Here is a 72,089-nt window from a genome sequence, read left to right on the forward strand (position 1 = left end):
AATATTTCAAACCTTAAAATTATTTTGAGAATGGTTGAAAAATTTTCAACCATGTTTTCTCCAAATTATTTAAAAAATATAATTAAATGTTGTTATATTAAAAGCTTGAGACATTAAAAGTAATATAATAAAATATGTTAAAGATGTCTCTACTTTTAACAAAATTTAAAATTTGGTGCAAGATACCGAGTCCATATACTTATTTTAATTTAGCAATCTTGGTCCAATTTTGTTGTTAGTCTTGACGTGCAAATTATAAAAGAAAAGGAATTTTATTATTTATTATTTTTAATATTTAATGTTTATAACTTTTGTCAATTTCGCTCTTTATCTTTAAAAGTACATAAAATTTTCTATATTTCTTTTCATATTTTCAATAAAATGTCATAAAATTTTAAAATTTTTCCAAGAATTATAGAAGATTTTTTTAAAATTATTTTAAAATTTTCAAAATTCAAAAATAAAATTGTTATTTACTCTTTGAATGATAATATAAGGTCTCTCCAAAATTTGTGCTATTCATTGGTTCCAAGGGCAAAAGCTAGAAAAATCTTTTAAGGGCCAAAAAGAATAAAAATTTTGAGGGTCAAAGTATAATTTTACTATTATATTAATTTATGATTTTTTTTAAATTGAAAGGGCTATGTAGAGAATTTTCCTTTTTGAGGGACCAAAGCCACTAATTGCGCAGATTTAAATAAGTATTTTTTAAAGTTTAATTAAAAATTTAAGCGTTTTTTAAAAAAATGGGTTTTTATTTTATTTTTAGATTACAGTTATTGGATTTCTCAAGTAAAAGGAGAATTATAATCAAAACTTTTATAATGGAAGTAATAGAAGTCAAGATTTAAATTATAATTACATATCATTGAAATAAAACAAATTCTACACCAATATTTTTTAAAATTTCTACGGAAGAAAAACACAGAATTTATTATTACAATAGCAACAATATATACCATTTTATATTTTTAATAAAGAAATTTCTGAGTAATCAAACAATAATTTTTTATAATAATAAATGATGCTTGACTTTTATAATTTTGGTCAACGCAATGGAAGTGTAGTTAAAGACAAAACTTGAACTCAGCTCCTGGAGTTGATTTTTGTAGTATCAACAACCAACCTACTGTTTTGTATTTCAGTTGTTTAATTTTAATTATAAAATATCAATTAAATATTTTTTTAAATTTTTAATAATAAAATAGATTTTTTGAATGGACATTAGTATGATTTTTTTTTATTTTTTAAACAATTTTATTATAAATTTTAATCATATTTATTTTTTGACATAATGCGTAAAACTATTCATAGCCTCTCCCGAATTCATAAATAGAAGGATAATGAGTTTCAGCATACTTGAATCCACTTCCTTTTACATTGACAACAATACTCATACCAGTTGAGCTAAGATTATGTATTTCATTTTGAAAGAAGATAATATAAATTTAAGGTTGTTAGTAGGCTGAAATAGACTGAGACACTAAAATTTTAACCAATTATCAGAAGGATAGCTTCTTCGATAGTCTTTTTCTCCTTTTACATTGATCTTCTTCACTAAGCTCCCAGGGTCTTCAACAGGATCAGACTCTCTGCCCCCCAATGTGGCAGCTACCTCTCCAGACACCGTGTCGGCGTTGATGTTTAAGGCTATCCCGACTCAACAGTTGCCACAGAAGCAATCACTGGGATGTGCCCGCTGTTGAGCACGGGTTCGAGGATTGCAACCTCTGGGACGAAACCCGGTTGAGCTGCATTGGGACGAGGCCAGGCCGTCACCATCGATCCCCGAGAGTCCCACGGCAGCACCACCCGGATAGGATATGTGAACGAGGTCTTTGTTGACCTTACCTACAAGGACTGTGGAGACAACGTACATTGTAGCAGCATCGGTGACATATTTGACGGTAAATCAACTCTGGGGATGAAAGAAAGTGATTCTGAAGAGAGTTTTAGAAAATGGCCGAGTTTTGAAGCCCCTTGCAGTTGCACTCCAAGACAATACGTTTTTTACTACGTTGGAGTAGAAGTTGTTCATGTTTTTATGGGTGTTTTCCGTTTGGCGAATGACGAGGAATGTTCCAACTGATTAAGATTGAGAGATTAGAGTGAGATTATTCTTGTTGCCATTGGTTAATGCTGCATTTTGCATAGCTACATGAGAGGAGGGTTTTTATCAGATAAAGAAAAAAATGGCATAAGCATCATTTTCTGGTAGAGAGGACACACAGAGTTGAGAACATAGAATTTTCTTGACCCCACGAATCGGCTGAGACTCTTTATCCGATAACATTCTAGAGTTGGGTTCAGTCAGATTAGTTACAATTTCATTTAAGATAGGAAAATTGAGTTTTGAAGTGATGAGAAAATAAGTGATGAAATATATATTTGGATTCAAATATAATTACAATTATGGTGTGAGAATGGATAATAATTATTTAAGTTTTGATACATGTATGGATGGTGTGAAATTTATTAAATTTCATTCACTAAAACTCTCAATTTTCAAGCTTAGTAAATTAGCAGACTTGCGATGATTTTCTGGATGGAATCTTGACATTTTTAGGTTGAGATGTCTTCATGGTGTTCGAAGATATATCTCTTAACTTCGAAACGCACTTTGAATCAATCGATTTTGAGTTCGGGAGCTCAAGTTATGATCGTTTTAGTGAAGATTACGTGAGCAAAATTTCTGAATGGGATTATGACAAGACTTACGAGTTTCGAGCTTTTAATTTGATTTTAAATCATATTGGATTCAGGTTTTAGGCTTAATTTTTATTATATATGAGCCCAATATTGTATTTATCAGCTCTTATTATTCTATTATTTTATTATTCCAAATTTTTTTATAATTATTAAGTATTTTAGGTTATTTATTAGTTTTATGTCAATAAAAAGTTCTATTTAAAATTACTTCTAAAAATCAAAAGAAAAAATCTTACACAAATAAACAAACTCCAGAGTTAAAAATTTTATTAATGAAAACAAATTATCTCCCTAAAGGAAGGGAATGTGATCCGAAAGGAAGAAGCCAAACAAATTTAGCAAATAACAAAGAAAATAAGAAAAATTAAAAAAAATAAAGGATAAATATTCAAAATAATAACTAAATAGTGAAAAGATAAATTAAAGCAAAGTGGAAGATGGAATGATAAACCAATTGATAGAAGGATAAATGTCCAATTGAACCGTTTAAGATATAAATCCCAACAAGCTTAATTAATGGCTCTAATCAACCCTCTAAGAAATAATCCTTTACAAATTGAAGGGCGAAGAATGAATTCTCACAACTCTTTAAAGAAAATCGAGAAAAAAATTACTTCTAAAAATCACAAAAAAAAATTGCACAAAGAAACAAACTTGCAGAGATGAAAACTTTATTAATGAAAACCAATTGTTTTCTTAATAAACAATGAAAAAGCATTTATATAGACTAGCTAAATAAATCTAAATCTAAATACTAAAACTCTAATTAACCTAAACAACAAGAAGCAGTTTTAAACAACAAATTTTGTTGACATAAAACTCCTAAATAACTTAAAATACTTAATAGTTATAAAAATTCAAGTTATAAAATAATAAGAGCTTATAAATACAATATTCGGCTCATATATAATAAAAATTAAGCTTAAACCCGAACCCAATCTAATTTAAAGTTAAATTAAAAGCTCGAAACTTGTAATTCTCGTCATAACCTCGTTCAAAAATTCTGCTCACGCAGTCTTCACTCAAACGGTCATAACTTGAGCTCCCGAACTCAAAATCGAGTGATTCAAAGTGCGTTTCGAAACTAAGAGATAGATTTTCGAACGCCATGAAGACATCTCAACCCAAAAATGCCAAGATCTCATCCAGAAAGTCGTCGCAAGTCTACTAATTTCCTAAATTTGAAAATTGACAGCTTCGGTGAATGAAATTTAATAAATTTCACCCCGTCCATGCATATATCAAGTTCTTACATTAATTTGTTTATGTAAAATAAATAATAAAATGTTATATTTCATATTGAATAATAAAAATATAATAAATTTATATTTATGTTATTGTTAAATAATAATTGAATTAATGATATTAAATATATTTGCATCTATTTTTATTAATCATATAACTACTTATTTATGATTATTTTATACCAATTTTAATATATATTTATCAAATTATTATAAAAACAAATGTGTATTTTATATAACAGTCATAAATAAATTATATTTTCTTGTATATTTACTTCTTATTGAAGGGGAAAAAAAACTCATTCCAGGCCTAGGTATGAAAGCTACCATATGTTTTTTAAATTGAAAAAAAAGAGAGTAAAATATGAAAAGTTAAAATAGAAAAGTTGACTGACTAATGGTCTTTTTATCTACCGGAGGATGATCCATCAGTGGGAAAAAAAGGCCTCCAATACGTTTAAAGCATCCAATTGAACCGCAACACATGTTATCCAAACACCTATTTACGTAGCAATTTTGTTCTAGTGTATAGACTCCGATGCTCCCTCATGATTCATACCAACGAGATCACAGGGCGCCAACGATGCCACATCAGCATAAAGCAGATAGGTCTTACCGGAGACGAAGATCAAGAACAAAAGCCCATCAAAACGAGAACGGAGACACAGGCTCGTAGCCGACGTGAAAATGACCCACAGATCAAACAAAATCCAAGCCTACCACAGCTTGATGACCGAAGGTCAAGAGGGTAAAGATGGTAGCTAGATCCTAAGATTATTTCGCTAAAACCCAAAAGAAAGGGGAGAGGACAGAGAGAGAAAAGGAGATAAGCAAGGGGAGAGATGAGCAACACTAATCCGGAAGCCGGATGGCTGACCGCTAATACCCAGCGGCTGGTTTAAAGAGAGATAAGAGGAAAACCCTAGATGAAAAAGATTATTTCAACTGGCTTAGTTGGAAAGTCATTTACCAAAAGATTTTTCATTGAGGAAGCTACCTGAAATGCATAATTGTCTTGCACAGGTATCATGAAATACATAGCTAGGAACCATCACCGTGAGCAAGCAAGCTTAGGAATCTGCAAGCATCGCCAAGCATATCATGATATGCATAACTGTCCATGGAGAGAGGGAGATGGGAGGGAGGGATTCAGAGAAGGGGCAGAAACAAACTCGAAGAATAAATTATCTTAATGACTGTGCGAAAACGCGTCCTGCTATGGCATACGGATACAAACAGGAATGGACCAGTTGGCCTGGCTTACAAGAAATATACAACACAATGATACAAAGATCATGCAATTTCAGCTAATGTTTCTCTCCCTATTTCCTCAAAACTGACCATTATCCGCATAATAAAAAATCTACCCAGAAATTTTCAGACCCTAGAGAGATTAAGTGGCATACCTTACATGAACTAGTCATATGAAGACCGGAAAATAAAACAAAGTATCCAGCACCATAAAAGTAATTAGACTTAACGTTAAACGAAACAAGAAATAAAAAGATGAACCTACAACCCGATATAAAATATCCTGGGTGATAATGAATTCTTAATGCCAGTATCATCGCAGTTCCTTACCGACAAACTATTACTGTGAGTTCTCTCTTATTGTCTGCAACTGAGAGAATGAAATTCGAATTATTGACCCACCAAGTGAGGTTGCGTGCTTGGAAACAAGGGCTTCCGTAGCTTGCTCCTCGGTTTCAAACATAACAAGGGCTTGCTTCTTTCCATTCATTTCAAAGAGCTTGGTATTAACGATGGTGCCATGTTCCGCCAAGTGGTTCACAATTTCCTCTTCAGTGACATCCTGAGGTAAAGTAGAAAGATGAACCATCTTTGTAGGGGAGCAGCAGTAACGGTAGTTCTTCGCAGCATTGCGATTAAAGCGGTTGAGATTTGAGTTCACATATTCATGGGTATCAGTTCCCTGTGTTATATTTGGATGTTTTGAAAAATTGACCTCCAGTCGCTTCCCAAATAGCATGGCCCCCTGATTTTTCAAGTGTGTTAGTACCCAGTAAGTGTTCAACCTAAAACCAACCGCTTAATAGTATTTCTTTAAGAGAACAAAACATCCAAGAACAACATTTCAAGAGATTCAAAAGCCAAACCTTGAGAAAATGTACTGCCAGTTCAGCCTGGAAGCCATCACCCATTTGAACAAGAGCATGATCTGGTTTATTACGTAGAAGTTTAATTCTCACAATGTTTCCATAGAGTGAGAACAAGTTGAATAGCTTATCCTCATCTATTCTCTGAAAAAAGATATTAATTGTCAAGCTTGATGATAGGAAGAGTCGAGAATTCAACCAAAAAAAAAAAGATAGCAAGTAGCTTACATCAGGATTTAGATTGGAAACGAGCACTGTGCACCTATCATTTGTCCCACTTATTCCTGGAGGCAAACCTCCTCCAAAAGCTGCTGCAATTGCAGCTGCATTAGCCATCTATATTTCATGGAGAAGAGGGAAATGCAATCATTAAATGTGGTAGTATTTAACAGATAAAATAAAGACCTTCAGCAAAATCAATTCACACTTCACAACAAACTTGACCCAGTTAAAGAATCTAGTAACACCCCATACCAAATGGAAACATAGATGTGTGTGATATGAGCCCAAATAATATCCACAATCCAAGTTTGATCAAATGCCTTTCTATTGGCAAGACTAGAATAGAATGCATGCTCTAATAGTTTGCCACAAAACGAAGCTACAAAAAGTATATGGGTGCTGAGTAGCATTTGCTATGCAGGGAAAAAAGAAGTCTGTTTAATCACTCCTACAGAAACAAAGAACTTGAGAAACAAAGAGGTTAGCTTGCAGACACTCTTGACTGTTGTGGCTGAATAACATAAAGGATGATAATACCCCCAAGATCAGAAAGAACTGTCTCATTTATATTCAGACCATGAACTGAGCAATACCCACCTGTGGGAATCCAACTGAAACAGAAGAAAACCAACATTTATTAGTTAACAAGGAAAAATCAAATAATGAGCAACAATAAAGAAATTATGTACATGTACCAAATTAAGCACCTGCCCTAGCTACAAGAGCCTCGGGCATACATACCTCCTGCATCACCATACCCAGGATGCTGCATTTAAAAATATATGCAAATTAAAATCAAGAAGGAAATAGCTGCAAAAACAGTTGTGGAGATGCACATATATTTCTAGAAATCTCATGTTAGAAGGAAATTGCAAAAATTGATTATACCTGTGATGATCTGCCCTTCTGTTCTGTTGGGAGATTTGGGTTTGTGAAATCCCTTGGCAAGAGAGAGAGAGAGGATACAATGTAAGTAGCACCAAAACGAAAATGTCGACAAGATATAAAAGAGAAGCAAGTGGTTACTAACATACCTTGATCGCTCATTATTATAATGGACTTGTAATTCATCAAGGCTGAAATAAGAAAATCAATAGCAACTTAATAATAACAATGGCTTTTTAAGAAGTATAATCTATCAGACAGGAGAAAAATAAAGCATAATCAAACAAAACAAATGAACTTCCACGCCCACATGCCGTAGACACAAATAATGGTATGACTGGAACTGGATGAATAAACCTACTTTGAAAACTGTATATCAAGCTGGCAGCAGCCATCATAAATATTACGGCCCTGCAAAACATCAAGAAATTAAATTTCCCACGAAAGCAAACCACTAATTAAAATTAAAAGAGCTTACATAGAAAAATAAATAACAGATCTATACAAGTAAAAATACCTGAAGAGAAGTTCTAGCTGAGATAGCATTCTGGCGTCCTTGATACTGGATCAGGGCTTGAAAGCCTAAAAGATTTGCAAGAATAGGATGAGGAAGAGAGGAAAGACAAAATAAAAAAGAACACAAAGTTTATTCAAAGTAGTTCTTTCATGACCATGTATCTAAAATGTATGGTAAGCATATTCACAAAAACAACTGCAAACTGTAGACACTTCATAGCTTTGAAATTATTTCCTAGTAAGCTGGTAACAACATAAATATATTGTGCAAGAGTTCAGTAGGCAGCTTAATATATTGTATAAGAGTTCAGGAGAGAGAGAAAGAAAATTTGAAGCTGACCAGCCGACTTCTGAAATGTGACGATCTTCTCCACAAATCCATGAGGTGAGAAAACCTGGTGTAGCACTTCCACAGTAATAGGATAAAGCATATGATGGATTGTGACCAGGAGGATTCGATTCGGCTGTGCATCCAAAGTGTGCCCAATAGCAGAACCGCAAAGAGACAGAAGAGAGAGGAATATAAATGGAGAAGCATAGATAGAGAAGAGATGAGAAGAGAATAATAAAGAAGCACAGATAAAGAGAAGATTAAATGAATAAAGAAACAAACCCTGAATATGCAGTAAAAAGGCCTTTAAAACACTGAAATTGGAAGGACTATAAAAACCTAGGAAACTCAGAGAGGAGGAAAGGAAAGCCAAAATAGATTTGTTCTAGTTACTTCATATGTATGAACTTGAGGTTACTTGTGCAACAAAGACGTTTATTACGTAGATATTATTCACCCTATAGTTGGATAGTATAATGCATAGAGCTAACAGGACAAAGGATTGACCATGATCTTTTTGTAGCTAAAAATTAAAAAAAACAAGATATTACTCAATAATCTACAATTGAGTAATGCCCAAAGTAACTTTAACTAAAATGGTTGAAATGCTAGTTGCACTTTGAAATTAAAGGCCTAAAATCCAAAAAGAAGAAGAAAATCCAAACAAATAAGAAATCTTGTTGAATCGACCACAAAAAGGTGAGATATATAGCACTTAGCAAAGAAAATGTCCGACAGAAATCAAAACACTAACAGATTGCATATTACCAACATGACAGCAGAATTACCAACACATATGGCACAAAATGAACTTTATAAAGGCATCCTAGTGATCAAAAAGCTACTACCCCATACATGCAGGGGTGTAGAGAGGGGGAGGGAACCCCCCCCCCAACCCAAAAAAAAAAAATTTGGCCTCATCCCAGCGTACACGACCACTAACGATACCAGTAGGAATTTAACTAACATAGCTCCTTTTCCCAAGTCACTCGGTTCATAACAAAAAGCTCCACCTTGTATATTATGAAAATAATCAATCTTTCAATAATCTAGAATAAAGTATTTTTTCCACAGCAATCAATTTACTTCCCAGCAGCATATTTCAAGACTGTTTTGAATTTCAGAAGGCCACATTTTATACATACTCAACTTTAGAAAATCAATCTACAATAGATTTTGTTCAAGTTAAAATATTCCCCATAGTCATTTTACTGCACCATAGGTACTCTCTGTATTTTAAATATGGTGCAACAGTTATCCCAATAAGCTTGGTTTATTATGGAAACTTCAAATCAACATTACTGAATGATCCTTGTTATCAAAGATAAAGATATATCAAAGACAATAACTGACAATTAATTAGAAAAGAAAAAACATTACATGTTCTTTGCTACTCCAAAAGCTACAAATACAATTGGTCCCACACAAATGGCTTCATTTGAAACATTTTTCTCCATATGGTAAGTATGTTTCGCATCCACAATATGATAAGATGCTAATCTACTAACCTCATCACCTCGTCCTTGAGCATTCTGATCCATGGTTGTCAGTTCTTGATGTGATGAGAATTGAACATACACATTCCTCCCCCTGGACCATTACAAACTCATGCAAAAGATTTGGAAACAAGGAACCCAAGAAAAAGCAAATAAAATACTTTTATACCTGATAGTTGGTTGAACATTAGTGTAGAACTGCATTGCATTGATGGCTGAAGGAATATCTTGCATTTGGAGAAGAGCCTAAACGATAAATATATTCATCATAGGTACAGGTAAAGTTTCAAGTTCAAACAGCTAAATCTATCACGAGCAAACTAAAAACCTGATTCTTTGCACGGAGCATTACAAGCTTTGTTATCACTCCAAATGGCTGGAAAAGTTGAAGCAAATCATTCTGAAACAAACAAAAGGAGATATGTCAGATGTATATGTAAATCATTGAAGAATATGCAGTGCAATTACACTTAATAAAAACCTATGCATTTTCATTGCAGCCTATTTTACATGGACTCAAGTATAGGCATCCAGTATGGGAATGTCTAAGGGTCTAATTCGTTATTTGCTCAACCTTTTAGGCTAACAAAGTCACTAAAAGGTGACCAAAAGCAAGATACAAGTTTATAGATACATCTTATGAAAACGTAACTGAAAATATAATTTATTATATAAATAATCTTTCTATATTTACCCTTATGTCAATAAGACCAATGATTTCTTTCCATCTTCAAGCCACAAATCTTAGCCCTTTCCAGTCAGTTTATTTCTATTATCCAAGTTTGATTTGCTTGAGGAAAATAAGGCAAATCGATACTGCAACCAGATCGTCCGACACATATCATGAACATATTGTCATGTTTTGTCAAGATGGTAGACTTGGCTGGAAGTGCCGAATCTATGTAACACTTAAAATCGTAATTCTCTACAGAAATTCATAAGTGCACAATAATTTTTAACCTTTTTACATTTAGTTCAAAATAAAGTATTACTCGTTTGCCTTATTGAAAGCATACACTCCAAAAATAATCATGATCAGTCAAAAAGACAACATTGTGATTACTCAGTAGAAGTTAGCAGTAAAGGGAACGAGTAAACTGTAAAAGGAAAAGAGGCTTTACTTCAGAAATTTCATGGCCAACGTTGCGAACATGAATGACTTTAGAAGCTTCCGCCATTTGCAAGGACCTGTAACAAACTCAAAACACTATCAATTATCTTTTATTCATCAACTTTCCTATCAAAAAATTAATAAAACAATGCATTTCTATCCAAAGTACAAGCAAAAGAAAATACACAAATTTCTCACTAAAATTAAGCATCTAACAGTCAAATCATACGTATTAAATGCGAAATAATTAGAAAAAAACCAATAAATCAATGTGTTTTTTGTTTCTAAATACCAGAAAGATTGTGAAAGTAAAAAGCATAAAAAAATAACAGAAACTCTGTTGGATTGCTAAGAAATCAGAAGAAAGGGAAAAGAAAATTTTAAAATAAAAAAAGACGGAGGCTTTTAAGTTTTAAGTTCGAATCTGAAGAGGAGAGAAAGTAAAATGCAAAAATCTAGATTTATTAGTATTGAATGTTCGGTTCTGGAAACAAAAGAGACCGTTATATTTTAGTTAAAAGGAAAAAAGCACAGTGAGATCAGAGAGAAAGAGAGAGAACTTGCCTGAGAAAGAGAGGGAAAGAGAAAGGAAAATTGGAGAGAAAGTGGAGGGAAAGGAAAGGAAAGAATCGAAGAGGAGAAGAGAAGAGAGGGAATCAGAGAGAGGTTGAGAGAGTGTTTGTTCGCATGTTTTTATTTTTGCCCTATCCTCTTTCCTCTTTTCCACTTTCCTCTTTTCGCCCTAATCCCCCCTTCTCTTCCCTCCCCGGCCCACCCCTATTCTAAATTGAAGTTTTAAATCATACCCTAATTTGTAATTTTTCGAACTACATATATAATGATAACTTTAAAATAAAGTGAAATTGAGTGCATTGTTTTTTCATATAAATGCATTTAAATTGATTTTCAAAAAAATTATCCTTGTAAAATATATGTTGTGTGTTTACTTCATGGAATGTGTTATGCCTTTACTTAGCTTAGACACATGGCAATATGAGAAATGACGTTGCAAGCACCCATGGACGATCCTCCACCTTGTATCTTTAGTGGTGACCAATAACCAATCACGCGCATACTTCTTGCCACCTATAAGGAGGTCACCCGTTGTTGGATTCCCCATGGGGACCATTAAGAGACCACCAATGTATAATGACTTCATACAACTTCATTAAAGGGAAATGAGAAGTTATAGTAGGACCATACAGCACAACGATTTACCAAAATTGACACATAACGGACTTGCCACCTAGCTGATCACATGAGTAGCCTACCACTCATATTGTCAATGATACGGCACTACATGACAATGGGACCTCCCTATTATGCCTCAAAACTCGAGATATAAAAGATCTTTCTTCTTCCCTAAGCATCCCACTTGATAAATTAGTGTTCTTCAGCCTTTCTTTCTCCTTTTGCCTTTCTCCTCCTCCTCCTCCCCCTTAAGTTTTCTCTTCTGACTCTCCTCCTATCACACGTGAACCAACTTCATAGTCACCACCCACCTTCTCTTCCTTATCCTTTCCTTGCTGATTCATTGTATCAACAAAATGTAAAATTTCTTGGGGTTTTTTACATTCAAGTATCATATCTTCATAGTTGGATAAAAAATTTATTTTGAGACATTATCATATTTGGATGGAAAAAGATGACATCAAATCATTAATATGACAGGTAAACTACATTTATAATCACCCAACTATGTTTTTTTTTCTTTTTTGGTCACCAACTATGAGAAGTTACAAAATAGTTACACAACTATTCGATTTTGTCTTTTTTGGTCACCCAACTATCTTAGACTTTTAGGTGTTCCCATTTTTATGTTAGCCATCTAGTAACCAAAAAAGACAAAATTGAATAATTGGGTGATCATTTTGTAACTTTTCATAGTTGGTCGACCAAGTTTGGTGGCCATTTTGTATCTTTTCATAGTTGGGTGACAAAAAAAAATATAGTTAGGTGCTACTAATGTAGTTTACCCTAATATGATATTACCAATAGCAAGTGTTTTGTTAATGGAAGGTAAAATTACTTAGCACATTACTGAGTATGTTATAGTGCCTTATTGGATTCGTTTGGCTAGAATGTAAATTTTTGTTGATTAGTTGACAACATATGAGATTACGTAAAAGCATATTTTACTAAATCATTTTTATTTCATTTGCTTCTTTTTTTTACTAAGCAAAGGTTGAAGTCATCAAATTTTATTTTACTAATAAGTTAATGCATTTCTCTCCTAAAATACTTACATATCTCATTTCTAAAAAAGAATTAAAATCAAGGAGGAGAAATAAATAGTTAGAGCTTTTCTTTTAATTGAAGTGCCATGAAAAGAGCAATACATCTTTTACTAAAACATGATATATGTTATGGTTTAAAGGAAAAATTAACCAAAATGATAAAAAATGGTAAACTTGTTATAAAAGTAACATTTTTGGTGGAATGTAATATTGAAAAGTCTTATTAAAGCGTATTTTACTATTAGGAGGTGAATTGGTATTTAAAAAACTTTTCCTAAAGGAGTGAAAGGGATAGAAAAATTAAACACAAACAATTTATACAAATTTGGTTTCAATTACCTACTTCTTCTAGCTTAACCTTAGCCTTAACCTTACTTACCAAGGAAATTTTCCAATTCACTAACGTGAATTGCTAGCTTTCAATGACAATGTACAACATTTACATTCCTCTCTTTTTTCTTAAGTTTAGATAGAAACCTCTCATTCTCTCTTTTACAATGGTTAAAATAGAACCATTCTAGCTTTCAAAGTTAAACTAAAATCTCTTCTTTTACAAAATGTTTTAAAGTATAAACAAAGAAAATCTTTTTGCAGTATAGCGTTTACAAAATTTAAGCTCTCTAGAATATAGAACAAGACTTGTACAAAGATATACAATAAAGCATTGATGTTTATGTACAACAAAGAAGGTAAAGAATTAAATCACAATTGTATTCTCACTTTATTTATTGCTTGTATATGAGGTTCATACTTCTTGAAGTGTTGTTTAGGTGTATTTATACTAATGAATGAGTTTTTGATTGTTTATGATCGTTGGGAATGGAAATAGCTTTTGAAAGTGTAAAAGCAAATGTTTTGAAAGTGTAGAAAAAACTAGTTGTTAGACACAGAGGACCAATGGGGTTTGATCATGGGGTCACTATAATCACTAATGAATTCATCAATCCTCTAGCTATGAGAGCCTTGCTTAAGGGTTTGATGGGGGCTTTACATCGTCCCCCTTTTCAACAGCTTTAGAAGCTTCTCATGATTCAATCTAGGGGTGGTCGTGGGACAATCATTTTATTGTGAACATGTTCTCTAAACCTCTCCCATGCCTCACCAAAGGAAATCATAAAGTCAAAGTCTACTTCAATTCCCTTACAAGCACCAATCTCTATGCCAACAAGATCAAGTGGACCCTATACAACTTAAATTGTCAAAATGGCACCCTTCTGAATGTAAGGCACCACATAATTCACCTCCAAAGTAGTAGCAATGATATTCATGTTTAATTTATGCTTATTTGCTAATTGTTTCTCTAGGTCCTCTATCTGTAACGTCCTTAAAATTTCCTTGGTCGTAACAATGTTATTTTGAGCAATTATGAGACAAATTTTTCAGAATAAATAAAATGTGATTTATTAGTTTTAGTACAGAACGTAGTAGGAGAATTGTGAAAATTCAAAAGATTGGTATATTGAGAGATATTAATCCGAGGTATAAATTAAATCGTAAGATTTTGCAAAGTGTAAGGGTGAAAGTGAGAAATTTACGGTATAAAAAGGATTAAATTGAATTAGTGGTGAAATGTGTAAGGACATGGAGAGAATTATTACCAAGAGTAAGTGGATAAGTATGATGGAAAGATTTTTTGTTATTAAGTTAAAATATTTTATTTTATATTATTATTATCATCATAACATATAATATTAATTTGTTTAATTTTATTATTATATTAGAGATATTCTAGAAGAAGTATGGAGAAAGTTCTCCATCTTCTTCTTCCTTTCACATCACCACCATAGAAAGAAAGAAAAGTTTTCTTTCTTTTACAATTTCATCCTCCATCATCATTAAAGGCCCTTCCAAGCTAAAAATCACCAAATTTTCATGGAGAAATTTAGTTAAACTAAATTACCCACAAGCTAGAAAGCATAGATTTCAAGTCAGAAGTGAAGTGTTTATGCTTGAGGAGAGAGAAAATATAGATAATGTGAGAAAGTAAAGATCTAAGATAAGATTTTCATGATTTAGTAATAGTATCATGTTTATTTCAATTATTTGAGCATGAAAATGTTATGAATCAAGTATAATGATTTCTCATATTTTATGAAATTGATATGGAATGAAGAGAAACACAATGAACAAGATGGAAGGAGTGGCGACAAGGAGAAACAAGTAGACAAAACTTAAAAGAAAGTATAGTCTAGATTAAATTTGTAAGTACTTTACAGCTTCTTTCTTATCTGAAATTTTTATGAGTAATGTATTATTAAAATGCTAATGTTAAGGTTTTAATATATATATATATAACATAATAATAAGTGTTAAATTCAAGAAAGCGATAAATAGATGCAATTATTGTTGGTGTGATTATATGTGTAGAGTAAAGAACTAAATTGTAAAATGTTGAAAATTGTTGTATGAATATGAAATTGTGAAAATCTGATTGTAATTGATATGTAAATTGAGTTTATACTAATGTCAAAGCTTATGTAGACAAGTCTTGAACTTGTGTGATATAGATGGCATGCCATTAGGAATTCCCTTAGTGTGCTTGCAAATTTAGCACTTCGCTGCTCTCGCTTTAACACTTCTAGTGTCATGAAAATCTAGAACTTACATGTTTATGTACTTCATGATTACATTTCATATATCCTTCTTGTTCATTCGAGTTTACAATGGGCAAAGTGGGTAGTACATGAATTATAACAACCCGATTTTAGCTAGTGTTAGAAGGTGCGATTTCGAAATCCAATACCATAAATCGAGTCTGTGAGATTAAAATAGAAGAATTTTTGAAGTTAGTATGAAAATATATTAGTAAACAGTCAAGTAACTTAATTAAGAAAATCGTTAATTAAAGTACATGGACTAAATTGTAAAAAGTTCAATCACTGTTGAATTTTTTAGTTTAGAAAATACTTGGGGACTTGAATAGAAACTAGCCAAGGGACTTAATGGTTATTTAACCATTAAGTTAATTTGGATAGTGCAAAGTGATGGTCATTCATTCGATTTTAGTTAAGAAAAATTAATCATTAGATTAAACATGGTTAATGGTTAAAAGTAAAGTTAATTAAGCTTAATTACATTCCTTAATCTAATTATATAATATATGTGAGTAGAGAAAGATGAAAACTATCCATCTTTTCATTTATTTGCACCATCCAAGCTAATGAAGGAAGACATAAACTTTGTTTCCATCTTTCAATTTTGATTTTAAAATATACAAGGTATCCATGCTTTTCTTTGTACATTTTATGAATTCATGGTCTTTTAATCTTGATTTAAAAGACACAAGTCTTAGATTTTCAAATTATTAATTATATATCAAGTTACTATTAATGTATAACTGATGAAATTAATCTTGAATGTGATGAGATTGTTGGTTAGTAAGCTTGAGTTATGTTAGGACTAAGTTAGAATGTAGTGAAAAGTGATAGATTTGATTAGAAACTCAACCAAGCCCTATAATTAATTTTATAACATTAAAGACTAAATTGAATAAAATAAAATTTATTAGAAATTTATGCTATGGATTAAGAGTATGAGATCCCTAGTGAATAGATATAAGATTAGATTTTGATTCGATGCTAAATATCGAAAAATATGAGTAATTCGGATATAAGGAATAAAATGAATAAAATGCAAATTATGTTGAATTGTTGTGTTTTCATCCATTTGTATGAAACTAATGTCATTTTTATAATCAAATTATAGTACATAACTAAAAGCGGTGCCACCGTCTCGAGAAAAAGAAAGGCGAGGGCCATAAATGAGTAGCTATTTTGGTTTGTACTTTCATGACTTGTTTTAGTTCATAGTTTAACAAAGTACTAAATTGAGTAAGATGAGATTGGTGTTTTGTCTAATGAAAGGTAAGTTTACCTAAGACTTGATATTTAATTGAAATTGTTAATTGATGAAATATGTGATGATAGTATAAATGATGATATGAATATGATGATTTTGTATGAATATGTTAAATTGAAGTTGTGAACTCATATGTATATAACATGTAGAAGATAAGTAAAAGCATCAAACTTGATATGTATGTGATATGTGAGGTTGCCATATAGATTGTATATGAAATTGAAGCATAATGATGATATATAATGGTATGAAATGATTTGAGCATGAAATGAGTTGGTTATGTATTGAACGTTGATATATGAAACATATAAATATGTTTGAAACACTGATTACCCTATTAACGATCTCAAGAAGAGTCGGGCATAGTTGACATGTCATAAGATTAGTGTGCGAGTTTCTATACTTCAATTTATATCGATGAGTTGCGGAGCAAATATTTTACTTCGGACATTTCGATGAGGTGTGGAGCACACATTACTTCGGTTTATACCGATGAGATGTGGAGAGAAAATTATACTTCAGACGTACCGAAGAGGTACTAGGTTCCAAATATATTAGTGTGATGGTTGGATGATCCATGTATCTGTTCTGGGTCTATGTCTGGTTAATGGGGATCATAAATCATATACCTTGTTAAGTGACATTTGATATGAAATGCTAATAGGGAATGGTGAATTTTGTGTACTAATGTTTAAATAACAAAAGATGGCATGTGAAAGATAATGGGAACCGATTAAAATGAGCCCTAAAGGTTGATACAGATATAGAACGAATCAATTGATTTGAGAATGAAACGAGAAAGTAAAATGATCCTTGTGATATACTTATTGTTATTGAAATTGAACTATATGGTATATGAATTGAATGTTGGCATATGGCATCATAAATAGCACAAAGTGTGATATTAGGTTCATGAGAAAAGAAATGCAAATATGTCTTGGGAAGTATTTGGCATTTTGCTATATTTGATTAATGCTTTAATTCATTTTAGCACCACTGAGCTCTATTGCTCAACGTACAATTTTGTTTATTTTCATGCGTAGGTATTGTTAGGTTTCAAAAAGTGTAACAACATCCAAGACTCAATTCTCGACTCAGCAAATTTGGTATAGATTTTGTTATGTTTATATCAAATAGCATGTACCTAAGGTTTTGAGTTGGCTTTAGGTCCATTTTAAATTATTTGATTCAAATGGTAGGAAGTGTTAGCATTGAATATGTCCATATATGCTTGATATGTCAAGGAAGGTAATTTGGCATTTGTGTTAATGCCTACAAGGTAGAAAGTTGAATCTTTGGGTCATTTAGACCATTTGAAATAGGTGCTTGGAAACTGGTATAGAAAAAGACAGATATTAAATAATCTGATCCCATAATCGCGACTCTCCCTTACCGAGGTCGCGACATCAAACCCTTGTCCTCCTTAATGCCGCGACATTCCCCTATTGAAGTCAAAATGTTAACATCATGTCTTCATAGTCATAACTCACATTTGTTGAAGTTGCAACATCAAGCTTCTGCCCTCAGTGTCATGACATGCATCCTTCAACGTCGCGACTTTAGCCCTATATTTAGAAATTTTTACATTCTAGTCCCTAATTTGTTACTAGTGTTTAATAAAAGCTTTCGTAAGCTCGATTATAACCCGAATTTGAATAAATAATGTTGAATTAAGTTTTGAAACTAAATTTCTTGTATAATTTTTCTTTTAGTTATCGTAAGAAAATTGTAGTAGCTTCAGCAATGAATGTGACATCTCACACCTTGAATCCGACGATCAGGTTGGATAAGGTATGTTACATGAATGATAAGTAAGTGATGAAAGTATGGTAAATGAAAATGTGCTAATTAACCTTGTTGCTATTATGTACTTTATCTTTATCTTTGGTATAATTATTGTAATCATATTAATTATATTTATTTATTCATTAAATTATCTAATTGAACTCAAAGGTAAGTTTTGAATTCTTAAATACTTACTAAGCTTTCACAAGTTTAACGTGTTGTTTTAAACGTGTAGCGTAGGTAAGGATCAATTGAAAACTCCCTTTGAAATGCCCATCCTCATCCTTATCTCAACACCAAAGAAGAATTTAAAGTGTATGGAACTTATATTTTATTAATAGAGTGACATGTATGTAAGATTAGAACCATTCAAATATTTTGTACCTTGGAATGATCTTTCTCGGGTTGATATATATATGTATATGTGTTATACGAGGTTTGTGAATAATATTTTGACATATTTTGAGTTTTAAAAATATTTAGAAATGTCATTGTAAGACCCCCTAACCCCAAACCGTCGCCGAAACATGGTTACGAGGCATTACCGGACATATCAAACAATTTACAAATAATTCTTAAATAAATAACCAACATATTAAAATAATTCATAAATACATATAAATTTCACTAATTGACTCCATTCATTTTTTTTATAAAAATTTCGACAGCATTTCTGCTTATTTTTACATAAAACCCCCTGCAAAATTTCAAAACATAAGCAACCCAATTCCAGTATTTCAACCAAGGCATTTATATACTTAAATCTTACTTGACATATTGACATAACAATTGAATTAATAAAAATCCTATTATCATTTCTAATTAACACATAAAACTAATCAAGCCATTTCAATTTGATACCAATGCCATAAAGGACTTCTACCATTTTACTAATATAATCATCAAAACACATAATATCTTACTTTACAACAAAACTATATAACATACCAAAATAACCATCATAATTCTTATGTACATGCCACTTTCATTTAAGGAAGAAAACATCACCAAAATCTCTATGCAGGAGTCGGGATTGTCCTGGATGCTGAACCGAGACTCTAACCCCTTTTCAACCTGCGCACGGAAACAACCGAACGCTGACTATTGTATACTCAGTGGTATTACCATAATTCAAATTATAATAGAAATAAAGAATTATAATTACCAAGCATGTAACTCTCCAATTTCTTAAATATCAATTTATTCATAAATTTTCATTATTTGACAATAACAATACAATATTAAGCTATTCTTCAATCTCAATCACCTATCATAATTTTAAATTTTCTCATATTCAATACGGCTATCAATCAAATTCATTTGATTTTCTCATTTCATTTATTCACCCTATTAACAATTTGGACTTTGACGGATACACGGATTCCAACCCAAGCACACCAGTACGACACATTGTGCCTAAAACGGTACATAGTACTGATCGAGATATCGACACATAAGTGCTCAGAACGACACACGAGGTGCCTGATACGACACATAAAGTGCCTGAGATACGACACATAAAGTGCTTGATCGGCAAAGCCGATAAATCCCGTACTCTTCTAAATCCTATGGCATGCCAATTATATCCGACTCAGCCCGACTAGTTAATAGGGTATATAAATTTCACAATCTAATTTTCACTTTTATTTCAAGAATTCATTTTCAATATCAATTATACTTTTTCCATTCACTAATTAAAACATAGTTCAATACCAACACATATTTTCCTTATTCAATTTAATTTTTCCAAATTCAATTCAATAAAGTTACTTACCTTATTATATGCTTACCATACACATAATTTAAATTTAACATCAAATAATAAATAATTTGAATTATAGTAATACAAACCAGAATTCTCTTCGGATTTAATCCTCAACGATCTTTTCTTTTCCTTTTTGGGCCGATGCTTTAGGCTCGATATTAGCTACGGACAATTAAAATAATTTCACAATCATTAGCACAAAACAATTTAATTGCTAAAATTTTTATCTAACTTTTACTTTAATTCTAATTTAATCCTAACTAACCTATATATTTTTCTTTCTCAATCCATACCTTTTTACTACTTAATTTCCTACCAAACTCACATTTAACTATCTATTTTTATCATATTTTCATAATTTCGAATTTATTTCAATTTAATCCTAAAATTCAAAACTTATAGTTTAGTTCACAATTTAATCCTTTTATCAACTCTAACTAGAAACTCTATCAAATAAACCCTCAATTCCATCATTTATCCAACATAAACCCTACTCAAAAATCTATTAACTTTCAAATTTTCAACTTAAATCCAAGAGTATTTTACTCTAGGATTCCAAAAACATCAAATTTATGAGAAAAGGGCTTGATTTAGCTTACCTATTAAACTTCAAGCTTCAAATCCCTAATTTTCCCTTTTATTTTTCTTTCCCTTTCCTTTCTTTCTTTTTCGCCTGTTCTCTGTTTCTTTTTAGCTATTCTGTTTCTCTATTCTTTTATTTCATTTGTTTTATTTTATGCATTAGTTAATGATAATATATTATTATAATCATATAATAATATTTTATTCACAAATATCTTTTACTTAAATTATAAGAAAATGTTTTATTTTATTACAAGTGTGTTTTATATATTTTACACATGTATTATTTTATCACCACACAATTGTCTTTATCTTATTTGTTTCCTATAATATATTATCTTAATTTTAATTAATATAATTTATAATATTTTAATTTAATAATATTTTATAATATAAATCAAGAAAAAATCTAAGATTTTTCCTTCTATTGCCGCCTAAACTTAAGCCATTGGCTTATTTACCTATTTAGTCCCTCTTATTTTATTTTAATCTATAATTAAACTTTCACTTCTATTGTAATTTAATCATTTTTACTAATTACTCTTAATTAAGCTAAATTCACCTATCTAAAACCTAATTAAACACACAACTAGTCTAGTAAATATTTCTAATAATTATTTTCGAACTCAATTTACTAAGACGGAGGCCCGATAATGTACTTTTCCGATGCCCGTGAATTTTTGGGTCATTACAGTCATGGAATGATTAGAGATAGTTTTGACGTAGTTTTAGGTGTTTCAATAATGTTTTAGGCAATCTGTCCCAAATGTTACGACATTCACTAATTAAGGTTGCAACATTGGGCAATTTTGGTCTCAATGTCATGACACCACAAGTCAATGTCGCAGCATTGGGGTATTCTTCCCCTTAATGTCACAACATTCATTTTCCAATGTTTATGTCACAACATTGATCCTGTTTACCTTAATTTGCTCCGAAAAGGTCCCAAATGACTCCTGAATGCAACCAAAATTTAAAGGAATATTAGAAATGACTTGAATCACTTTAAACAAGCTTGAATATGTTAAAATGAAATGTTTAACATGATTTTCTAAGTTGAGTAGTCTTTGTGCTCAAATGTGATATCCCTTACTCGAGATATATTGGTTCAATTCGAGTAAGGGATATTACACTATCTCTTTATCATTAGTAGCATTTTTTTTTGTTTAACTCTCTTCTTCTCCACAAGTCTATTCTTGCCTCCTCTAAGGGTTCCTCATACTCTATTTTCATGGCAATTACTTCAGCTTCATGATTTTTTTTCATTTTTGCCAACTTGGCCTCGTGTTTTCTTTAATGTTGTAACCTCCATAGCATGCTCATCCACCCTTTTCCTATATTCATTTACTTGCATTTCCAAGACAACCATGTTCTGATTCAAGTTATCATGGTTAGTATTCAGCAAATCATGGATGGATTTTAGCGTTGCTTCCTTGGTGGAGATATCCATAAATAACTTTTTAAAGTTTGTTGCTTTTTCAGTCACCTTGTCAATAAAAAACTTTAATGCATTTCTTTCACGCAACAAAGTTTTTTCATTTCTTAGATAATGCAACCACACTTTAACCGTATTCACACTCCAACAAGTTCTCCGCCAAACAGCTAGCTAATGAAACTATAAGATTCCTTAGAAGGTGAAAGGCACCAATATCCTTCAACCCTATAGTAATACTCCCTACTAAATAAGCCATGGCCTCCTCTGAATTTAGAGGAAATTGATATATTGCATCGTGCTAGTTAAAAATCTTAACATGTTAGTTGCGAAAGTTGAGGATAAACCCTAGAAATTTCTTCCCTTTTTCCAATGTAGTAAAGATGTTATTGGCAACAACCTTAGTGGTGTTAGTAGATAAAAAATTATGAGGTGAGTTGAATACTGGATGAGAAGTACTTACAAGAGCAAAATAAAAACAAACTATTAAAATATAAAAGTAAAAAACTTGTAATTCAAATACAAAAATTAAAGTGCCAAACTAACCTACCTTTAAAGAAAAGGTTGGTGCAAGTAGAGTTTGTAGATCTGGTGCCCTAAGTGTAGTATTTTCGTTTAAGTATACTTGTAATTTTTCGAACAAATTGATTAATAAAATTATTCATAAATTACATTAATACTTTGTATATTGTCTTCACATGGTTTTTGCACGCAAAGCAAAATGGAAGCAAATATTGCTCACTAGTTGTCTAATGTTTAACTAATATTAAGCGATATTACATGGTCGGGTCGTAATACATAAAGACAACTTATATTAGTAGACGAACCTAAACATGCCCTAGTCTAATCGAAAATGAGCAAATCGATTGAAAGATTAATATGTTGACTATCAAGTCCAATTGGGGAGATGCTTTGTTTTAGGCATCAGAGCAGATGACTCCCAGAAAATAGAGACATATATATGACTGATTGGACTAACAATATAGTGAACTGGATCCAAGAAGAATAGATCTTGAATCCATTTATGGATTTATTCACTTGTGACATTCATAGTATGGCATATCTAAATCTTGAGTGGATGACAGACTATGTATGCGTGACTCGTACACTTTGATGTAAGTAAAAGCCTAAGTTTGAAAGATAATAAACCAAAAAATGGTATGTTGGGTGTACGACTTCTGCAGTATGTAGCATTGTCATTCAAAACAATGGAATTCATAACCCAAAACATGGGTAAATGATATTTTCTCATTGGCATTACATGGTTGATGAAAAGTAAACGTGAGCATGGGTTGTTCTTGTGATGAATGACTTGATTACTATTTGATAGCGATTGACCTTTCATGAAGGAAGATACAATGATTACCATGAGATAAAATAGGATCATATTGGGAGAATGGATATTATCCCAAAGAGATTAATGATATCTTATGAGGGTAACACACTTATGATAAAGTCATTAGATGAGCACTAATTGAGTTGTTTTCGTAATGGTATGTCATTAGGGAGAGCTCAGTTATGATACTATAGTGGGATGACTTCATGACTAAATGAGTTTATAATTAATAGGCGAAAAGCCATAACTTAATTATAAATCATTTGAGCCCTAATTACATATGTCCAATCGGTCCCTCCGCTAGCTCGTTGAAACCAGAAATGAATTGCATGTTTGAATTGAAATGAAGACAATGAATAGAAAATGAGAAATGAGAAACATTAAGGAATGGTTATGGTTTTCTCTGAAATGGAGAAATAGAACCATTTGGAAATGAATGTGGTTTTCTCAAAATGAAAACGAAAATGAGAAATGATTCATTTGCAAATGTACATGGATTACTCAGAAATGATTGGAAAAATAAGCTTATGCTTTTTAGCTATTTTAAAACCTGAAAATGAAAATAAACTTGAGTAGTGAAATATTAAACATATTTTCTCGAAATTTTACCTGGGGTCAAATCATCATAATTTGCCAAAGGTAAAATTAGGATAAGAAAATTATTTAATATAAATATATTAAAGTTTATTTTAGGCAATAGAAAAACAAAATCAGAGTGGCCCAAAGTACTGGGTCAAAGTCCTGGAAATACTTGTAATTAAACCCGATATGAGAGAGGCCCAAAGTCCCCTAATGTAACATGAAAGAGATGACAACCCTAGTAGGAATACTAGGGTGTGTTGTCCACCATACTTTCACTCTAAGTAGGAAGTTTTTTTTTTGTATTTGAAATAAATCACTACAATTCAACAAGGGTTTTACTTTCTCTTCGTATAAATAGATGGCACCAGTAAAGCTATTAACACAACTTTGAAAGATTGTTACTTTGTCGAAAAATAGAAAAATTATTCTTAACTATTAAATATATTTTTCTAGAATAACAATTTTATTGATTTCTATTAAAGAAGAGAGAATTTTTGTTTTCACCCTAAAAAGAAAAGAAAACTTTTTCTAGTCTTGTGTTTTGGTTCAATTTATTTGAGCCCACACTTGAAACAGTTCGTGGTACGAGAATAGTGGTGAAAATTGTTTGTTAAAAGCCGAAAAACATCAAGGATTTGCTTATCTAAAAATATAGGTACAATTTCAATATAAGGTATACTGTTATAAATATCACAAAACGAGTCAGTTTTCAAATTTTTAATTTTTCGCTGTGTAAAAAAACTGTTTTCAAATCATATTTTTCTAACAGAGTTTCACTCAAACAAGTTAGAGTAGAAGCAAGAGGTGAAAGGATTGTTTATGAAGATGAAGGTAACGATGCAACTGAAGTTGAAGTTGGAATTTAGATAACAATAAGAGTTGATGTAGTGGAGGTAATAACTGGAATAACAACAACAACGAAGGCAGTAACCTCACTCAAAGGAACCAGTGGCGAAACACCATAGGAAGGTTTCATCACTTTTCTATCGACACCTCTATTGGGTTGTACAATTTCAACCTCAACATCATTCCTCCCAACAACTTTCTATTGTCTTTTTGAAGGGCATTGGCCCTTCAAACTATGTGCAACTTTCTTGTAGGAGACCTCCTATCAATTCTATCACTAAAAGACTAAAATTTACCTCCATGGCAAGAACGATTACTATCATCTTTGATGCTTATAATAGAAGTTTTAAACACTTTGTTAAATTCATTCACCTTCATGACTAAGAAATCCAACAAGACAAGAGTAACTTGCCTTCAAATAAACAAAATGTTAAAAGGAAGTAAAAAAAATTACCTTCATTAGGTCTTCAAAGTCCAAACTCTTCATTCCCCTTATTCCCTTTATCTTGCACCTTTTATACTCTTGTACCCCCAACTTTGGTAAAGACAATGGGCATAGTATACCAACATATTAACAAACCTTTCCCCACTCTTAGAAAACACAAAAAGATGAGGGTTAAATAAAAAGAAGAGTCTCACCTAGTGTCACGGGTCAAAGTTCAAAGCCAGTGACCATCGCACCAAATACATCCAATGGAAGTCTATTGTTTAGATGGGGATCATTTGGCCTGCAGGAACTAGCTTGATTCGGTAAGCTATTAGAGAAGCCTGGTTGGCCCGATAATGAAGATATGACAATTTAGGCTATCTTGATCAGTATGGGAACTAATCTTTAAAGACTGATAGGGAATCATATCTTGTAAAGATTAGATTTGATATGATTTGATGTAATCTTGTAAATCCCTAAAATCAAGGGATAGGCTAATCTCATCTGTCGATGTAATTTAATCTTGACCGTTGGTTCTGGAGGAGCTCAACTATAAATAGAGAGCCTCCCCCTCATTTGTACTCGGACTATTCATTATTTCATTATTCTTTGTGAATAAGAGAATATTGAGAGCATTTACTCAAACACTTTGTGTACGTTCTTTCTATGGCTTTTTGTTGTTCTTTGTGGCTTCATTTGGCATAGTTTGCTTCCGCTATACAAATTGGTGCCTTGGAGGAGTTCTTAAGGAATCCTCACTTGAGTAAAGACTGACTTAGGCGAGTTTGGACGAACGGATCGCCTAAGGTCGTACGGATCGTAAGACGAAAGATTTAGCCCCGTGACAAGTGGTATCCGAGCTATTGATTGCGAAGGCACCGTTGGGATGTCGAAAGAAGAGTTTGGACAAAGATGGGCCAAAAGATCAGTCCACTTTAGGAAGATGTTGTCGACTGTTGATGAACGCATGGGTAAACTTGAGGAGTCCATGGGGGACGCAAAGAAGTCACACAATGCACTTGGTGAACGCATAGATGACTTATGGGAGCAATTCAGGGACTTTGTGACTATGTGTCTCACTTCTAAAAGGGATAATGTGCAAGAGTTGCTAACTTCCTAAAGGAAGAAGCTAAATGAGAGGAACGATGCTATTGAAACCATGGTGATGGCTTTGAAGGAGGAAATAATGGCCACGACAAAGGCTTTAAACACAATAATAGAAAAACTCGATGGAGAGTTGGCCTTGTGTCGAGCAGTCGTGGGGAAAAGAGTGTCAAATGCAGTACTCAATTACGAGGATGTCCCGAAGCTGAAAGATTTTGTGGGGACAAGGTTTTCATGCGATGTGGATAATTTTTTGTGGAGGATAGAAAACTACTTCTGTGCAAAAGGCATCACGGATGATACGGTTAAGGTAAACACTACTTCAATATTCTTATTGATATTGTGCTTTTATGGTGGCGAGGTAGGTCTACAGATAAAAGACAAAGTGAGATTGGGACGTGGCAAGAGTTCCAATGTAAATTGAAGGGACAGTTTTACCCAGAATTTACCAAGGAAGGAGCTCGAGCAAAGTTACGATGGCTAACGCAACAGGACACAGTAGGGGAGTATGTTTGAGAGTTTAAGGAACTCATGCTCCAAGTTTCAGATGTGACCGAGAAAGAAGCATTGCTTGCTTTTCAAAATGGATTGAAGTCGTGGGTTAGACAGGAGGTGGAACAAAGAGGTGTCCAAAAGCTATTAGAAGCCACGATGGTTGCAGAGTCCCTGGTCATGCTCGGTCTAGGGAAAGACAAGTTTGGGTCTTCTAAGTCCGAGGAAAATAGCGTATGTGAAAAGGATCACAAGGAAGATGTTGTTGATGGCAATGACAACGGCGTCAATGGTGGTAATGGGAAACCACGAGTTGGGGAGAAGAAACCCAACAGAAAAAGGGATAAGTTGAAATGTTTTTTTTTGCAACGGTCCACACATGTTGAAGAAATTTTGAACAAATTCGTACTTTTTTTTAAAAAAAAGCTAGTAGGTAAGGCCTTGGGACTTGGTTTAAGCGCTAGGGGTGTCGAAGCTAAGGAGGCCGAAAGTGAGAAGAAGCCAGTAGAGTGATTCTTGTGTCATGGTCCACATAGGTTGCGAAGTGTCTAAAGAAGTCTGCCATCGGATGGGACAATGGAGCAGAAAATGAGCCCAAGAAGCTTGGTTCGAGCAAAGGAAAAGCCGAAGCCAAGAGGGAAAAGAGGAGCAAAAAGAAGCAAGTAAAGTGCTTCTTGTGTCGTGGTCCACATGAGTTGCGGAACTGTTCAAAGTAATCCAAGTTAGTTGCGGCCAAAGAAAAGGCAACACCAAAACTTGTTGAGTCATCGAATGGGCTTCCACATGAGGAAGATGTGAGTTTGTTATCGAACTTAAGAAAAAAGTTGCGATGAAAATAGTGAAGCTGTGACCAATAAGGCTCAATTCGAGTAAAGCGACGAAGTTGGCCGAGTTACCAGTGAGGCTTTCACCCCATGGAAGAGGTAAGTTTGGCATCAGATTCAGAGGAAGAAGTCGCGATGCAAACCTTGAAGCTAGGATCAATAAGGCTTATTTTTGTTGACACATAGGAAGGACTACTACCCATAAGAGAGGTGGGGTGTGCATCAAACTTTGAGAAAGTAGTGATGCAAGTTGGACAGTTGACCCGAGTAAATGCAACGAGGAAGGTACATTCTCAACACTCTGATAGTGTTTTGCATTCTAACTTGTTGACTTGGCAAGAACGTAAGGGCCCTTTCAAAGTTCTTGAGCAAGGAGGCCAAGTGACTGTGGGCAAAGTGAAGCCAAGTATTGTGAATCAAGAGGATTCTAATCTAGGCAAGTTAGAATGTAGTCAAGAGAGAGATGTGACTTCTTGCCATCGAGATGTACAAATAAGTGGAATGGTTCGAGTTAAGAAGCGACGTAAACAAAGACAAAAGTTTTGAAAGAAGAAAAAAACTAAGGCTTCGAGACGAGACTGAGGCAAATCAAGTCAGTGCCATTCTGAAGTCAAAACGAGGGCGTTGCGATAATGGGTGGGGGAGAATGTCACCGGTCAAAGTTCAAAGCCCGTGACCATCGCACCAAATACATCCAATAGAGGTCTATTGTTTAGATGGGGATCATTTGTTCCGCAAGAACTTGCCCGATTCGGTAAACTGTTGGAAAAGCCTTTCAGATTAAAGCCCGGTTGGCCCGATAATGAAGATATTACAACTTAGGCTATCTTGATAAGTATGGGTACTAATCTTTAAAGATTGATAGGGAATCATATCTTGTAAAGATTAGATTTGATATGATTTGATGTAATCTTGTAAATCCCTAAAATCAAGGGATAGGCTAATCTTGTCCATTGATGTAATTTAATCTTTGACCGTCGATTTTGGGAGAGCTCAACTATAAATAGAGAGTCTCCCCCTCATTTGTACTCAATCCATTCATTGTTTCATTATTCTTTGTGAATAAGAGAATATAGAGAGCATTTACTCAAACACTCTGTGTGTGTTCTTTCTGTGGCTTTCTATTGTTATTTGTGGTTTCTTTTGGCATAGTTTGCTTCCGTTATACAAATTGGTGCATTGGAGGAGTTTTTAAGGAATCATCACTTGAGTAAAGACTGACTTAGGCGAGTTTGGACGAACAGATCGCCTAAGGCTGCACGGATTGTGAGACGAAGGATCTAGCCCCGTGACACTAGTACATTATGATAAGACCAAGACTAGTAAAAGCAAAAAACTACAAGTAGGACAAAAAAGAAAAAGAAAGAAGAGAGAATAAATATTACAGAAGATAGAAAAAAAAAGAAAATGAAGAATGATGAGTTAAAAACAAGAGAAACCTTAGATGGCTAGGAATTTTTTTGAAGTGTAGAATAATGGAACAAGGCCCTTATTTATAGAAGATTCCAATTCCATCACACTCGTTATATGCACAACTCTCATGTATTTTTCACAAGTAATCATTGCAAAAACCAATCAAACACTACCATATATCCCACGCTTCATTACCACTCTGATCACGTGCGTGGATCAAGTAACAATTAACACATGTTTCCACAAATGACACTTTGTCATCAAGTTATCAGTGAAGTCATCGGTTATAAATTTTGAAAACTAAAAATTTTAAAATTTGTGAAAACTTCCACTTACACCAATAGAATAACTTCGCTACAAATTAGACAAAAGGACCTCTACCTAGCACTCGGTCTTAAGGATGGTGATTTTTGTAACCTTCTTTTCAACTGATGGCAATTGTAACCCCCCCTCTCTCTCTACATAGGTTCGCCTTTTTAAGTACTAGATAAGTACCGAATAAGGTACTCTTGCTTTGTGAACTCGATACTTACTCAGGTAATTAGGCTTTCGATAGAGTTGAGAGACAAATTTTTCTTATAAAACGTACTCCAACAAGTCTAATATTGTCTCCAATTTAATTTCGTTTACCATGTAGCCGTAGCAAGTTTACTATTATCAGGTTTTATTTCCTATTTAGCCATGGTGAATTTTTTGATTGAAAACGTCTCGAAAAAATTTGAACTCATAGAAGCAAATGCGATGCAAGTAATAGAAAGACTAAAACTCGAAACATCTAGCATATAAAAGATCTAATAAAAGATCTCGTAGAAGTCATGCTCATCAACTAGATTAAACAACCTTAATTTTGGAGTTTTACCTAGTTGGTATGAATTTTTTAAACCTTACACGTTTAATTGATTACCAAGTTTAAAGACTAAAATACACATCAAAGCTATTGTTTTCCCCTAAAATAACATTTGATTGTCTATTTTCTGTAACCTTGAGCCTACTCATTGTTTATATATATTTTAATTCTTAATATTAAATTGGTTTTAATGTGTCATTCAAGACCCTCATTTCCAAGATAGGTTGGTTTAGATGGTTGATTACTTGTTAATACTCCAGTGTTCCGAGTTCACAAGCAATCCTATTTTACCTAAAAAAAACCATTCTTCTTTCTGATCGAAGTGCAAACAGGCAAATTAAAACAAGTACGATATTGGGTATATTTGGTTCAAAACTAGGAACAATCTATAACGCAAAAACTGAACCAACTCAGCAAATTCAAACATTCATCAAATTGATAAAATGCAAAACAAAATCCAACCATGAATTTCCGACCGGTTTTTCCAAGATTATGCCTTGAGCCGACCATAGAATTTCTGTTTCTCCTGTGTTGTCTGGAACCGTCCGTGCCCAAACTTCGAGGAGGTGTCGATGAACTTGAGTTTGATTTCCTCGAGAGCCACACGAGATGTCTGGTTAATCAGAGACTGGCGAAGCGTAACCACCCTCTTCTTAGGTCCAACACAGCCTCCTTTGATCATCAAGTAATCACTCTTCACAACACCATAGTGAGGGAAGCCACCTATGGGGGTGATATCTTTCTCAGTCCTGATTAAAAACAAACACCATCAACACATTCAGCAATTATATCGAGCAAATCCGAACAGAAAACATTGAAACATTCCATACAAAGACATTGAAAACAACTTTGAATCAGATGGAATTAGACAAATGCACTAACCTGTCATAGTCTGTTATAGCAGAGTGAGTCTCATCACCAACCTTGCCAACTCTGTAAACCTTCTTGTTCATCTCGGTACGGTGATGGTATCCATTCTGACCTGCCCTGGCAACGGTAAACGAGACTCTAGCAGGATGCCAGGCACCGATACAAGCAACCTTACGCAGACCTCTGTGGGTCTTACGGGGCAGACGTGTGACACCCCAACGAGTGACAACACCTTCGTAACCTTTACCCTTTGTAACACCGATGATATCAATCATTTCATCCTTCTGGAAAACAGCATCAATGGGGACTTGTTTCTCAAAGAACTTGTATGCAAAATCAACCTTGTCGGCAATCGTTCCACCATTGACTTGGATCTCCATTAGGTGTGCCTTCTTCTGCTTCAATCCCTTCATTTTCCTAATCTGTAAATGCACTTTGTCAGCAAATTTTGTCCACCTTGAAACATGTATAACAAATTAATTTCAGTGAAACGAAAAACTCATGAACCTGGGTGTGGGCCAAGACCCTGATAACAGTGGCATATTTCTTCATCTTTTCAAGCTGAGCATCTATACTCTTCTTCCCTTCTTCGCTCTCGTACTGCTTTGAGTACTTGGTGAAAGCCTTCTTCTTGGACTTGCACCAATGCTTATAGAACCTACGTTTAACCTCCTCGCTCAAATGCTGAGCCCAGACGGTGTTCAATGAGCGGAGACCACGTGGTGTCTTCACATACCCAACAACTCCAACAATAACCATAGGAGGGGTTTCAATGATTGTAACAGCTTCACACGTCTCCTTCTTGTGAAGCTCTATACAAAATTAAAGGACATAAATTTAGCTCAAGAATACAGATGAAAATGGGAGTTTCAAAAATGAACTTACTAGATCCGGGTTTTTCGACCTCCCTGACAATGTGTGTCATACCAGCCTTGTACCCTAAAAAGGCAGTAAGCTTGCATGGTTTGCTTGGATCATCCTTTGGGAATGCCTTCACTGCACCAATCAAAAACAACATCATCATACTCCAACATATCCATACCAAAAACATACAGTATCCAAACCCGTAACCATATCACCCCAAGTCCGAATAACATAGTTCAACACAGGAGGTTATCAAATATAATGTTGCAGGATAATTACAGTATTCATTATTAAACTGTCAAAATGAAAAAGAATACAATATACCTTTTCCTCTGTGACGAGAAGCTCGCTTCCTTGGAAGAAATCCAAGGGAACCATGCCTTGGGTGCTCAAACTTCCTGTGAGACATTCTTCCCCTCCTTCACCACCCAAAACAAAACAAAAATAAAATAAAATCTAATCAAACCCATGTTATTTTTTTCATTTTGATGTATATAAAGATAACAATTAAAATCAAATGACTAAGAGTTTCAAAGTGACAGCAATTTATTTTCCTACAGAAAAAGCTAAGTTTTTATTTTCCTTTTAACGTTCCTCCAGAATTCCTATATAGAAGTAAGCAAACAGAAGATGAATGAGAAAAGAAAAAATGGGAGAGATCAGATATCAGAGAGAAAGGTGACCTGCGTTGGGAGACTCCTGCACTCCGGCTGCTGCTGCTTGGTCACTGAAGAGACTGGAACCCTAGTTGCTATGTTATATTTACAACATGCTTTAAATAATTGAATTTACATAAAACCCCCCTTTTCTTTCTTAAATTAACTTTTTACCACAATTTTTTATTTAATTCTCAATTTCATGCTTATGTTTTACAAATTTTCAAAAGTTAGATTAATTTGTCATTAGTTTAAAAGTTGATCAAGTAAACAATTTATTGATATTTTTTAATTTATTAGGTACAAATTGTTGAACTAGTGATTTTTATTAATTTTATACATGTAATTTATTACATAAATGTTTAACATTGAGTTTTCTTTATAGGGTGAATTCAATTCGCTTCAGTTAAGGTGTTTTAAATTATCTATGATAATTTAGTTTGGATTAGACTGGTTTTAATTCTTCTATATGAATTTTTAGACTTTATTTTAATAAAATGAATTTTATTTCACGGGTTTTGAATATTATTTAATAAAGTTTAAGTGTATTTTCTTGATTATTTCTAAATGGTTATTTTTTCAAGTAAATAAAAATAATCAATAACTATCAATAATATATTAATTAATGATGAAGTTTTTACCAAATTAATTTTAAAATATGAATTAAATATTAAAAAATACAGCATTTTCAAGTATAAAAATGTTAAACTTTTGCTAAATATAAGTACTACATTCAACAAAAAAAAAACACAATTATCATATTTGAAATAGGATGTAAATTAACCGAGCTTGAATGAACGAATCTATGTTCATATTCGTTTGTTTGTTTTAAACTTGTTTGTGATTTGTATATGTTCATTTATATAAAATTATGTGTGTTTATTTTCGTTTGTTTTAAGTTAAACAAACATATTCATGAATATATAATTGAACATATTTATGAACAATCTCTATGAATAATAAATAATAAATAAATAAGCATATATATTTTTAGATGTAAAATAATCAAATATCAATATATAATATAAATAAGTAAAATAAGCACACAAATAATAAATTTATTAATATAATAATTAAACAATAAACCAGTTTTAAATTAACATAAACAAACTTATGCATGAATATAAATTAACATAATAAGCCTTGTTTGTGTTCGATTTATTTAATAAACAAGCTCCAAATATTGTTCATTGTTATGAGTATTTCATCAAGTAGCTTTACTGTTGAAGTTAGTTAAAAGGAGTTAGTTAGTTGTTAAACAGAATTAGTTAATAGTTAGCTATTATTTGCATGTATTAAATACTCAGTCCATTACTCTCAAGAAATTAATAAAGTCAAAAACGTTTTCATAGCTTCTTTATCATTGATCTCAACATGGTATCAAAAGCTAAGGTTTTCTTAGTATAACTGGAAATTTTTTTTCTCTCTTTTCCTTCTATTTTCACGGCTACAGAAGTTGTACCAATGGTTGATACGCCTCAGCATTCTTCCAACACTGGGGAAGAAGTTCATTCGCAGGGTAATGGCAGTGTTGCTTTACAGACAATTCATTATTTTTCCAAACATGACACAATCAAACTCGGTTAGTACAATTTTCTCTTATAGAAACATAAACTCTTATTGATTCTTGAAGGATACGGTCTTGAGGGGTTTGTGTTAGGCACGGTTCCCGTTCCTTCTCTCATAACTTGGAACGAGGGTTAGTTAGTTGATAACCCTACCTTTCTTGTTCATAAGAAGTAGGACAAGTTTCTAGCCTATTGGCTATTGTCTACGGTCACAGATGATGTCTTGGTATATCTCATGACAGCCAAGACTAGTTTTGAAATCTGGACGACCATTGAAAGAAGGTTTGGTGCCAAATCCAACATCAAAATCTCGAGTATGCGCCATGCTCTATACTCGTTCAAGAAAGTAAACCTTACCATCAAAGAGTATTTGTCCAAAGTAAAGATTCTGAGTGATAATCTAATTGCAGCAGGTAGTTTCGTTACTAAACAAGAGCAAGTGAGCATCATCTTGGCTGGTCTTTCGATAGAATATGAGTCCATTCGTGTGATTGTCTCAGCAACTCTTATGTCTCTTGACTTGCTGACTGAGATGTTTCTTGATTGTGAAGCATGATAGATGGCTTTGCTGATAGAGGTTCCTTTGCAAGCAATTTGGCATCTCACCAAAAACACAATACTGTAGACAACTTGAAACATACTGCAAACTCCAACAACTATCCTCAAGAGTTTAAGCAATGACACAAAAGGCAAGGATGAGGCTGGTCTCGTGGTAATGGTCAGAGTTGGTCACGCTCTAGACCGCAGTGCTAATTATGTGGCAAAATTGGCCATGTAGTTCAAACTTGTTATAAAAAATTTTGATGAAAATTTCTCCGGTGTTGGTCCCAACCATTCGATGACAGTTAATTATCATCAGCTCAATGGGTAAGGTTTATTTTCTCCTACACCTCATTGCTCTCTTATGTCCCACTATTGTAGTTTACTTTCACAGACTCCTTATTCATCCTATCAGCCACCTCCTCGAGCTTCTTCCTCTGTTCTACTTGATCAAACATGATATCCTGACTCCGGGGCTATAAACCACATTACTCCTAACATGGCTAGTCTCACAACTGCTTCTCCCTATACAGGTACAAGTAAGGTGTCTATGGGAAATGGTGACTCTGTCTTTATAGCTAGCATAGGCTATTCTACTTTATTGGCTGGTTCTAGGCTCTTATGCCTCAAGAATGTTCTGCATATTCCTACTGTGTGTAAGAATTTGTTGTCTGTAGGTCAGTTTGCAAAGGATAATTCAGTTTATTTTGAGTTTCACCCATTTTTGTGTTTTGTGAATGATATTCAGACAGGGAAAACTCTACTAGTGGGTCACATGCATGATGGACTCTACAGGTTTGGTGTTTCTCGTGTTGCTTCCAACAAAACTATTGCTGCTCAAAAGTCAAGATCAGCACTTATATGCAATGCTCAACTTTCCTCTTCTCTTGCGCTATGACATAACAGACTTGGCCATCCTTGTAATAGCACTCTTGTTCATGTTTTATATGCCTGTAATGTTTCTTTCAAACACAACAGTTTACCTCATATATGTTCAGCTTGTCAATTAGGCAAAGCTCACAAGTTGCCTTTTAGTTATTCACAAACAGTGTACTTTTTACCTTTTAAACTAGTTGTGTCTAATGTTTGGGGACCAGCACATGTACAATCAAATGGTTTCTCCTATTATGTTTCCTTTGTTGATATGCATAGCAGGTATATTTGGTTTTACTTTCTCAAGACCAAGTCTGAGGTTTTTAAGTGTTTTCTTCATTTCCAGCGAATGGTTCAAGTTTAATTCGATTATTCCATAAAAATGCTTCAGAGTAACTAGAGGGAGAGTATCGATCTCTATCAAATGAGCTCTTTCGGCTTGGCGCCCAACATAAGGTCACGTGTCATCATACTTCAGAACAGAACGGTGTTCCCGAAAGAAAGCATAGACAAATAGTTGACATGTGACTGACTCTCTTGGCTCAAACATCTATACCTTTGGAGTTTTGGCCATCTGCCTTTGCTCATGTTGTTCATTTGATCAACAAATTACCTACTCTAGTTCTATAAAAGAGTAGTCCTTATGAGAAACTTTACAAAGTTAAACCTGTTTATTCCTAACTAAAAGTGTTTGGTTGTGCATGTTTACTTTATTTGAGGCCTTTTCACCAGCACAAACTTCAGTTTCGATCCAAGCGGTATGTCTTTCTTTGGGTTGGTACTAATCAAAAAGGCTATAAGTGTATTGATGAAGATGGTCGAATTTTTGTCACTCGGCATGTTATTTTTTATGAATCCCAGTTTCCTTTTCAGAATAGTTTCTCTTCACATTCTAACTTGGACTCCATCAGGTCTATCCATCAATGGTCACATATTCCTATGGTTGTAGCTACTACCCCTCCGGTTCATACCTCTACTTCTTCATCAGGGCCAACCAAGCCTTCTCCTGTGGCAGTTTCACTTCAGGCTTCTTCTAACATGAGTTCTTTTGTTGTTCACTCTTCTTCTACCAGTCAACATGCAGAATCCTCAATAGTAGCTTGTGTGCTTACCTTCTGTGATCAGTCTGATAATCATGAAAGGGCTACTTCCTTTGTGAATTCCCATCCCATGCAAACTCGGCCAAAGAGTGGCATTTTCAAACCTAGGGTGTTCTCATCTGTCCTAATTGAGAAGGAGCCCACATCCATTGCAGAAGCATTTCAGAGTCCTACTTGGAAAGCAGCTGCACAAACAGAGTATAATGCCTTACTCTCTAATCACACTTGGGATCATATGCCCTTACCTATAGGTCGTAGGGCCGTAGGGTGCAAATGGATTTTTAAAGTCAAAAGAGATGTTGATGGCTCTATGGCTAGATACAAAGGCAAGTTAGTGGTTAAAGGTTACCTTTAAGAGGCAGGTATTGATTTTCAATAGACATTTAGTCCCGTGGTCAAACCAACAACGATTAGAATGGTTTTGGTATTGGTTGTTTCCTTGGGCTGGTCTTTCAGGCAAGTGGACATTAATAATGCCTTCTTGAATGGTGATTTGCATGAGGAAATTTACATGGTGCAACCACCAGGTTTTGAACAACAAGGGACCAATGGCCATCAATTGGTATGCAAGTTGAGAAAGGCTTTGTATGGCCTTAAGCAAGCACATTGGGCTTGGTTTCACAAGCTGAAGAAATTTCTTTTAGCTGCCAAATTTGAAGTATCAAAAGCTAACAACTCTCTTTTTATTCATCGTTTGGGGTTTCAGTTGCTCTATGTTCTGGTATACATGAATGACATTATTTTCACTGGGACTGACTCTCGAGCCATAGATCAATTTGTTAAAGAACTCGATGTTCAATTCTCTTTGAAAGACTTAGGGAAATTGAGTTACTTTCTGGGCATTGAAGTCAACTACACTCAAAATGGTATTTTTCTTAGCCAAAAGAAGTATAAACTTGATCTACTTTGAAGGGCTTCCATGGACAGGTCGAACGGTTCTTCTACACCAATGGTACCCACTTGTCATTTATCAGCTCATGTAGGCAGTCCTGTTGAAAATGAACATCTTTACAGAAGCATAGTTGGTGCTCTACAATATGTTGTGATCACCAGACCAGGCATTGTCTTCTTTGTAAACAAAGTCTATCAGTTCATGCACAAACCATTAGATCTACATTTTAAAGCTGTCAAAAGAATCTTGCGTTATTTACAAGGGACTTTGGATCATGGGTTAAGGTTCACTCGAACTTCAAAGTTTTTGCTTGAAGGCTATTCAGATGCCAATTGGGGATCAGACACTGATGATCACCGGTCGACGTCAGGCTATTGTGTGTTTCTTGGAGGGAATTCAATCTCTTGAAATTCCAGAAAGCAGCAAGTGGTCTCCGAGTCTACAGCTGAAGCAGAATACAAGAGTCTTGCTCATGTCACTGCAGAAATGGTCGGGATTCAATACCTGTTATCTAAACTATGTGCTCCAGTTAAGAGTAAGGTATTAATGTGGTGTGATAGTTCAACTGTTGTTGCAGTAGTAGGGAATCCTGTCATGCACTTTAAATTCAAACATGTCGAGTTGGATTTGTTTTTTCTGAGAGAAAAAGTTGCAAGCGGATCCTTTCAAATAGGTCATGTGCCAAGTCAAGATCAGATTGCAGACATCTTGAGGAAACCATTATCAGTAGGATTGTTCAATAAGTTTAGGAGTCAGCTTCGAGTTGTTACCAATGCTCATGAAGTTATTGGAGGGAGAGAACGTCAATAAGCACGGGGCATGTTATGAGTATTTCATCAGTAGCTTTACTGTTGAAGTTAGTTAAAAGGAGTTAGTTAGTTGTTAAACAGAATTAGTTAACAGTTAGCTATTATCATTGATCTCAACATTCATATTCATTTATTTAGTTTGGGAAACAAACAAAAATTGAACGGTTCGTTGAATGTTCTATTCATTTACAACCCTAATTAGAAAATTGTATCAAATATGGTACTAAATAATGTATTAAACCTGTGATAACTTAACTTCTTTAAAACTAAAATTTATGCATTCTTTTAAGTGAAGCTACGGTGGGCTTTTTCTAAAGCATTTGGATTAAAATTTTAAAAATATAAAATTTTAAAAATATACCAAACTATATCAAATCCAATTAAACTCAAATTCAAATAAGAAGAAATTTGTTGATTCGCATGCAATCCAAACGTAGGAAAGTATAATCATAACTCACATTCATATAATCATTAGGAAAGAAATAATTTTATTAAAAATATTTAATAAACTTGATTGGCATCAAAACTTTATATAAAAATATTTAATAAAAATATAAGTCTCCAATATTTTACAACCGATGAATCTTGAAAATAAAATAATACAATAAAATTGAAATTGCACAATATTTTAAAATTAAAAAATAAAACTCATAAAAATTTCAGAATAAAAATTTATTATTATTTTTTACAAAATACTTAAATTGACTTTGTTAACTAAATTATCCACCTAAAATATCCCTATTAAAATAGTCTTATAAGCGAGATTCACATATAGGCAATGAAACATTGCTCACATCCAATTTTATGCATATGTGTAAGTTTTTGTTTAAAATAAATTTAAAACTTTAACTGAAAATTATTGATTAAGTAATAGTTCGATTGGCATTAATATATTGTCAGTGTAGGAGGGCGTGAGTCTGAGTGCGCTGAAGTGCATTATCCTCCTATTTAAGAGTTAGAGAGGGAGTATGGGTAATTTTAGGTATTAGATAAAAAAAAGCATATATAATAAGAAGCTATAATGAGATATTGTTAAAAAAGAAAACTTTATTTGAAAATTAATTATCAAATTTTATTAAATAATTGTATTAAGTATATAATATTTTTTATTATAATGTAAAACACGAGCAGGAGAACGCACTTTGCTTATTAAAGTAATTGAATAATTTAAAAAATATTATTCACTAAGCTGTTACTAATATTTTGTTATATTATTTTAAACAGCCCAATATTTAAAATTGTATTTGTATGTATAAAATGATATTATTATATCATAATGGTACAATATGTAATTTTATAATAATTATTTTAAAAATATAAAAAGTATAGTGAAAAATTAATTATTAAAATGTTTAAAAAGAAAAGAAAATGTTTGTTTTTCCAAATTAATTGAAGTTATAAAAATAAACGACTATTAATGTAATTAAATTTTGTGGGACATTCATTGTGAAATTGAACATTCATGCTTGCCTTTTAACATGTATCAGGTAATAAATATATAAATGTACTAACTGTCAATCAGGAAATTGAAATTTACACATGACATTGCTAGGAATTGATAAATGTCATAAATCTAACTTATCCAAATAAGTGATATTTCCCTTTGAAGTATTGCTTTGTTTAGTCAAATTATATTTTGCTCTTTTATTTAAAATAGATAAATTAATCCGTGCTCATTACATCAAAGAGCAAATTGATTCTATTAAAAACCCATTTATTTCTACTATTAAAAAATTGTATAACTAGATAATGAATTATATAATTTATGTCCGGCAGAATGGGTAAGTGTTGTGTTTGTGTAAAAGAGATTATGAGTTTGAATCATTTTCCTTACATTTTGTTATTTAGGGCCCATTCTTATCCTTGAACATTTGGCTTTTGTTTTATTTTTCGCTCGATTGATAATAGAATGAACTTGTTGTTTCAGTGGTAAAGTTTTAATTTGCCTAGAGGTGTTGTGTTTGATCTTTTGTGCGTGCAAAATAGAAATATTTTTGTAATTTTTTTATTGTGTCATCCATGTGGCAAGTATTTGGGTTGGGTTTGAATTCAGTGAGTGAATTTGGTGGATTGAGATCTTTATTTTATTTATATATCTTTTATATTTATTTATCTATTTTAAAAAAAAATATCTTTTGGGGTTTTCCTAAAATTTCTCCACAAAAATTGTTGTCCATTCTCTCCCTACTTTCCCTCTCTCTCATTTTTCTGTTCACATAGGTTTCTCTATTTCTGTCAAAAGTTTTCTCTGTGATTCTTTTGAAAACTTATGATTCAATTGTTGTGGAGTTTTCTTTTTCCTTGCTTTATCTTAGTTGCGACTATTTTTTATTTTATTTTGAGTAGTTCATTACCGTCAACCTCTTTAGTTTCCTTTCGTGTGATGGTGCATAGTTTAAGTGCTTGGTTGGTATGTATTTATAGTTTGTTTTCCTTAATTATTAGTGTCGAAACATTTTTGGAAATCGAATTTTTATTTTAAATACGAATCGAGTTTTTATTTTAAATACGAAGATGGAGTCTCCACCAATCCTTTTTATTAGGTGTGATTGGATCACCTTAAAATTTGATCATTTTAATAAAAAGTTAGATTTACTAAAACGATAATTTTTGGTCTACGAAATCTAGGAAATAGGTTCAGGAGTCGGTTACGTACGAGGAAGGATTATCATCCTCATAACGCTCAAAATTTGTACCTAGTTGATTACTTGATGTATTAGTGTCGAGAATTGAAAATTCAAAGAAAATTTAAGATACGATCCCCTCTTTGCACGATGTTATTTGATGACATCTAAATTAAAATTTAATGAGTAGGTTTTCTTATTTCGGGTCGAACAAGACGAAAAGCCATGTCCCGTAAGTTGGGGCACAAAATCTAGAATTCTCGAAAATAAGAACGCTCATCGTTTAATTATTACCTAAACCTTATGTGTTTTCATTTCAAATGAGATATTCAATTACTTTGGTTCAAGGAGAAAATTATGCTCCGTAAGTTAGGAGCACGACCCCTCAGATTCCCCAAATAAAGAATATTGCCTCGGTCTTAAATTATTTCTTATGCGTTTGCGTAGAAAAACATACGAATGTATGTAGCAATATTTACAATACATGATGATGGCAAAATTATGACATTAACAAAATAGCAACATAAATAATAAAATAAAACGACAATAATATAATGAATACAATAATAAGAAATAATAATAATTATTCAATTAATAATACTAAATAATAATAGTGAAATAATATAAAAGGTATGATGATAATATAATTATATCCAAAATAAAATAGTACTAATATTGTTATTAGCATTAACATTTAAAAATAAAGGACCAAAATAAAATAATCAGGAAATTCGAGGGAAAAAACGTAAATTATGCAACTTAAAAGGGTAAAATTAAAATAACAGCAAGTACAGGGACTTAATTAAATCAGCAGGGGACTGAACTAAAAGTGCAATAAAATTTAAAGTATAAATTAAAAAAAAAACAAAAGCAGAACATAAAGGATCAAATTAAAATAAAATAGAAAAGTATAGGGACTCAAAAAGAAATTATCCCAACCCCATGTCATCTCCTTAGTTCAACAGTGGGTTAAAGGACAGATTTGCAAGAAAATTTAAAATTATGGGGTAAAATTTAAAAAAAAGAATAGGAAGAAAAGAAAAAGGGGCAAAAAAGCGGAAGGACCAAAAAGACAATTAGACCCTCCCCTTGAGAACACACGAATCCTGGATTGATCTGGATCAACTCATCGGGTCTGTCCTTAAAATAACATCGTTTTGGACATCTGAAGCTAAGCCTAAAACGACACCGTTTCAAGTGGGCTATATAAGTAAAAAAAATTTTAAAAATTCATTTGCAACCTATTTAAAAAAAATCTTTCTTTCTCCTTTTTTTTTTCTCAAGCCATCCTTAGGTCGACAATGAGATTCGGCGAGCCTCCGTCGTGACCATCAGTCATCGGCGACAACAACCGCCGCCTCCGGTGGCCAAAAAATTAAAAAAGTTTCCTTTTGACTCCCCTTTCACATGAAACTCCAATTTGGGGTTAGAATTCCTAAAAGTTCAGTCAAAATTTAACAAAAAAGAGAAACCTTTCGGTTTCTTCCCCTTTTTTGACATGGCCTTAGGTGAATCTTTAGGGATTTAGAAGCCTTTTAAGCCAAAAGGGACCACCAACGACGGTGGTGCAGGTAAACAAAGAAAAAATCTTTCGTTTTTTTTATATGTATGTTCTAAAAAAATAAAAATAAAAACAGTAAAGGGGACAACTTTTTTAAAATTTTGTTTTTTTTTGTATTCTCTTGATAAATGATACAAAATTATTTTTTGTTGTTGGCTTTTATAGCCGAATATCATACATTTTATTTTTGTTTTTTATTTTCTCTGTTTTGCTCTCTGTTTTGTTTCTTTCCTTTTTTTGTGCAGGCATCTGTGGCGGTCGACGACAATGGGGGAAACCACGCATTGCCATTTCAGTGAAAGGAAGGCAGACCTCGGGCGGCGTGCCTATTGATGTGGCAAAGGTAGAGGAGCGACAGTGACTGGAGGCTTAAAGGAATTAGGGTTTTCTTTTTTGTTTAGGTTTAGGGCTATTGGGCTTGTGTATTTGGGCTTTAGGGTTTTTATTTATTTGTTTGTTGTTTGGGCCAAGCAAAATTGGGCTATTATAATTAGTATGCAAAGATGGTGGGTTGATTATGGGTTTTTCGATTTAATTGTTTTCAGATCCGATTAGGAGAAGGTTGTGAGGCAGGAGATGCATAATCTTCTAGCATGCTAGGGAATTTTTGAATTATTGTTTTGTTAGGTAAGTGCTCAAAACCTTTGATTGATGGCTGCTAGGTTTTGGTTAAGGCCTAAGAGTTGACGGTTGTGGCCGAATTTGTATTTGGATTCTCAGTGATTTAGGTTGATAATTTGTGTTAATTAGTCATTTTAGATGTCGTTTTAGGCTTCTGGAATTCTTATGGTTGGATGTGCATCGAAAAATGATCATGTGTGTATCGAAACTAGAAAAACAACGAATGACAGAAAGCTAAAAATTAGACTATTGACGCCACACGGTCTGGGTTGTTTGGGCCATACGGGCCTCTCAGGCTGGCCAATTGGGTCGTGTGGGCCCATTTTCTAAAAATTTCCATTTGGACCCGATTTGATCCGTAAATTGTAATTAGCCTCCCCGTAGGGTCCATACAGCTTAAATAAGACTTGAAAAAAATGTATCTAATAGTATGCTTTTGTATGAGATGTATTTAAGGTGTATGGTTTATACATGTATGATCCGTGTTCTGTTAATTTTGATGGTATGTTCCGTGTTGCTATGTTTGGATATGAGCATGTGATGTCAGAATATGATAATGTGTATATCTATGAATCTGTTATATAACCATGTATGTGACTTCATGGCAACATTGATGTGTTTTTATAAGGTTTGATAAATATGTTCTGCAAAGCGTGAACTCACATGCTTTCTGTTTTCTGTTGTTGTACGTCAGCATGTCCTACATGCTTATCATTCTGATTCTGTATGTGCATGCCATGACACGTTGCATGGGGTTTAAGATAATGTTGAAAGGAGGAAGATTCTGGTAGTTTAATGATCTATGCATTCTAGTGGTTTATCCACAATTCTGTCTGGTAGCTTGTCTACAATTTTAGTGGCCTGACCACATATGTTTATTCTAGTAGCTGGGCCACAATCTTTGGTGGCATTGACCACAACCATTCTACTGGTGTAATTTGGTTGGATGAGTTCTATGGAACTCTATTTTGGTGTGTAGCGGAGTTGGGTAGGAAGTTTTTCTGAAAAAGACTGCATTGGCTTAATCATGCACTTTTAGTTCTATACGATTGATAGTTATGAAATTTTTCTATGACTCTCTGATTTGTATGTTGTATAATGTGTGATCTCAGTTTGAGTTTTAGTTACACACTGAGCATCATAGTTCACCCCTTTGTTTTATCTCTGAATTTTCAAGTAAGCAGTGGGTTTAGGATCAAACGACGTGTGGAAGCTCGAATTAGATTTTTGGTTAAATAAATAAATCGGTTTATAATTAGGTCATTTTTGATATTTTGGATTGTAAATTTGTTTTTCGTTTTTTGCTTAGTTTTGTCGGATTTTAGTATTTTAAACGTAAAACTGCAAAATCATTCAAATTAACAAATTAAAAATTCAGTTTTCAATTTAAACTCTGAAAATTTTTCCACTGCTAAACTAAGAAAATGATTAAGTGATTTTATTATAAAATAAGTATTTTCAAACTTGAGATTTTTCTAAAACTCGTATGAAATCAGCTATAATTAAGATTTCAGATCATACGATTTCTAAATTAGATTTTAAATTGGTTTTTCAAACGAGTTGATGTAACTTCTCCTTTGAGGTTGGGTATGGGTGTTACATATACAACACAAGTGTATATATTTAAAAATAACATATAATAAATAATAAAACGTATGGCTTGAAAATAATTAATAATAACAACACATGAAATATGTACAATATTAGAATTTGAAAAATAGATTAAATTGTTTATCATTGTGTTGTCATCAATCCTGAGTCGGTGTTAAGTTGACTTTTAAAGTAATAAAGTGTGTGTAATAAAATTAAAATGTATAAAAATATCGAAATAAAACTTTAGTGAATAGTAAATTAAATGTTTTATTAATACAATTGGGTAGGGTTCAAATCTCATCACATGGATATTTTTATTCATATTTTTAAATAAAAGATTAAAGTACTCTCAAATAATATAACTTATATTAACCATGAAATGACATTTTTAATTTCTCTAATCAAGTTGGTAACTTTGGTAGTGGGTGACCCCAACTTAGTTAGGAGCTTAAATAATAGTAAGTATATAGATATACAATTCATGGAAGTAATGAAGTGTGTATAATAAAATTAAAATGTATAAAATATCAAAATAGAATTTTAGTTGAGTGGTAAATTAATAATTTTAATAATGCAAGTGGTTTGAGTTCAAATTCTACCATGTGCATATTTTAATTGTTTTTTAAATAAAAATACTAAAGTAGCTTTGAATAATATAACTTATTTTAATTACGGAATGACATGTCCATAATTTTCCTAATTGAGTGAGTGACTCGATTGAGAGCCACACCAACTTATTTTAATTACGTGTCAGCTCAAAAGGCACTGTTGACTCCACATTGACTTCTTAAGTATGATTACCCATCCTACCTCAAATGAAACCATCCACCCAAGCTTAAGGGTTAATGATATCCTAATGTGACATACTTCTAAGGAAATAAGGAGGCTATGTAGGCTTAACTATCTCGTACTGATAGAGTCTCATAATATTGTTGGGTCTGGTGCCTTAAGTGTAGTATTTTCGTTTATGTGCACTTGTATTTTTTGAACAAATTGGTTTAATAATAATATTCATCAATCAAATTAATACTCGTTATATATTATCCTCAATGGTTTTTGCACGCAAAGTAAAATGAAAACAAACTTGGTCAATTAGTCCTGTGACAGCTTCTGCCCAAACTCGATCAATGATACCCGTGACAGCTTCTTTGAACTTCTTAGCTCGTGCACGAGTAATTGGACCTATTGGCAGCTCAATTGGATCACAAGTTGTTTGCTTGACATTGAGAGTTAGGTCCATGTCCATGCTCGCATCACCCCTCCTTCTTCAAAGCGATTTGTCCCTAAATCGTCCCCTATATCATAAGGAGAAAGATCAAAACATTGAAGCTAGCACTAACATTATACTTACCGGAAGGTCCAACTTGTATGAATTATCATTAATCCTCTCCAACACTTGGAAAGGTCCATCGTCTTGAGGTAGCAATTTATACCTTATTTGAGCGGGGAATCTCTCCTTTCGCATGTGAATCCAAACTCAATCTCCATCTTCAAAATGATTTGTCCTCAAATTGGGCCATTTGCTTGAAAAAAAATCTTTGCTGATTATAGTTCCTTGAATTATATCTTTCTTCTATTGAGTTGAACATAAATCTTTTCGGAACCTGAAAGTCAAGAACATTTTCAGAAACAAAATTAGAATGAAGGATTTCTTTCAATCCATCACTTACACGATCTTGGAACAATTCAAAGATGTTGCAATTCATATAAACATAATGAATATCAAACGATCCTTCCAAATGTTGTAAACTCAAGTTAACTCCGGGATCAAAAACAAAGTTTTCTCTTACCATTTCAATCTGACTCGAAAGTTTCATGGCTGGCAACATAGAAGGAACATGAAGCAATTGAAAGTTATTATCATGCAAAACATGCTCGAATCCTTTAAACCATAATATAGAACAATCTTCGGGATCAAAGATTTGATGTTGACTTTGTAAGTCATCAGAATTCACATATTTTGTTTTCGAAAATAATGATAAAACATGGAGCAAATGGAAGTGGCCAACACATTTATACAAAATAAAATTATGATGCTCACCTTCTCTCAACAATAACTTAGGAAAACATGCTCTGGGTCTAAAAACATTGTTTTGATCACTTATTTTCGAATACAATAAAAACTTTTCTTTTTGCAACAATTCACATATGTTAAACAAATAAGATTTAGGCATAGGTATGTTCAAACAATCAAAACTCTCAAAATTCCTTCAAACAGGCAGAGATATCCACAAAATTTTCTCACATTGATTTAAAAAATTCACATAGCAATCTAAATCAAATAGATTAAGCTTTTTATTTGAAAATTCTTTATCACATATGACAATCAAATTTTGTTGACATATAGTTGGAACAAAGACATCATTGTCCAAATCATCTTGCAGTTTAATGTTATTTGAATCAACACAAAACAAATAATGAGAGAAACATTTTAAGACATTATTCGGGACAAAATCAACAACTTTATTCAACGAATAACAACAAAACAGGTTATTGTAAAGAATTTTTTTAAGATAAAAAACATTGGCAAATTTGTTAATGAAATTCAAAGAATACCAATTTGATTAAATCTCAAGAGGTTTCTTACCTTGCTTACCTTCGGAGATTTGATGAATATTTTTACTCTCCAACTTACCTTTTTCGATCAATTGGAATCCTCTCTCGTCTGTAAGGTAATGAAGTTGAAACTCGTCCATGGGTGGAATTTTATAAACCTAAAATGAAGAGAAATCAAAAGGCAAACTCGAATGTGGCTTAGCAAAAGTAGTCTTCACCTTTGTTTGAATACTCTCTTCTTCTTCACTCGTTTCTTCTTCAATCTATCTTTCTTTTTCCACACTCTCTTTTATTTTTTGAAAACTCACTTTCACTCTTCATTTTACTTTCTTTTTCAACAACGACACTCGTTTCATTCACACTTTCTTTTATTTTTTTAATCTTAATGAAACATTCATCTTTCACATTGTCTTTTCTTTTGCTCTCATTTTCCACTTTTTTATTCTCAAACTCTTTTTCAAAGTTCTTTTCTTACTCGTATTCTTTTTCTTTCTCTTTTTTTTCAAGCTCTCTTTTTCTTTCAATTTTTTTCTCTCGTTTCTTTTTTTCTTCTCTCAATTTCTTTTATTTTTCGCTCATTTCTCTCATTAACAACTCTTGTCTTTCTTTTCTTTTAATTTCCTTTTCTCTCATTCTTTTGTTACAAGATGGGGTTAACATGAAAGAATCAAAACAAGAAGATTTTCGTTGGGTAAGAGTGGAAGGATTTACATATGAGACACAATCAACTCTTCGTGAATGAACCTCCATGGATGAGTACTTTGGTGCAGTCGAATAGATACTTATGCCTTCTCGTTTGTTACCTTGAAAGGCTTCAAACTCGTGGTTTGCTTTACTCCGACTCGAATTTCTTGACAAATAGGAATCACGACATGAATCTTTTCTCAAGAAATCATTGGACGTTTGACTCCTTGACGATCTTGCTTCCATCATTCGATTTTGAGGAGTTTATTTTCTTTGGGCTCTTTCCTATAATTGGTCTAATTATTCTTACATTGGCTCCAATCGACGTTGTAGCATTCAGTCCATCTCTCAAATGAGGGCTTGATATGCTAAATCAGGCACACCACCACCACTAGCAACGTTCTTTTTGGGACTTCGTGACATGATGTTTCCTAACCACAAACCTCACTAGTTCTCTCAAAAAGGAAAATAAATGTTCACTCCACTCATGTTTACACTTATTTTTTTTGCTTTTATCCCATCTATTGCTCTCTTGCACTCTTGCCTTTTACCAGTCTTGCTCGTTTCTCTAAGTTCTTAAGTGACTACCTTAGACTTAGCAACAACATTGTGGAATCAGCTTCAAAAATGATGTAGAGGTGAGAGTTGATGTCGGGTAATAGGGTAGGCTAAAAGAAAACAAAAGTTACTTGAAGTGTGGCTGAAAACGCTTGGTAAAGGAAAAAAATTGAGCTCGTGAAACATAAAACTTTCAAGCTAGCTTTTTCCCTTTTTTTTTTACATATAATTTCAAGCCTCCCCTTTTGTATTTCGAAATTGTATTTGCAATATGCAATATTCTTTTTTTATCACTTTTTTTTAAAAAAATTCAACCTCGAGAGTGATAAAAACATGGATACTTACTTATGCGATCTCGTATTCGTTTGATGAATTGAGTCGCTTAAATTCCCGATCGTAAATTAAGAAGTATCGGATTAAGTTCTAGGTAAAGTTGAAAACGAAAGTGGTTGGTTTTAGCAAAGGGGTTGTGTTTGGTTGCTAGGAAAATGTACGAGTTAAGTGTGGGCTTAAGGCTGAAGAATGAACCAATATTAAAGGGAATATTGACCCGATTCTTATGTTAGCTCTTAAGGTGGAAGTGTAGATGATAACTTGAACCGTGACCCATTATCTATAATGAGATAGGAACCAATCGGTACAGGTTGAACGCCACAAGTGATAAGTTTAAAAGGAATTAGATTGACGCCACAAATTTACTTGATAAGTCAATTAGAGTCAAGAAAGAAAAAAGAGAGTTGAACACTCAAAATAGTTATAAAATTCATCAAAAGTTCTTCATTTACAAATGTTTACAAAACAACTATTTATAGGAAAATATAAAAGAAGATGAATGACCAACATTCAACCATTAATGTAGTTCATGTACACAAACCATACAATGAACCGAATGATTCATGAACTCCCTTAAATGCATATAAATGGTTGTTTGCTCCCCTTTGATGGTTCATGGACGTTCATCCCTTGTATTGGCATGTATTTGGATGTTCATGCACCTCATTGAATGATATTCATGCATGAACTTTAACTTGAAAAGTCACATTCTTCCTCCCTTTGTTGTGCATGAATTCTTAGCATAGAAGAAAGCTTCAAGTGCCTTGTATGATCACCAAAAGTCTCATTCATCTCCTTCGATCATTCATGCACTTGCATGGAACATACATTCTCATAAATAGGCACTTTAATGGCATGTAGGTTCATGAACTAGTTACATGCATCTTGCTGATTCATCCTCTATGATGTGCATGCATGTTACCATTTATTGTGCTGTATTAATTGCTGAATTCTTTCCCCTTAGACGTTCATGCATATAGCTCATACATGAACATGAACCAAATGGTCACATTAAGCTCCTTTTGCTCCCACTGTCTATGCGCATGAATTGGTGCATTAAATTCAACAACTCCAAGTGCATGTATTTAGCTTGAGAAGAAGTTTCCTAGCAGCAGGCAATGTGAACAACCTGGTACGCATTAAAACACGGTTTAAAGGCAACATTAAAATAAGGTTTAAACAAAATTTAATTTGTATGAACTTAGACAAACATTAATGATGTCAGAATTTAAAACACTTAATTAAAACACATATTAGTGAGTTCAAAATAAGACATAATTAAAGACATATATTAATGGTGTTCAAACTACGACATAATTAAGGACATAACTAAGACATAATTAAGGACATGAACTAAAATAACTAAAATAACTAAAATGGATTGAAATCCTTATTTGAACTTCTTAGCTCATGAACGAGTAATTGGCCCTATTGGCAGCTCAATTGGATCACAAGTTGTTTGCTTGACATTGAGAGTTGGGTCCATGTCCATGCTCTCATCATCAGGATTCTTTTATCTCTCCCTATAAATATATGGCACTGCTAAGACTAAAAAACACAAGTTTGAGATATTGTTATTTTGCTTGAAAATAATGAGAATTTATTTTATAAGTATAAATTCTTTTTTTTCTGAGAATAACAATTCTACAGGTTTCTATATATAAATAGAGATTTACTTTCCTATTGAAAGTAAGAAAATTATTTTTGGTTGTGTTTGATTCGTGATTGTTTGAGCCCATACTTGAAGCAATTCTTGGCATGAGAGTAGAGGAGAATACCGTTTCGTTGAAAGCCGAGAACGTCAAGGATCCGTCTCATACTAAACACAAATACTTTTCGAGAAAAGTTTATTGTTATAAATATCATAAACCAACTCTGTTTTCAAAATTTTAATTTTTGGCTGTGATAAAATATCATTTTCAAATTGGATTTTTTCCAATAAATATGTGTCAATAATTATCCATTACGCATTTAACGGGGCTAAATGTATATCCCAACCCGAGATACCCACGAACAAGGGGATCCCTCATATGAGTATATTAGAAAACAATGAACATGGGATCGAACTTTTTAATACCCTAAAGTTACTCTAAGCACTTGTCTTCTCGATCCACTTGTCCTTGTATTGGTTCTCGGCCTCTACAGGTGAACCAGTCTCCTTTACCCCACCTTGACCTTCTCCTTGCTCCTCCTTGCTCCTCCTTGCCCTCTTCCCTTGTTGTATTCGGTATCAACAAGTACTATTGAATAATATAACTTATTTTAATTAAGAAAGGGTATTTTTGTAATTTTTCTAATCGAGTTGGTGACTCGATTAAGGGTTACACCAACTTAGTCAATATCTTAAATAATAGTATATATTTACATAACATTTTATTTTTAATGTTAAATTTCACAAGTAGTCTCTGTACTTTAATTTGGTAATTTTTAGCCTATGTAATTTTAAAAATTTTTAGTTATCACCAATTAGTAAATGTTTTTTTAAGTTTCATTGATACAAGACAATACAATTACAACACATGGTACGTACAAATTGCTAGTACAAGTATAAATATATGTCCGACTAACTACAATGGTATATAAAATTAATGAAATAATGCACAGAGGACGAAAAACCGGACAAAATTTAGAAAGCAACCAGACAAAACCCAAATGATAAATGTTAAATTCTTTAAGTTAAGTTTTGCTATTTCCAAAATTTGATGTGCCAAACATGTTATCACATGTGTAAGATCATGTAAGCTTATTACTTCCACATGTTACTCACTAAAAATTCAATTAATTGATTAACAATAGTCATTTGCATCAACATTGATATTTCAAATTAAAAAATGTACGTTTTAGAATGAGCTAATTAGAGAATATGGATCAAATATAATTATGTGCATGATATAAAACTACGAATCATAAAGGATCCTTTTAGAGGCCTAGTGGTGCCCTTGGTCCCCCCAAAATTTTGAAAAATATTGATTTTTGAAAAATCTCATTAATCTAAAAAAAATAAATTCAACCAGACCTCTAATTTTTTTAAGTCTCTTCCTAAAATTTGTAAAATTTTTACTAAACCCCTGAAACTTAGTCCTAAGATCCACTACTACTAGTAATTGGATTTAATCAAAAGAATTTAACTTCTATTGTTTGGATCAAAAGTAAAATTTAAAAATTTAAAAAATATAAAGACTAAAATTGACCAATTAAAAAAGAACAAAATTAAATTTGATAAAATTAAAGTATAGGAACTAAATTCACAACTTTCGTAAAGTACATGGGCTAATAGTAGAATTTAACTTTTTTTTATTTGTAAACTAAAACTACTACCCTAACACTATGTTTGGTTGGGTGTATTGGCTATGCCAATACACCCCTAATCGGTGGGCCCCACTTATTACGCCTCTAATCCGTTGTTTGGTTCAATGTATTGCTATTACGGGGCTAAACCATTACTGATCTAATCGGTGAAATCCACCGATTTCTAATCCCTTCTTTGAGCTCAGTTTAGGCGCTGCTTCAGTTTTGGTCCCTGTTTTACCCTCCCCATTCCTGCTTCTGTTTTACCCAAAATCCACGTCTTCTGTTTCTTCCTTCTAGCTTTCTTCTCCACTCTCATCGCCTCTTCTCCTTCTCTTTTTTACCTCTCTTTTTTATATAGGTTTTTTTCACATGTGGTGGGCATGGCATGGAACTGGTATTTATATACAAAGAATCTTAATTTTTCCCTCTATTTGATTTCAGTTCTCATCGATTTTTTTTAATTTCTCGAGAGAAAAAGCAAATAAATTAAATAAAATCAAACACTATTTTCTGCTTTTATAATTTGATTTCTCTTTCAGATCTGTTCGTAGATCTTCAATCGCCGTCTTCCTTTTGTCTTTTTTTTTTCAACATTATCTGGTAATTTTATTTGTTTTTTCTACTGTTTAATTTTAATCTGTGAATTTGAGTAATTTTTTTTCTTGGATAGGTTTAAGAAATTTTCACGAATTATTGGAAATTGCATTTTCGAAGAAATACATTTACATCTTCTTCAATTTTGGATTTTCTCCACCTCGTAAGTAATTTTTAGTTATATTCTTATTTTCTTTGTATTGTTGTTGTTGTTATTATTATTTTTGAAATTTGATCTCTTTTCTTATGGTAGCGTTGATAAACAAATTTTAAAAATTGGCTCATAAAGGCGATCGTAGCGCCACACGGGTGGCCGATGCAAAGAAAGCAATGTCATTGCGACGGCGCTTTTACGATCACTGGAGGCGGCGGGTCCTTCAACAATGCTGGTCCCGGCACGGAGATGTCGGTGATGTTGTTATGGCACGGTGGTTGCAATCACTGGATTGCAAGATCTCGCCTCTCCTTGACTTCTACAGCATCGACCAACGCCTCCTTCCTAATCTACTCATGCAGTAATGTTGTTCCGCTTTTAATTTGCCACATGTATTTTATTTGTTTATGTTTCTATTGTTTCTATGATTCTATGCAAATTGATTTAGGTTAATGTACTTTTAATTGCCGCCATCACCTTTTAATCAAGGGAAATGTTCTATTCCTTTTTCGCGATTTATATTCAATTCGAAGTTTATGGAATGCATAATTTCTTCCTTTTTTGCATGAAGTTGGTGGGAAAAATCATTTTAGTATTAACAAGGTAATGAGGAAGTTACTATTACATACATGTAGGGGTATGGGGTAAATCTCTTCAAGAGAAGCAATGGCTATTCAAATTAATGAGGAACCTCAAATTTAATGGTGAATTTGGTTTGGAGCCATACACACCAACCGCCCAAAGTTCGAGGCGTGCTACATCCGATGGGTTCCATTCTCCGAGTTCAAGGGGATTTTGAGTGGCCTTTTGGATCTTCATGCTATTGATGATAAAGAGCTTCTTTCGAGGTATGGTTATATTGTGCAATCGAACATAACTTAGCCGAGAATTCCACATTGGTTGATTGCTTAAAGTTTATATTGTTTACATCATGCGCTTCTACTATTTTTGAATCTCAAAGCTTACATGCATCTTGGATGGTGTATAGCCATCTATTCCTTTCAGCTTTCTTCTAAATATAGCTTTTTCGTGAATATTAAAGTGGTAGTTTTTGAATCATTGTAAATCCTCGAACTTCATAGTGAATTAGTTTTGGTCATTAAATGTGTAAACTTCCTTTTAGCGTCAATCTTATTTTATATTCCATCAATTTACATTTACTCTTGCCCCTTATGCCTTACCGTGAATGGTTGCTTTGGTTTAGAAACATTGCTGCACCCCAAATTCAAAGAGTCATGAAGAAATTAGATTCTAGTTGGAACCATAGTTTTTGTAAATTGATGTACATGATATTTTAAATGAATGGAGGAAACTATTTGGAAGATTTAGAATTATTAGTAGAAAATTGATGCATATGATTGGGTTTCGAATTTGAGACCGATGAGAGAATTAGTGCTAAAAGAACTAGTTTCGTAAAAGAGAAGAAAGCTCTATTGTAAACTAAAGAAATCACATTAGCCTAAGACATTATAGTCATTTTCTTATTTTCCTTGGTTTATAGTCTTTTGTTTCACATCTCCTTGTTTTTGCAATTCATGGTTCTGTGGTATTGTTGCTAATTTCAGTTCACGAAATATATTTTTATTTCGGTAGTGGTAAGACGTTCACAATGCGACCATTACCTCTCGTGAGTGCACAAGACCTCATTAGATTCTTGCATCACCATTTATCACAAATGAGATTTAAATTGTCGCTAGCTATTTTGAGATATATGGTGGAAAACTCTTTGACCTTTTGAGTGATAGAAAGTAATTCACTTTTCTTTCCTTGCTTATTTATTTATGCATGTCCATGTGTGTTATAAATCAATTTTTTCTTAAAAGCACTTGATTGAGTATGATGTGTAATAAATTTTAATTATCTTCGGTTTGACCTTCTATTATGTATCAAGCCATTTGCCCTTCACACATTCTCTCTTTCAATATGTATTCGGTATAAATGTGCATGCACATACATATTCAAATTTTTAAAATTGGAACATTAGATATAATCAAGTAAAGAACTTGATTAAAAACAAATATTCAATATATTAAAATTGGATCTCAGAGATATAATACAATGAATAAATTGTAAGGTGATTAAAATTGAATGAATAAATTAGGAAAATTTTATTAAAATAAAACTAATTAAATGTGTATATTCATATACACCGCATTAATTAAAAATATTTTTAAATAATTAAAATAAAAAATATTATTTTAATAATATTACATATATATCGACTTTTGAACCAGTGACAACGACTTCAATACAAAATAAAAAAGGTAATTAATAAGCGGGCTCATTCATAATTTTTTCCCCACAGAATGAATGATGTTATTTGCAAACAAAAGCAGTCCTCAAAAATCTTCTCCCAAAATTTTTTTGCCATTGATATAAATATAAACCGGTTAATGTGGTATATTAATATATAAAAGGAAATGAGTGTATAAATTCATATAAGAATATTGATTATTAAGAATTTTATTAAATTATATATTTTAATTATAATATATTTAATAATAATTATATTAAAATATGATTAAATTATTTATTATTGATATTAATAATCTTATTAAAATTTAATAACAATAACAATAATTATTTACCTAAACAAATTTATGCTAAGGGTATTCTAGTCATTTTAGTTTTTTCTATTATGCTATTACACCTCTATTCTATTCAACCAAACACAAGATTACTATTACGCCTCTATTCCATTACATTCAACCAAACAGTTGATTTGCTATTACACCTCTATTCCATTACACATCTAATCCAATACACCTCTAATCCAATACAGCGAACTAAACGTGCCCTAAAGTGTTGGATGATACAACCCAAACGGGCCTGGTTTAGCTAACAATCGGATTAAAATAAACGAGCAATTCTGACCCAAAACTTATAAGCAAGCGAATGAAACTGCGACACGTAATCTCAGTTCATCAATGCAACCGGGAAATCAATAAAAAAATGGACAGTGACTTCCCCCTAAACTCACAACCTCCGTAACGCTAACATCTACCGTTCCTCCCAAAAAACAAGCCCAGTCAAACATCTCTCGATCGGAAAATTGGTCCACTCGCCCTCGCACGCGCTCTTTAGTCTCCTTGATCCCAACAGAATAACAAACCCAAAACCCCAAAAAGTACGACAAGTTCAAAATCCCCAAATATCCACCAAACCCTAGATAAAAGCTCAACATCTCGGGGAAGACTGAAGTTTTCCACGGGAGAATCTCTCGGTAAAGGGAGAAATCGCCGCCGAATATGGCGTCGTCGACTTCAAATTCGCGAAATTCGGATCTATCCCGACGCTCTACTACTTCTTCCTCTACAAAACCCCTACTTTTAACCGATCAAAAAACCAACGACGATAACGAAAACAGATTGAGCTCTACAATGACGGTCGATGGCATCCTCCGAAACGTTTACTCGGTCGCTACGTCGACGGAGACCACTCTGGTTGACGCTTCCATAACTTTGATCGACGCTCCGATTCCGAATTCGGTCTCTGATAATCCCGAAGTTCCTCAGGTTCAAACCGTCGCGGATTGTAATAACAATGTGGCGAAAAGTGTAGACGAGGTTTGGAGGGAAATTGTATCCGGCGAGAGGAAAGAGATCACGATGAAGGAGGAGGTGCCCGACGAGATGATGACTTTGGAGGATTTCTTGGCGAAGGCCGGTGCAGTGGAGGAAGCGGCGGCCGTTGCGTCGGCGGAGGTTAAGTTGCATCCGGATAGATTGAGTGGTGGAGTCTACACGTTTGATCCGGTGGGAGGGGGTGCATTTCAAATTCTGGATAAGATGGAGGGGTCAATTGTTGGGCTGGGGAACGGGATGGAAGTTATTGGAAGTGGAGGGGGTGGAGGGAGAGGGAAGAGAGGAAGAGGGGTTTTGATGGAGCCGTTGGACAAGGCTGCCCAGCAGCGCCAGAGAAGGATGATTAAGAACAGGGAATCTGCTGCCCGGTCTCGGGAAAGGAAGCAGGTATTAAATTGGTTGATCTCTTTTGATTGAATTTTGGCAATGTTATTAGCTTTTTTTTTCCCTAAGTACACACACACACACACACAAAAAAAAAAAAAACTGGTGTTTTATTTTTCTCTCTTAATTGCAGGCATACCAAGTTGAATTGGAATCCTTAGCTGTGAAGCTGGAAGAGGAGAATGAATGGCTGTTGAAAGAAAAGGTATTGAATTTTGTTCTCAATTTTGATCACCTTTGGTTTTATGATTTCAAATAATAATAAGAATGGTTAATTTTTCATACTAAAGGTGGGAAATCTTTTTAATCTCAAACTCATTGTGTATCGCATGTTCTCAGTGTAGTTGCAATTAACTTCATCTAGTAGAGACACTAGCATTATCTGCCACTGGAAGGATTTTGTTTTAAAGCTAGGAACTTTTGTTTTGATCAACTTTTATTTCCAAACATCCAAAGTTGGTAATAACTATACTTGTTTTTTTTTTCTTTCCTTTTTTAGCATTGCTGGGTTTAAGTGGCTTGATGCATCTAGCAACAATAAGTTTCACAGTGATCTCTTTGATTCTACTTTAATTTCCTTGGCCTCTACGTCCATGGCCTTTGTTGGATTTGGTTAGTGATTATTCACTATATGAGTTTCCAAGTTACTTGTAAGTTATAATCTCATTTTGTGGTGTTCCCTCACTTGGCAGTCTTACATCATCTTTCAGCTTCATGTGTTCTTTAGAATTTTTTTTCTTTTATATAGACTATAGAAAATTTTATTTATTTGCTATACACTGTGTTTATAGACTATGGTCCTTTACATAGTCACATTGGTGCATCCTACATTATTTTATGCTTTTAAATTTAGAAGCCTAGCATTTTCAAGAACTTAAAATGTTTAGATTCACTGTAAATGCATTTATCTATTTACGGGCTGCTTTAATGCTTGGCGCTGAAGATAGCTTGAATTTGAATTCCCTGGCTTGCCATTGTTGCATATACTCAATTTAGCCAATGACCGGCTGTTGCTTTTTATTTATAGGGCTAAGTTTTGGCTTCCTCCACCATTGTCATTTATGTTCCATTTCTTCTAGTTTCTCCTTGTATTATGTTACTTGAGTATGTTGCCAGGGCCAATTATTCAAACACATGCAAACTTGCATCCATAGAAACTCACTTATATTAACCACACTTAAAAATGAAAAATTCATTCAATGCATGATATTTCTTGCACTTATGCTCATTTCATTAATCATATTTTACCCAGAGAAGGACATTTCTTGCTCTTGTTATGCCTCATATATGAGTTGTTAAATCAATTGCTTTGAAGGAACTAAGTTAGTTTTATCTTTTACCATCTTGTTTTTTTATATATTTCTGTTTTCATGTCCTGTGTCCCAATTCCTAGCAGCTTAGATTTTAGGCTTTCTTTTTGTCCTTTGTTTCTTAGTTACAATGTTTTAAATTTTAGGACTACTATCTTGTAGAGTAAGTTAATGCTTCATGCTTTCTATTTGACTGTACTGTAACTTCTATGTTAATGCATTGCAACGGTCCTTCACTTCACTGGATTTTTATGTGTATTTGTCTAACTGAAATTAAATACTTGCAGGCTGAGAGAACTAAGGAACGATTTAAGCAGGTAATGAACCGCTGCTTTTATGACAGCATTAAGTTTTAGATTAATGGTTAATCAGATTCAATGGGATTGGTCAAATAAAGTAGTTTGGAGCGTAATTGGAACAATCAATATGTTAATGGGATATTAAAGAGGGAACTTTTTAAGAATAATCTATTGCACTAAATTTCTAGGATCCTGTTGTTAATAGGAACTTAAAGAACTGAGAATGTCTACCTTTTCTGTTTCCAACAAGTAGCATAATTTGATTTAAATATGCAAGAGAAGTGTATTTATTTCTGGTTGAACTTGGCCTGTTTTTTAGCCCTCTTATATGTAACTTGGCTTTAGTAGTTGAGTTCTCAAACAATACCTGAGTGAGAAATGCAATTATGGATGACAGAGAATACTACAATAAGTTGTGCCTATTAAGTTCCTATAGGAGTTGCTTATCATGTTGATATGTACTGCAGCTTATGGAGAAGGTGGTTCCAGTTGTCGAGCAGCGAAGACCACCGCGTATGCTACGTAGAGTTCGATCTTTGCAGTGGTAGATATTATTTTCTTGAGATTTGAGTGAGGCAGAAGGGAAAATACCTAATCTGACATAGGGGAGGAAAGGAATGGGGTAATAGAAGGGGGCACCATTAAATTTATCTTCCTTTGAATAGCTATGCTAAAGCTGATAGTTGTCTAGAGCAGTTGTGGTTCATGTTGGTCTATAAACAAAACATAAAGTGATTGGAACGAAGGAAAAATTCCTTGTTATTGAATAGAAGATTTTGTGGCAAAGGATTGTAGGGGAGGAGGCATTAAGTTGATTTATATAGGTAATGATGGGTTGTTCCTCCTGCAGCTGCATGTGCAATAAGGAGCAAATGATTCTAGAATAGTGTACTGTATTTATGTGGTGACAACTTATGGCAGCCCTTTTGACAAGAATTTAGAAAAGGTCAGTAATTATCTGTTTATATTATTAGTTAGAGCTTTTGATTTCTGATGCCTTGATGAAAATTATGTGCATGAATGATGCAAAGTGTTTGATAAAGGCTTTCTTCGGACAGCTCCTTTCGGATGCTCTTTTTTAATTTTATATTAGAGGTGACAGTCAAGTAGGATTGGGTATTTTTAATGGATTATGGGTTCCGGTTCATTTTGTCACACCTCTAATTACGAGTCCTTAGAAACAAATCAATAATCCTTTTTTTCTTCTTCTTTTTTATTTTTTTGTTCAAAATGCGGTAGAATTCTCATAAAAGAACATGTACAAAAGTGAGGTGTGGTACGATTGCTCACCTCATTCCTTAATTATATGGTTGGGGTTTGATCTCTGCGCCTGGGAATGTAACATATTATGGGTAGTCATTTATCTTTTTGGAGAATAATTGCTGCAAGGGAATTAATTATTACTATCGGTGGTGGATATCTTGATTAACAAGAACCAAAAAAAAAAAAAACCCGAAAACAGCTCAAATAAAAACGAGTAAGCCAACCGGCTTAAAAAATGTTAGAGCTCAGTTCTAACAAACCCTAAAGTAACAAGCAAGTAAAACCTAGCCACTATGGAGGAGATTTTTAAGGGAGGTTGGAAGATGGAGGTTGAGGTGGATTGGATGTACTTACCATTGGCATGTAATGCCTTTGGTAGGAAGTCATGTCACAGTAACTTGTAAAAAAGCACCAATGAGTATGACCACCTTGGCTTGAAGAAGAAACGGCGATTGGAGGGAAGAGGTCGAGGCCATCATCAGCCTTCACGTTTCAAACCAAGGAGGCCAAATTGGTAAAGGTGCAGCCAAAACATTGGGGATGCGAGAGGAAGCCAAACGGATCAAGCTCGATGCTTTGGACAAAAGGGGAGGAGTCATCACAAGCGGTTAGAGACAAGTATCTCAAATGGCCGACGAAAGAGAGGGAGCAAAGTCCATAGACTATGTGCCGGAAGAGAAGGGAGAAGAAAAAATCGAAAGCAAAAAAAAGAAGCCAGACATTGATGGCCAATCGCCCGATGGTCGAAAAGAAATGAGGGGAGGCGCACTTAAAGAAAAGTTTTTTTTGTTATATCTATTTAAAAAAAAAACAATAATAAACCTTTATTTCCCTATTGAAGTTATCATGGAAAATATGATATCATTGGGATCAGAAAATCAGGAAGGTTTTCTTCTGTTTTTGTATAAAGAAAATCCAGAAGATTTTCTTCATGAGCAACTAAGGGTTTTTTTTCCTCACAACTTTAAAGTTGAAATATTCTGTATAGTAATATTTTGGTATGACATACGTTGACCAATTAATAAAGAGTGACCAAAGTCGAAGCAACTACTTTGAGAGTAGGCTACTCAAATTTGTCAGGGCCTTTTTCCAGTTTTTGGTGACTTCTTTTTAATAATATAAACAAATTTTGGTCATTTAAGATTTAATTTTTATATTTTAATTTTTAACTTTGATTTTATATTTTTATAATATTATTCAAATAATTAATATAATTAATTTTTCAATTAAAATGCCATGCATTGTATTTATTCTCATTTTGGTATTATTTTTTGTCTCACTTAAACTGTCATCCGTTACTCAAATTGGCCTACATCATTAAAAAAATCCATGTGGCGCTATTAGAATGTCAACTTTTTTTAATATGATGTATTTTATATTGATTAAAAAGTAAAAAAAGTATCACATATAATATATAAAAATATTTAAATTTTTTAAAATAAAATATTTAAAAAATTCATAAAATTATTATATATAAATATAACTTTTAAAAGTTAAAGAAATATAAATGGAAAATTTTATAAAATAAAAAGTATTTAAATATTAGAAAATTTTAAAAAAACTCATATTTTCAAAAATATATATTCTAGAAAATTTGTGATCAATTTTAATTTTTTTCAAAAATCCTAAAAATTCAAAAAGAATAAATAAAAATGTAAAAAAGAGAAAAGTTCAACTAAGAAATAAAGCCTAGAAATTAAAAACAAAAAAATTAACATTAAAAATTTTAAAAATAAAAAAATAGATTTCAAAACTATTCTAAATTTTTAAAAAATTACAAAATATATATGTTTTGAAAAATTGATATTTATGAAAAATATTTAAAATTAATGGTGGGTCAACATAGTCAACCGAGGTCAGATCAATGGTGGATAAATGGTCAGCCAAAGTCAAATATGTTATTTAAATATTTAATGCGTATTTCGGAATCCATTTGGGTTTTATGAACAAGAAGAACCAATTCTTTCAACATATCAATCGCATGCATATGGCATATTAGCGGGATGAAAATGCATACTATTATCTGTCGTTGGTTAGTTGACTTTAATCAGGTCAACTCTTGCGTCACTCTCCCTCTACTCTCTATCATTCCTATGTTCAGGCATCAAAATCGACACTCAATTCATTTGGCAGAATCGTACAGTCCTTTTGGTGGGGACATAATCCTCTTAAACGTGGATTACACCCAAGTAAATGGGAGCATTTATGCAGACCTATGCAGTTCGGTGGCCCCGAAATTCGTCAATCCCAGATAATGAATGATGCCCTTCTAGCTAAGCAAGCATGGAGCGTACTTAATAACCCACAGGGGTTTATGTAGAGAATTCTTTTGTAGGTAATAGCCAAATCAACCGATTATCGGAGTTGAAGAGAATCTTCTGAGGACGAGATATTTGTGCTCGGGGATTGGAAGTTCAAATCTGGAATGGAAACCGAGTGTTGATAGTTCATCATACAATATACTTAGCAAAATCTACCAGGATTGCTGATTACGAGCATACGTCCATAGGGTCATTTATCATGGAATCCAACTATAATCTGAGAGCAGTTGCATGAATCTTGGGAACTTGAACTATCTTCCAGGGTATTCTCAGTGTTGAACTCCAGAGATCGCTTTGTATGTAAATATAATTATACTGGGGAATTCAATGTTAAGGAAGTGTACAGATTCTTACACCTCCAACACCTGAAATCTCAATCTAGCCTGGTAGCTCTGATTAATTGGCGAGCTTTCTGATAGATCAAGCTTCCTTTAAAATCGTTAATTTTTCTTTGGAAAATCATCAATCGATGCTTGCCAATCAGATAATAATAAAAAAAAGTAGAGAAGATACTAGGCCTTGACAGCACATGCTCAATGTGCCACGTTGAACAGGAAACCTTGGATCACTTATTCCACACATGCACGTTTGCACGCGCTGTTTGGTTTGGATCGAATCCTGAGATATGAGTTGATAGCACTAACATTCCTCACCTCGGCGATCGGGCGATATGGTGGATAAATGATCTTGGTTGCCGATAGAATGGATCGGTGGATTTCGTGAAGAAAAATGTGATTACTGTCTGGCAGATATAGAAGCACAAAAATCATGTATGTTTTTTCGGTATAAAACCAAATCCTAACAAAGTTTTAAAATGTCTGAGCTATTATTGGTTGTCAGTAACATATCAATTTGCTGCTAATAAAAAACAATTAGACACCAATACTTCGCCCGATAGTAAGTTGGCAATTAATGTCAACCGAACTCCTGAGATGAACCCTACCTAAATGCTAGGTGTAGCTGCAGCGTTGGACTTTACTCTATGGTCAACCATAGCACGGGAATACTTGCGGGAGCCATTGGAATAACAGGGCTAGAAATTCAACCCCTCTCTCTTCGTATGGACTCTAAGTTCCACGATAGGCTAGTTCTTTTCTAACATCTCCTGGTTAAATTGGAAACTGTCCAAATTACCCAAGGAAATATCATAACAACCGAAAAAAAAAAGAGGCTTCAATCATCTCTAGGCAGTCCGCTGTTCACTAGAAGTTAGAACCGCTATGGGAAGACATTTGCTCCCTTTTAAAGTAGATCCGCCTAAGGGTGCAAAAAGGTTACCATCCGATGGGCTTTCTCGTCTAGAGAGCGGCAATGCAAACCTCGACAAGTGATTCTAATATTCCCTGGCATTAACTTGTTCCTCGTTTATGATTTTGCCCTTGTACCAAAAAAAAAAAAAACTTAATTGGGCATTTGATTTGCCTAATCTTAGTTTAGGTTCCGTAATAAGATTACGGGAATGTAATATTACTAGTGGAATGTGAGATTATCTTATTTTGTTCATTTGGCTGGAAAGTAAGATTTAAATATTTGGTTGATAGAATGCAAGATTACTTAGAAACATATTTTACTCAATTCTCTTTGTTACGAAATAGTTTTTTTAACAAGTTTAGTTTCTTTAATATTTTTAGTCTCAATTTCCATAAAGATATGATAAATTATTACAATTCTTACTTTTTATTAAAATTTATATATTAATAAGTAAATATATTGTGTTGAAATAAATTTATAAATCATAATTATAAAAGTGAATGCAACACCAACCATAATTATATTTATAATCATAATTAATGTATTAATAAATAAAATATTAAATAAAATATAATGGTTATAATTGTAATGTATGATATCTATTGGTTCACTACTATTTTTTTTTTGTTTTTAATTAGTCTTAAACTTTATTTAAGAAAAAAGTCTAAATTGATTAGATTAATAAAAATAAAGGGCACATTGGTCCAAAATTTAATATTACGCTCGTAATCTAAGATTACCTAAGAAATGGGTTGTAATGAGATCACACCCTATATTACGGGATATCCTTAATGTGATATTACGGGATGGTTGGAATGTTGAAATCCAAACACATAGTCTCATTTCGGAATGTAACATTATGGGCAGTAATATTACATTCAGCGAACCAAACACCCCCTAAATGTCATGTGCCACATTCTGATTGGTTGGGTGTGTCACATGACACATTTTAATTCATGTCAATTGGTTTTTTTAATCTTATTACAAAAATTGGATAGAACCAAGAAACAAAATGATAGTTTAAGTACCAAACTGAGATAAAAAAAAGTCTAAGTATCAAGTGGGAAATCATGTATAGTACGGGGGCCAAATTGAGGATTAACCCTTAAAAATGTTACGTGGATATATATAATTTGAATGTCTAAGGGATCTTAGAGATGTGACTTCCCACTTCTTTTAGGTTTGCCTTGCTTTTTGCTTTTTCTGACATTATAAGACAATGGTCAAATTTCAATTTTGGCCTCTATGCTAGATTGAAACTTGAGATTTAATCTACATATTTTAATTTCTGACATGATTGGTCATTCTACTTTTATAATATCATTAGTTAATCTAAATAGTTAATATTGTTAACTATTTCAATCAAAACATTGACTTCAATTTTTGTTGAAGAACACTATTTCAATAAAAAGAATTATTTTACCTTGTCAAGTTCGAATAGTTGTTTTTAAGAAAAAAATTCATATTAGCATTTTCAATATTATTTTTTGTTACATGACTATCAATTTTTTTTAATTTCAAATGGTCATACCAATGAGTTTAATAGAAAAATTTTAATGTGATAACAATTGAACCCGAATTTTTATATCTAAAAATAGAAAGATTATATTCTTAAAAGTAAAAGTAGGAGACTAAATCCTAAATAGGGTAAACTACAAAAATAGTCACTTTAGTTGGCTTAAGATTACATTTTAATCACTTATGTTTGAAATGCTACGTTTTAGTCATTTACGTTATCGTTTTGTTACGAAGTGGTCACTCTACCGTTAAACTCCGTTACCTCCCTAACGGCAGTCCTACGTGGCAGTCCAAATGAGTTTTAAATGCCAACTTGGATGTCCAGTTGCTGGGATGAAAATAGGCTTTTAATTAAATAAATTTAATTTGGACTGCCACGTGAGACATCCAAGTTGGTATTTAAAACTCATTTGGACTGCCACGTAGGACCGTGGTTACAGAGGTAACGGAGCTTAACGGTAGAGTAACCACTTCGTAACAAAAAGATAACGTAAGTGACTAAAACGTAACATTTCAAACATAAATGACTAAAATATAATCTGAAACAAACAAAAGTAACTATTTTTATAATTTACCCGTCCTAAATATTCAAAGTATATACAACATTAAATCCTATTTTTAATATTTTTACTCTGTAATTCAACTAAAAAACACTAAATATGAGTTAAAAACCATACTAACATATATTTAAATTAAAGAAATAAAATTAAAAACCAAATATGGAATGAAATCAACTGAAAGCAATTAATTGGAACCCAACAATACATACTTTTCTGTCTTAAAATTGAAGTTGACACTCAGAATCTGAGGGTGTGAAATTGACAGATCATTTTTCCTCATATTAAAGTGATTTCTTGCTTTTTGACTGTTAAAAGGAAATTGCTTATTGACCATATTTTAATACATTTAATTTGATTTCATTCCATCGGATTTTAGAATTTCCCGTTTGATAAACTATTCATTTCAACGCACTCAAGCTCATATCCTTTTACACTGAAAATAATATCAATATCGAGCTAAGACTCAATCGGCCTTAAAATAAAATTATTTTTTAATGTAAGATTAGAGTACCATCGGTGTTGGCAGTAAAAAGAAATGATACATTATATTATCAGACCTCGACTAATATAAAATCTAAAAGGGTGTAAAGCAAAGTTTACACTCAAAAAGCAAATTGGATTCCCTAGCTACCTAGAATGAAAAATTAAAATAATTATTTGAAGAAAAAGATAATCACTGAACTAATCATTTTAGAATAATAAACCCCATCATTTGTACCATTCCCATTTGCCAATTGCCATTCTTTTTTATGTTTGGACATAACACCATATAAATACACATTGGAATATGATATCATATCTACATTCTTACCAATCATTATTTATCTCTTTTTTTAAAGAAAAAGCGAAGGAGGTAAGTTTTTTCCACAGACAAAATGATGCTACCTTTTACTGTCTAAAATAATACCAAAAAAAAAAACACCCTAACACAACACAATTAGCTCCAATATATCCCATGTCTCATTGTCTGTCATCCAATTCCAGACTCTCCTCCCCATGAAATGCTCTAAGTAATCACTCAAAGGACTGTCTCTCTTCTAAAGCTAATATCTGAAATTAATGGAGAGAATCTTCTTCTCCATCTTAATCTTCCTCTTCCAATTCTTCTTGCCTTCACTGTCTGCAACAATCATGGTGGGTGGCGTTTCACACTGGGAAAACCCTACTGTTCATGTTGGAGACTCAGTAAGTAAGTGTTTCTTCTGCTACCATCAACTCCAACAACAAGTTTAATATTTTGGGGTTTTAATTTTTTTTTGGTTGTATATTTACTCAGTTTTCAAGCATAAGTATCAGTACGAGCTCTACATTTTCCAAAACAAAAATGCCTTCATTCTCTGCAATTTCACTCAAGCTTCCCTTCTTACCAACCCCAACTCCTCCTCCTATGAGGTAATCTCACTTTCCATATACCATTTGTTTGCATAATTATTGGTCTTATTAGAAACTAGTTGTTCATTTAGCATTTATAAATTGGTCTTCAAGATTGAGAAAGAAAGAAAAAGATTAAATTTAGTTTTGATCCTTTTATTATGTTTAATTTTGAGATTTGATCCCTATACTTTAAAAGCATAATCTAGTTCATGTGTTACTTTTAATTTCATTTGTTAGTCCACTATCTATTTTCGTTAAAATATTGATATGGTTTAAAAAAACACTGTCTTCCAATTTATTATGCTGATTTTTTGGTATTGGACGCAGTATTGTTAAGAAAATTATGACGAATCTTGACATTAATTTTTGAAAGAGAGTAATGAAATTTTAAAAAAATAAATAAAGGAGAGGGTTCAGACCCGATTCTTATTACCATATGCTCTTAAAAATCCACATTATCATTTTAATACGAAGAGTTAACAAAGTTAACTTTTTGGACCATAAAAACATTATAAAAGTAGAGAATTAAATTAACAAAATTAACGTATAAAAATTAATCCTAGGTTTGAGTATACTATAGGGACCGAAACCACAATTAAACCAAAAAGAAAAGGTAAGTAATTTCCCGGTCGACTTCGTTTATACAATGTGCAGTGGCACCCTTCTCGCACTGGTTTCTTCTACTTTGCTTTCAACAATGGCACTCTCAAAACATGCCGAGGCTCTCAAAAGCTCTCCATAAAAGTCACTCCGGCAGAAAATGAGAGAACCCCATCACCGGAATTGCCTCCAGCAGCGGCTCCGGCACCAACTTCCGGTGGAACAGTGGTGTCATCTTCATCTCCAACATATCCATGGCCATTTCGGCCTCGCCAGGCGGTTTCACCGTCACCAAGTGCCAGCTCACCGGTTGCAGTACCAACACTGGTGCCGGATAAAGGTGGAGAGGGCATCCCTTTTATCAACAGTAACCCTGCAGTTCCATTGCCGACTGGTGAAGTTGATTCTGCCACTATTCGACCTTTGCCAACCTCTGATCATGGCGGAAAGGTACAATTTGACTCTCTCAATGCATTGCATTGTACCTTTAAAAGCTTGCTCAATGATAGTCTGTGATTTTCAATTCAATCAATCAATCAATAAATAAGGAGAAAGAAAGAAAGAAGACACTAAAATTTTCATGAACAACGATCATTTATCTCAAACTTTTCGTACTTGTTGGATTATTATTACTATTATTTTCAATACACATAAAAAGATTTATACAGAATTTTTATATAAACTTCTTATCCAAAAATATATTAAAGTTTAGAAAAACTAATTTATTGTTAATTGCATGAATCTCCTTTTATTATCTTAATTGTTAATTTGGATATTAAATATAGTTTGGGTATGACTAGAAATATTTAAAAGAAATCAAATTACGAACACATTTATATCTAGTGTATGATCTACATGAATATGGTAGGTTAAAAGACAAGTAAACATCGTCAATAGAATTAAAAGGTTATTTCCATACATAGATTAAATTGTAAAATATGTAGATAATTTAGATGTAATGCATCAAAAGAATAGTCTTTTAATTTTAGATATATTTAACATCATGTTTTTATTTATTTTTTTAAATCTCTTTTTCAAGTTTTATAGATAACACTTACAAATTAATAGCCTATATTTCAACATTTCAAAGTGGAATTTGTCATATTTATGTATCTCTCTGTTCACCAAGTTGATAGGAGTAGTTGCATTGCAGGCAGTGGTGGGGATCCTAACAGCTCCAATGGCTCTATTTTCCATGGCTTTCCTAGCTTTGTAAAAAGGGGGGGGGGGGGGGAAGGGTTGCCCAGATTTGTTGTAAATTTTAATTTATTGTAGAATTGATTAGAGGATAAAATTAGCTTTAATATTTATGATTATTATAGTGAAGGTATTGTAATGTGAAAGGGGTATGTATGCATGCACCCCAAAGTTCAGACCCTACTTTGGCAATCATTTGCCACTTTAGGTCATTTTGTTTTGCCATGCAATTGATTCCTTCTACTTTTACTTTTTCTTTTGCCTTTTTTTGCCACCTATCTTCAATAAAGTTTAATTTGAATTTCTTTATCATTCCTTCTTTTTTCTGCCTTTTCTCTTTCCTTTCCCTTTTTATTTATCAATCTATACCAAATTTGTTGTTTTTGGATGGTTTTACATTAGGGATGAAGTTTTATAATTTTGTAATAAAAGAACGAATTGTAAATATTAAGATTGCATTTGGTTTTAGGAAATAGAGATCATTTTTTAAAATTGGAAAACATTAAAAACAACGTGTTTGATTGAAATTTTTAAAATATTTTGGAAAATAAAAATAAAAATATATTAAAACAAGTAAATAATAAGAAGTTATTTTCATTGTTCTCACTAAAAATGCTTTGTAAAAGTCACTTACTAACTAATAGTAATTAAATCACTTATCTCTAAGAGACAAATGTACTGTGGCCACGTAACCTTCCATCTATCATGTAATGCCGATGTGAGTATATCATTTACCTTTTACTGGACTATAAATTTCATTGTTGTGGAATGATGCTACATCGTGTAGAAGTTGCATACCCAACGTATCAGCTTTCGGTTCCTTATCTATTTGAACTCACGCTTTCATTTACATCAAAGTATACGAGTCACACATACATAGTCTATCATCCACTCAGGATTAAGGTACGTCACACTATAAATGTCACAAGTGAATAAATCCATAAACAGGATCTATAATATATTCTACTTGTGTCACGTCCGATGTATTGTCAGTTCTGCCAGTCACATCTATGTTTTTATCTTTTAGGAGTTATTCGTTTCAATACCTAAGATAAGGTATATCCCTAATTGAACTTAATAGACAATATATTAGTCTTTCAATCAATTTTCTCAATTCCAATTAGACTAAGGACATGTTTATATTATCTACTAATATAAGTTGTATTTCTACATTATGATCCAACCACGTAATGTTGCTTAATATTAGTTTAAATGTTAGATAATCAATGAACTAATATTTGCTTTCATTTTGCTTTGTGTGCAAAAACCATTGAGGACATTATACAAAAGATATTAATCATCTTGATGGATATTTTATTAAACCAATTTGTTTGAAAAATTACAGTACATAGATGAAATCACTACATTGAGAGCACTAGATCCCAATAGTTTGCATATTTTTGAAGATTTTTTGCAGTCAATCTTGTGATTATTATTGGAGAAGAAATTGAATTAAGCAAGTTAACTTTTAAAGGATCCTAATGTGACCTACTTATCTTATATACGGAGATATGCTATCTAAGAATATATGGGTTAACTTTATGAAAATTTATCTCTATCCTTTATATCCTTATATTAAGGGTATTTGAGTTGATGAGATTTAGGGAAATCAAGATGGATTAAAGGTTACTTTGTGAAGTTGGATTCGTGCTTTAAATAAGGAAGCATTGTTCTACTTTGAAAAAGATAATTGTTGATACAGTTATGTGAACAGTGTTTCACGCATTGTCATAAAAAGTGCACACTGCTCTTGGCATTATGCAAGTCACATAACTTACCTTACTTGGAGTTGGCAATTTTTTGAACAAAATTAGTTGGGCAATGACTTAGAATGATTTTGTGGATGTGAGTTGGCCCATATTTGAAGATCCATCTTGTGGAGCAACAAATATTTAAAGATTAAATTAATCTGGATCAAGAAAAGCGAACACCTTGCTTTGTGGAGATTGTTTTGACTGATTTGAAGACTTATCTTGGATATCTTTGATTTATTCTAAACTTTATGAGGATATTTGTAAAGTTTTTTCTAAGACTATTTTAGTGAGATCTGATACCAGTTGTTGAAAAAAGCCGGTTTAGAAATTGTTTTTGTTGCAGAGCAAAAAACTAAATTTTTTCTAAATACAAACAGTTGTGTTATTTATAGTAATAAACCTTAACCAAATTGGTCCCTCTAAAAAATCAAAGCAATTTAATACCTATAATTTCTGAAAGTGAGCAACTCAGGACAATCATGAAAATTAGTGTTTTTTTGTCAATCGTACATAATTTTAATTGATGTAATAAGAAATTGAACCTTAATGTTTACATATTTTGTCAATTTGGTCCTAATTATAAAAATGCATAAAATTTTAAAGATCTAAAATTCAAAAAATGTGAAAATCTTGAACTTCAAATATATAAATAAGCGAATGTGTAAGCTTTTAGAGTTAAATTTGTTATTATAAAATTAAACAATGTAAAATTGATGAAAAACAATAATGTTGTGATTAATTGTCCCTAAATGCTTACTTTCAAAATTGACAATGATTAAATTGCTCGATTTTTTAGATGTGTCAATTTGCTCAATATTGAAATTGAAAGGGACTTGAGAAGTCTTTTTACAGAAGAAATATAACCTAAATTACTATAGAAAAATAGAAGCAATTATGTCACTCATTTATTTTGATGAACAAACTTGTACTCAACAACCTAGGATGTCTAAACCTGCCTTTTTTTAATTGCATAAACTTCAAAGAACTGTAAGTCATCTAAAGCCTACAAAACATATGGAAATTGATGAACAAGTTGTCATATTTCTTTTTATCTTATCCCACCACATAAAGAACCAAACTTGTAAGGATTGGTTTGGTAGTAATAGTGAGACCGTTGTAGGTATATAGGTATGGTGTTAAATTTTGTCTTTTAGATTCATCATATTTTAATTAAAAGACTTGAGCCTATTACAGAAGAATGTTAGGATGCCTATTACAGAAGAATGTTAGGATGACATACTGAAGCGATTCAAGGTAATTTCATTTAGTATTTTTAATGATATATGGAAAATAATAACAAATATTTATACTAATTATTACATTATTTAATAGTTCTTGTGATAAAATTGCTTAGGAGCTTTAAATGGGACACACATCAAGGTTTGAGTTACTTTAATTGAAAAATCTAGATATAGGGCAAGAAAAAATGGCATTGCTACAAACATGTTAGGTGTTTGTGCACCTAATATGCAATTTGTGTATGTTTTTCCTAGTTGAGAAGGTTTTGTTGTGGATTGTAGAGCCCTCCAAGATGCAATTAGTAGGCCTAATGGTTTGAAGGTATCATAGAGTAAAGTTGATTATATATACATTTTGTAAGGTAAAAGGTTTAAATTGTAATGTAGGTGTAACATTCTATACCCGAACCAATTGTCGAGTCCAAGCTACAGTGTGCCACATTCGTTGTCGAAGCAACTACGATCAGTTTAAATACATATATATATCATCAATCATGCAAATATAAGAGTTATAGACAAACAATATAATAAATA

General features: G+C 32.9%; 4 protein-coding genes and 1 long non-coding RNA gene across 11 annotated transcripts; 2 read left to right on the plus strand and 3 right to left on the minus strand.

The window, feature by feature from the left end:
• Positions 1-5,116: 5,116 nt before the first annotated feature.
• LOC105797028 (polypyrimidine tract-binding protein homolog 3) lies at positions 5,117-11,379 on the minus strand. The gene is made up of 15 exons (XM_012626951.2): positions 11,196-11,379; positions 10,642-10,708; positions 9,849-9,920; positions 9,690-9,766; positions 9,533-9,614; positions 8,034-8,157; positions 7,695-7,759; positions 7,539-7,588; positions 7,327-7,368; positions 7,181-7,232; positions 7,034-7,058; positions 6,890-6,903; positions 6,299-6,406; positions 6,071-6,214; positions 5,117-5,949 (listed from the first exon to the last, which is right to left on the minus strand). Exons 2-15 carry the CDS (start codon positions 10,696-10,698, stop codon positions 5,545-5,547), a joined length of 1,317 nt encoding a protein of 438 aa, XP_012482405.1. The 5' UTR covers positions 10,699-10,708; positions 11,196-11,379; the 3' UTR covers positions 5,117-5,544.
• Positions 11,380-19,364: 7,985 nt separating this feature from the next.
• Positions 19,365-20,983, minus strand: LOC105796104 (uncharacterized). Its single transcript, XR_001134321.2, has 3 exons — positions 20,876-20,983; positions 20,363-20,438; positions 19,365-19,585 (listed from the first exon to the last, which is right to left on the minus strand). It is a non-coding gene; the product is annotated as an uncharacterized LOC105796104 (long non-coding RNA).
• A 9,515-nt stretch (positions 20,984-30,498) lies between these two features.
• LOC105797032 (60S ribosomal protein L3) lies at positions 30,499-32,647 on the minus strand. Its single transcript, XM_012626957.2, has 6 exons — positions 32,579-32,647; positions 32,220-32,314; positions 31,917-32,027; positions 31,539-31,843; positions 31,044-31,453; positions 30,499-30,910 (listed from the first exon to the last, which is right to left on the minus strand). The coding sequence occupies exons 2-6, from the start codon at positions 32,302-32,304 to the stop codon at positions 30,652-30,654; spliced, it is 1,170 nt and encodes a 389-aa protein (XP_012482411.1). The 5' UTR covers positions 32,305-32,314; positions 32,579-32,647; the 3' UTR covers positions 30,499-30,651.
• Positions 32,648-55,880: 23,233 nt separating this feature from the next.
• Positions 55,881-59,444, plus strand: LOC105797033 (G-box-binding factor 4). 4 transcript variants are annotated; one of them, XR_008194251.1, is made up of 5 exons: positions 55,881-56,873; positions 57,004-57,075; positions 57,370-57,520; positions 58,468-58,497; positions 58,947-59,444. XR_008194251.1 is itself a non-coding variant. In XM_012626958.2 (4 exons), the coding sequence occupies exons 1-4, from the start codon at positions 56,151-56,153 to the stop codon at positions 59,025-59,027; spliced, it is 906 nt and encodes a 301-aa protein (XP_012482412.1). In that variant the 5' UTR covers positions 55,884-56,150; the 3' UTR covers positions 59,028-59,444. The 4 variants fall into 4 exon arrangements, 2 of the variants coding, with proteins under 2 accessions (XP_012482413.1, XP_012482412.1); XR_001134600.2 differs by having other exon boundaries at positions 57,370-57,482; XM_012626958.2 differs by lacking the exon at positions 57,370-57,520 and having other exon boundaries at positions 55,884-56,873.
• Positions 59,445-66,316: 6,872 nt separating this feature from the next.
• On the plus strand, positions 66,317-68,875 carry LOC105797034 (early nodulin-like protein 3). 4 transcript variants are annotated; one of them, XM_012626960.2, is made up of 4 exons: positions 66,317-66,581; positions 66,669-66,784; positions 67,421-67,816; positions 68,496-68,875. In XM_012626960.2, exons 1-4 carry the CDS (start codon positions 66,452-66,454, stop codon positions 68,580-68,582), a joined length of 729 nt encoding a protein of 242 aa, XP_012482414.1. In that variant the 5' UTR covers positions 66,317-66,451; the 3' UTR covers positions 68,583-68,875. The 4 variants fall into 4 exon arrangements, with proteins under 4 accessions (XP_012482414.1, XP_052484055.1, XP_012482416.1 ...); XM_052628095.1 differs by having other exon boundaries at positions 66,318-66,581; positions 68,509-68,875; XM_012626962.2 differs by having other exon boundaries at positions 66,319-66,581; positions 68,503-68,875.
• Positions 68,876-72,089: the final 3,214 nt, after the last annotated feature.

Source organism: Gossypium raimondii, chromosome 3 (assembly GCF_025698545.1).
Source record: "Gossypium raimondii isolate GPD5lz chromosome 3, ASM2569854v1, whole genome shotgun sequence".
In the NCBI taxonomy this organism is placed as follows: Eukaryota; Viridiplantae; Streptophyta; class Magnoliopsida; order Malvales; family Malvaceae; genus Gossypium; species Gossypium raimondii.

Bases quoted from the DNA above. Each gene is read 5' to 3' on its own strand.
- LOC105797034 (XM_012626960.2), top strand. From the start codon at position 66,452: ATGGAGAGAATCTTCTTCTCCATCTTAATCTTCCTCTTCCAATTCTTC. The intron at 66,582-66,668 runs GTAAGTGTTTCT...ATATTTACTCAG, and splicing joins TCATGTTGGAGACTCAGTAA to TTTTCAAGCATAAGTATCAG. The intron at 67,817-68,495 runs GTACAATTTGAC...CTGTTCACCAAG, and splicing joins CCTCTGATCATGGCGGAAAG to TTGATAGGAGTAGTTGCATT.
- LOC105797033 (XM_012626958.2), top strand. From the start codon at position 56,151: ATGGCGTCGTCGACTTCAAATTCGCGAAATTCGGATCTATCCCGACGC. The intron at 57,076-58,467 runs GTATTGAATTTT...AAATACTTGCAG, and splicing joins AATGGCTGTTGAAAGAAAAG to GCTGAGAGAACTAAGGAACG. The intron at 58,498-58,946 runs GTAATGAACCGC...TATGTACTGCAG, and splicing joins CTAAGGAACGATTTAAGCAG to CTTATGGAGAAGGTGGTTCC.
- LOC105797032 (XM_012626957.2), bottom strand. From the start codon at position 32,304: ATGTCTCACAGGAAGTTTGAGCACCCAAGGCATGGTTCCCTTGGATTT. The intron at 32,028-32,219 runs GTATATTGTATT...TGATTGGTGCAG, and splicing joins TTCTCGTCACAGAGGAAAAG to TGAAGGCATTCCCAAAGGAT. The intron at 31,454-31,538 runs GTTCATGAGTTT...GTGCATTTACAG, and splicing joins GGGTCTTGGCCCACACCCAG to ATTAGGAAAATGAAGGGATT.
- LOC105797028 (XM_012626951.2), bottom strand. From the start codon at position 10,698: ATGGCGGAAGCTTCTAAAGTCATTCATGTTCGCAACGTTGGCCATGAA. The intron at 8,158-9,532 runs GTTAGTAGATTA...TTGGATGCACAG, and splicing joins CTCAAGGACGAGGTGATGAG to CCGAATCGAATCCTCCTGGT. The intron at 7,589-7,694 runs GTATTTTTACTT...GATGTTTTGCAG, and splicing joins CAGCTAGAACTTCTCTTCAG to GGCCGTAATATTTATGATGG.